Genomic DNA, 71,016 nt, shown 5'->3' with positions numbered 1-71,016 from the left:
GAGAGAAAAAAATTTTCCTCATCTCCATCTTAAAAGGGAGCCTCTTCCTTTTAAATGGTGTCCCCTAGTTCTAGCCTCCCCAAGAGGAAACATCCTTCCGACACACCCATCCTATCAAGTCCCCTCAGGATATGTGCATTTGTACCATTGTTTAAACTGATTAAAGTCCTTTAAATTTAATATATCCATTCCTGAAAGAATTAAAATGGAGTAACAAAGACAGCATTGAATAGGTTAATTGAGAATCAATGGCAAGCTGTTGCTTGTTGACAGGAAATGTAACCTCGTTATTTATTTACTACGAGTAAGTGTTTCATTTCAGTTTGATAATGCAGTATGGGTCTGGGCTCCCTTACACATTGATCCTTCTGCAGTGACTGGCTATCACTGTGATAGCCTCAGGCCACACTCATATTTAAAGAGCTGCAGGTGACACACTTCAAGAATTTGGAGACTTTAACAAGAACCAAAGAATGACAAGACTAGAATGACAACAGGCTAGTATGATACTGGACGAAAATGCTCCTGCGGCAGAATCACACTGGAAAGGCACCAGACTCGAATGATGCTAAGACTAAAATGACACTAGATAAGAATGGCATCAAATTAGAATGACACCAGACAAGAGTGGCACCAGATGGGAGTCAAAACAGAGTATGATGACATCAGACTTTCCTCCCCCTCCCCAAACCCTAGATTCCCTGAGAGATCAAAAATCTTTTTACCTCAGTCTCAAATGTACTCAATGATGGAGCACCCAGAACCCTCTCGGGTAGAGTTCCAAATATACACAACCCATTGGGTGAAGGAATTTCTCTTCATCTCAGCCCTAAACGGTTGTCCCCTTATCCTGAGACTGTGCCCCTGTGTTGTAGGTTGGCTCATTCCCTATGTAGGAGTCGGCCACCTTGTCCCACGCTTAGAGGCGCCATATAGGACATGCAGGGCTGCATGAACATGAGTGCAGTGCCAGAAGCGTTTCTGTGGTCTGGCGTGGTGAGTGGCATGCATGATGGCAAAGCAGCAGCCCTGCTTGTCCTTTATGGCGCCTCTAAGCTGTAGGACAAACTGGATGGCCAACGACCATGGTGAACATTGAGCTGCAGAACTGCCCTATGCCAGAGGGCCATGGTCAGTCAGAGGTGCACACTGTGGTACTAAGGGTGAATGGCCACTTGCAGCTGCCACGATGATGGGCATTTAAAGTGATACAGTCTGACAAGCACATCTGGACCAGGAGACAAGAGTGCCCCTATGTATTTCTGTTGTTGCAGGAGAAATGCATTCAGAATGCAAGGGAGCAGAGTCCCATGGGAGGTGGTGTTCCTTTCATTGCTGTCATCGTAAGGCTGGAGGAAGAAGGGATGGAGATGGATGGGCTGCAGTAGGCCAACCTGTCTCAAAGGGCAAGGCAGATGTGGAGCCCATAGATGGAGAGAAAAGTAATGACCATGGGTAGCAAACCTTGTGATGAGTCTTAACCTCTGGCCCTTAGTGACCACAGGAAGCTCCAGATCAGGGAGAGGTAGGAGCGTGTGGGTTGCTGCTGAAGTTGTTAACAGCACTCTTGTCTCTCCTCTGCAGGGCCAGTGGCAGATGAAACGCCACCGACAGCATCTGAGATCTCAACAGGAGGGATCACGTCAATGCAGGGCACCCATAACCAGCGCAGATAGTCTTATAACAGCAGGTTTGATGCACATTTAGGACAGGTGGCACAGTGGAAGCAGGTAATAGAGGCAGTGGCATCTCCAGCTGTTCCCCATCATAGAGGACAGGCCCAGTAATGCTTACCTTCCCGCAGATGCCGAGCCTTGGGAGCCCTCATTGAACTGATAGATGCTGGAGCAGCAGCGTGAAATATGTAGACATATATCAGAGTTCCCAGAGACGGCTTGCTCCCATGCATGGACAATGGAGCTGATCGATGCCATGAGTGGTGCCATGTCCCTGGCATATGATCTCATGCCCTCCTCTATTGAGAGAGCGGCTACTCTCATGGAGAGCCACATGTGGCAGACTACTAGGTGGTTGCAGGAGGCACAGACCAGTCTCTATAGTTTGGCCTCATCCTTGAACAGAGCTGTGCGATTTATTGGTGAGATGACCAAGAGGCACCTGGTTTCCATGTGTTTTCTCACTCCAGGCAAGCAGGAGAGTGCAGGTGGGCCTTGAAAGACTCGAGGACTGAATGTCTGAAGGCAATGGGGCTCTTCTCAAGGCGTTCCCTGCATTGATAGTGGATCCTCAGCCTCCTTGATGGTGTCATGAACACTGCAGGCAGCACTGAGGGATAGATGCAGATGGCACAATCTGTGCCGGACATGTCAAGGGTTCAGGCACCCAGAGGCAGTCGCCTCGGGCATCTCTGGCACTGGAGCAGCAAGGCCAGCACCTGTCTCCACATCAGCTCCAGCGACAGGAAGAGCAGAACATAGGAGCATCTAGTAGCTTTCATGTAAAGGTACCTAATAGCACTTGGGATGGCACTGGGTGATATGTAGTTGTTGGCTCCCACTGTGTTAATACTTTGTACATCTTAAAATTTGATGAAATTCACACTTAGACAGCTTGTCTATTTCAACACCAATGGGCCATGACCAGATATTGAGGCATTGGAATGGAGAGTATGAAATGGTGGTTGCTGAATGTTGGCCGACTGTGAGTGTAGGGCTTGGAATAGTTTCATGACCCTGCTAATGATTGGGATGTTTCATGACAATTGCACACACCAGCAGCATCCTTTTGCATTGGCTGCAGACTATTTGAACATAGAGTGAGTAGAAACCCTTCCTGTTAAAGAGCACGCCTGGCAGCTGCTCTGAGGGAGTCTTGATGGCCACATGTCTATAACCCCCTGGATCTGAGAGAGGCCTGCCATGGCCCCAAATCCAAATTGCCCTTGGGGCCTGATTGGTGTGAAGCCTAATACATTCACCTGTCCTCTAGTTCATGGCATCTGTCACCTGTTTGATGCAGTGGATGACCACTGACTGAGCGATCCCACAAACATCTCCATAAAATCTCTGGAACAAGCCTGATGTGAAAAGGTTGAGCACCATTAGTCACCTTCACTGCCATAGGCAACGGTTGCCAACCACATCCCAGTGACCTTTGCTCCACAAAGGTCAGCAACCCCCTGTCTTTGGAGACACTTGGGACATCTCCATGAAGGTAAAACCTTTGGCTGTAGACTCCTTGAGCTGGGTACATCAACCTGTCTTACTGCCCCTATGCTCCTGCCTCTCTTCGCTGCTGCCCCTCTCCACATGTCTGACGCAGTCTCTCTTTCTCACTCCTCTCCTCAATGGAGGAGTCAAACTCTAAGAACAGAGCACCCATGTAGCTTTGGAGCCCTCTGGCTCTGAGCCCCCTTGTGTTGCCTGCATTTGCTGTAGCTGACCTAGGAAGGACCTTTTCACTATTGGCCCTCTGCCATGGCCTTCTGAAATCCTTTTAAATGTCCCAGCCTTTGATTCTCTGACCTGAGCCTGGTTGTTTGTAAATGCAGCAGGACTAAATGGCTGCTAGTTTCACGCTGTGCTCTCACTGCCTTTGAGCAGGCGAGTCGCTGACACCCCATACAAACCATGTGCCCTGTGGAAAATGGTAACTGTAAAATCGTGGTCAATTGCCTGCAGAGTCCTGATCCCACTGCCCCACCCTCCCTCCCAAGCCAGGAAATACGACTGATGGTGGGAAGACTAGAAATGGTACCAGAATAGAATGAGACAGATCAGTCCTCCATACTGGGAACTCAGAAAAACTGAGGTCCAATTCTTCCAGTTTTCAAACTTTGTGTATAATGAGGGAGGGGGAGAGACAGATGGGGAGAGATGGTTTGGGAATGCAGGATGGGGAGAGATGGGTGGGGAGAGACAGATGGGGAGAGATGGATGGGGAATGCAGAATGGGGAGAGACGGATGGGGAGAGATGGGTGGGAGATAAGGATGGAGAGAGATGGAGGAGAAGAATGGGGAGAGACAGATGGGGTGGGGCGGATGGGGAGAGACGGATGGGGAGAGACAGATGGAGAGACATGGATGTGGAGTGATGAATGAGGAACGACAGATATGGAGAGATGGATGGGAGAGCTGATTGGGGGGAGAGACAGATGGGGACAGAAGGATGCAGAGAGACAAATGAAGAACAATGGATGGGGAGAGCTAGATGGATGGGAGAACTGATTGGGGAAAGGGCTGGATGGGGAGAGACAAATGGGGAGAGACAGATAGGGAGAGATGAAGGGGGAGAGACGGATGGGGAAAGACCGGCAGGAAGCGATGAATGAATTTGAATACATTAAAGTATCAGTTTTAAAATGTTGATGATTGTTATAAAGTTGTTTGACCAAGTGGTGAAGTTGGATACAAGATATCACATAATAAAACTTCCAAAAATACATCTAACCTGTGTTGACACCTTGTGAAGGAACAGGAATCACCTTGCTCACAAACTGACTGGTATTCTTTAGAAAGAAACTGGATTAGTGGACAAAGGATGTTAATTGGGAAAAGTACATTTCAATTTTCAGAAGGCAGTGGAAGACAACAAGCTTTCTCAGGTAGTAAACATTCCCATACACATGGGAAAATGATGTGGATGGGACAAAGAATGGCAAGTGAAGTTTATAGTTGTTGGGAGAAATATGAGATATGTATTGGTACACAAACAAAGGGCTCCACATAATGAGGAATACATTTTCTTTGACTAGTGAGGAGAGCGATTTGGGAGTGCATGTTGTTATTTTGTTGCCAAAACACTAAGTGCCTGCTTAACAAGGAACAGCGAGTACTAGGATGCATCTGTAGAATGTTTAACTCTAATGATAACGCAACAGCATGGCGATAACTGGAGGCAGTGTCCAGTTTTTCTCACCTGATCTTTGGAATGACATGAACATACAAATGAAAAACTGACATTATTCTGGGATGCTGAGTATTTTTTTATACAGGATATTGAGACAAACATAATTCAGATCTTCAAAGGAATAAATGAATCCTCTGCTTTGATTTCTTCTTTATTTTAAGTTTGTATGGTCAGACAAGAGGACACAGAGTCAAGACAGTCCTGAGCACACCTCTGAAGGAGTGCTACACTATCAGAGGTGCTGTCGTTCAGATGAGAGGTTGAATCAAGAGGCCTGGCCTCCTGGGTGTCCTGGCCAATCTCTCAACAACATCACTAAAACAGATTTTCTGGTCATTTATCTAATTGCACTTTTGCAATCTTACTGTGCACAATTTCGGGTTCTCCATGTTAAACAGTAACATAATTTCAAAAGGATTTAGGAATGGTTGTGAAGTGCTTTGGAATGCCTTGCGATCATGAAAGGTCTACATAAATGCAAGTCCTCGCTTAACAAATTTAGCATGTATCACAACACCTATATGCTTCAGGATGGACCGATCACCAGGCTTAAGCTGGGACTGAAAGGGTTACAATGGAGGTGAGCAAAGTTTCTCCTGCACTTTCTGTTTTTATTTCAGATCTCCAGCATCCGCAGTATTTCACTTTTATTACAATGGAGTTAGCTCAGGAAAGGAGCATCAGCTGACCCTTCATAAATGTCAGATCTCATCACTTAGCATAATCTGGATGCTGTTAATAAATCTAGATTGTACTCGCACCCACACAGGGTGAATGACAGGCAGGCTCACGAGGGAATAATGCATCAGCTGGCAGCTTTCGATTCTCTGTCAACCCCTGAATGGAAAGTATTGATGGCATGGAAGAGATCTACATATATCAAACAGCAGGAGAGCAGCTCCCATTAGCTTTCTGTTTGATTTAATGGAGCTGTATAAATTAATTCCTTAAAAGCAAACGCATGCACAGGTTACGGCACTATCATCATAATTCTGTTTTATTGGTTAGATAAATAATAAATCTGTTTGCAGCGTGCCCTCCCCCTCCTCTCATAGTACCTCAGCATCAAGCTCTCAAGGCTTTCTGTCCATGTTGCTATGGATTTCAGGCCTGTATGTGAGCAGACAAACTGGGGGAGGGAGAGTTAGCTGACCATTTCCTTCAAAGCACAGGATCCATCCCCAGTAAGGCACAATGGCCTTCCTCTGTTACATTCACATTCACCATGCCAAACTCCCTCCATTAATGTTCTGCCTCTCACTGGGATCCAAATACTCAGGCATCCTCCCATATCCCACCCAACTCTCCAGCTGAAAGCATAGGGAGTGAGAATAATGTTTGACTGTGAAGGCATCACAGACCAGCCCTCACTCAAAGTCCATGCACTTGCCAGCAGTTTTCAACCTTGGGCCAGTGTAGAGCACCTGTTCCTCTGAGGCAGAAATATATGGGTTCAACCCCAGTTTAGACAAATAAGCTTGTAATCTAGACTGACAGTCCAGTGCCAGTATGGAGGGGATGGTACACCATGGCGATACTGTCTTTCAGAGGGCCCTGTTTGCCCTCTCAGGTAGGCGTAAAAGATTTCACAGCACTATTTGAAGAGCAGGGTGGCTCTCCCCTATCCATTCAGCGCAGCCAGGGAATAACCGGCAGTCTTCTCTTCCTTCATTCATATTGTTACCTCTGGCATTCTCAAAAGATCTATCCTTGACCTCCTCCTATTTTCTTATTCATTCACAGAATGTGAGCAGTGCTGGCAAATCCAGCATTTAAGGAGGCCTTGAGAAGGTGGTGGTGTGCCGCCTTCTTGAACTGCTGCAGTCCGTATGGTGCAGTTGAGTTCCAGGATTTTGACCTAGCAACCGTGAAGCAACGGTGATATATTTCCAAGTCAGGATGGTGAGTGCCTTGGAGGGGAACTTCCAGGTGGTGGCGTTCCCATGCATCTGCTTGTCCTTGTCCTTGTAGGTAGTAGAGGTCATGGGTTTGGAAGGTGCAGCTGAAGGAGCCTTGTTGAGTTACTGCAGTGCATCTTGTAGATGTTACACACTGCTGCTACTGTGCAATAGTGGTGGAGGGAATGGATGGGCTGCTTTGTCCTAGGTGATGTTGAGTTTCTTGAGTGTTGTTGGAGCTGCACTCATCCAGGCAGGTGGGGAGCATTCCATCACAGTCCTGACTTGTGCCTTGTAATTGGTGGACAAGCTTTGGCGAGCCAGGAGATGAGTTACTCACCTCAGAAGTCCCAACATCTGACCTGCTCTTGGAGCCACTGTATTTATATGACTGGTTCAGTTCAGTTTCTGGTCAATGGTAATCCCCAAGGATGTTGGTAGTGGGGAATTTAGCGATGGCAATGCCATTGAATGTCAAAGGGAGATGATTAGATTCTCTCTTATTGTAGATGGTCATTGCCTAGCATGAATGTTACTTGCCACATATCAGCTAAATGTTGTCCAGGTCTTGTTGCATTTAGACATGGACTTCTTCAGTATCTGAGGAGTTGCGAATGGTGCTGATCATTGTGCAATCAACAGCGAACATCCCCACTTCTGACCTTATGCTGGAAGGAAGGTCATTGATGAAGCAGCTGAAGATGGTGGGGCCAAGAACACTTGACCCGAGAAGCTCCTGCAGCGATGTCCTGGAACTGAGAGGTCTGACCTCCAACAACCACAGCCATCTTTCTTTGTATGACTCCAACCAGTGGAGAATTTTCCCTGATTCCCATTGATTCCAGTTTTGCTCGGGCTCCTTGATGCCACACTCTGTCAAATGCTGCCTGGATGTCAAGGGCAGTCACTCTCACCCGAACCCTCAAATTCAGCTCTTTTGTCTGTGTTTGGACCAAAGATGTAATGAAGTTTGGAGTTGAGTGGTCATGGCTGAACCGAAACTGAGCATGAGTAGGTTTTGCTGAAATGTTGCTGACACCTTCCATCCCTTCGCTGATGATTGAAAGTCGGCTGCTGGAGCAGTAATTGGCTGGATGTGATTGGTCCTGACTTTTGTGGGCTGGCCATACAGCATGCTGCTTCTGCTGTTTGTCATGCATGTTGAACTGTGTTTTAGCTTCATCAGGTTGCCACCTCATTTTAAGATATAACTGGTGCTGTTCCTGGTATGCCCTCTGTTATGATATGGCAGGTGATATTTGCCAGGCTGACCAAATCCACAAGGGAAACTTGGCCATGCTATCACAATGATTTTGCAATTTGTATTTATTATAAGAAGGCTTGTACACTGAAGTCAGAAGTAATGAGTCGACAACTGCCTTTATAGATTTAAAAGATTAAATTAAAACATTTATTAACAAAAGGAAAAACTTAAATACACACAAGTTTACAGTTACACAGTTATAACAGTTCCCAAAATTTCTACTTAACCAGACTCCCAATACACACCCCCTTTAAAGCAACAGTCCAAATAGATTCCAAATTTATAAAGTCATCCAACAATATTACCAGAAGCACCCACCGGACAATAGACTTCCAAAGGCTTTTAACACAACTTTGGTTATTGGAACAGTAAACTTCCACAGGGTGGCTAGATGCTTTTCCCCAAGTCTGTTTCGCACAGTCACCTTTCAAGATCTTACACGGCCACCCTTCACACAGCCTTCCATCCTTCTTTAAATATATTTTATCCCTTTTGATTTGTAAATCCCATTGTTTCAACCTGTCTTTAGAAGTTACTTTTCCCAGAATATAAAAAATATTTCATGTTGTCATTACGGCCAGCACTTTTGGGAAAAATCAACATAATAATCTTGGCTTATTTATCTTGCCAGTTATAAACATTTTCCATGTCTCTTTGAAAATCAAACTCTTCTCCACTTATCTAGAAATGCAAATTCCATTCACACCGTATCTGCTGACCTCACCCTAGCTTTATTTATCTCCATTTCAAATGCCTGTTTTACACCTAACTCCTTTGATAATTTAAACCTTGCAGTCTAATCGTTTCTAGTTTAATTAAATTAGCCACACACACAAATATAAGCCTGCTTTAAAGTATCCTGCAGTAACAATAGGAAAAATATGATAGTTCCTTGACAACTCCTACATTCCTCATTGAACCAGGATTGGGTCCCTGGTTTGCAGGAAGAGTAAAGCGAACAACGTTCTTCCAATTAAATATTGGGAAGGTGGAAGCCAGTCTCTACCACTGGCTCTATCCTTCTTCCTCATCACTAAGACTGAACCAGACTGTTAGCAGGTATGGCATCTTATTTGATCTTGAGTTGAACTCCAGCTCTAACCTTTCAGTCACCAAGACCACTTACTTCCACTTCCTAAACATTGCACATCTTCAACCTCTGCTTCAGCTCACCTATGCCTTTGTTACCTCCCAGGTGCTACTATTCCAGTGCCCACTATCTTGCACCCTTTGTAAAAATGAGCTCACCCAAAACTGTAGCCCATGTCTTACCTTGCACCAAGTTTTTTCACCTATCACCCTTGTGCTCACTGACCCACATTGGCCTCGTCCAGCAACAGCTCAACTTAAAAATTCTTATCCTTGTTGTGAAATTGTGAAATCCCTAAATGGCCACATCCCACCCTCTCTCTATAACCTCTGCCAGCCCCAACAAAACTGTTATGCTCTTTTAAATCTGGTTTCTTGCACATTTTCTGATTTTCCTTGCTCCAACATTGGTGGCCATGCCTTTGACTGATCTCTGGAATTCAGTTCTCTGCCCAAAGGCAGGTCTGACCCACAGTACCACCAACCTCCACCACAGGTAGGGTAAGGAGGCAGGTCTTAAATCCACCACCATGCTGTTGGCCCAATCTGATCCACACCAGCCAACCAGCTGAGTTAGCCAGCCCCCCACAAGGAGTCAGAGTTGCTGTGGCAACATACATTTTTACATGCACATTGTAGTCCAGAGCTATGGATAGTGTGGTAGAAGCTCCAATATTCTTTCCATCATATGGCTGGAGTGGGCCTTGAACCCAGATCTTCTGGATCAGAGGCAGCAACCTTACCCACTGCACAAAACCTCCTACACCACAGGGATTAGCACATTTTATTACTGGAGTCATGAAGGGGTTGTTCTTTTCCTACTCTCACTGAATACATTATAATTATTCCCAGAACCATGAGATATAAATCCACTTGTGACAGTGACTGCTTTATGACTCAGTATGACAGTAATTTATTGAACCTAGCTCACCCCAGGAATACCTGATTTGCTTTATGCATCTGGATGCAGAAAAGAATCTGAGAACAGGCAAGGGACTGGTAAGGGGTGGAGGCAGCGGAAATAGGTGAGGGAAAAAGGACACAGTTGCACAGGGAGACACCAGCCACAAACAGAAATGAACAAGCTGTGTTGCACCCCAGGTGCATTCTGTCCTCCAGGGCACAGATTTCACTTGTGGTCTGTGTGGGATAATTTGATCTCAGTTGCAGCATACATTTGACTTTGACAGCCCCCAAGCTAGGGAAAGGAGGAAATCAGCCTGAGTCCTACAGCAAGTGGATCACAATCCATTGTGTGCACAGGGAAAGTACAGGTGAGGACAGGATGGGACTCAGCTGTTACACCTCCCCCACAATTAAGTAGTAACACTTGCCATCTAAGGATCTCATATGAAGAGTTGGACAAGATATCAGAGGGCTGACAGTCTACCAAAGAACTTCACCCGAAGACGAGTAAGTAGCTCCAGAAGCATCAATAGGGTATTTCATCTTTACTCTCTAATCTGCACCTTTTTACTGCCAAGCAGACCATTTCTGATGCCTGAATTGACAGGCCCAAACTAAGGCATTTACCAGCCTCCCTCTTTCGCATCAGCTGAATTCCAGTTGGTGTTAGATTCTTCATCGAATTTCTGTGGAACGTTGTGCATGGAGCAACAATGAACTTTTTGCTTCATTTCCTGGCAGCCTGAATCTTGTCTCTGACGCTGGTCCGATTAACAAGTTGCTACACAAGTGTCCTCACCAACAATGTTACTTATACTGAGCGCAGATTACAATGACCTTCCTCCCTTTTTTAAAACTCTTTACACCTGGCCATTCCCCATATATTGGTCCTTTTTTTTTTATTGGTTCTATATTTGTGGGCACTATTGGCTAGGCCAGTATTTATTACCCCCCCACCCCACTGCCTGAGTGGTGGTGAGCCTTTTTGAACTGCTGTAGTCCATGTTATATAGATACACCCACCAGTCAGTGAGGGAGTTCCAGAATTTTGCCCCAGTGACAATGAAGGAGCAGCAATAGTTCCAAGTCAGGATGGTGTGTGGCTTGGAGGGGAACTTGCACATGGTGGTGTTCCCATACGTCTGCTGCCCTTGCCCTTCAAGGTAGTAAAGGTCACAGGTTTGGAAGGTGAAGGGGCCTTAGTAAGTTGCTACAGTACATCTTGTAGATGGTACACACTGCTGCCTTGGGCATTCTACCATGAGAAGAATCACAGCTGAGCCCAATCCTATCCCCACCTACTGTGTTTTTCAGCAGGTTCATTGGATCAGTTATCAAAAGCAGGAGCACTGGGCATAGTGGTATTGTCACTGTCCCAGTATTCCAGAGAGCCAGGGTAAGGCTCTGGGGACCACGGCAGATGGTGAAATTTACATTCAATAAATATGTGGAATCAAAGGTCTGATGATGACCACAAAACCATTGCCAGTTGTCATAAAAACCCACCTGGTTCACTGATGTCCTTTAGGGAAGGAAGTCTGCTGTCCTTATCTGGTCTGGCCTACATGTGACTCTAGACCCACAACAATGTGGTTGGCCCTTAAATGCCCTCTGAACAATGGCAATTAGGGATGGGCAGTAAATGCTGGCCTAGTCAGTGACACCCACAACCGAATAAAAAACCCAGCTCCCGCCCCCCACCCATCACCAGCCTGGGGCTTCTTTCTTAATGCAGCTGATGTACTGGGCAGTACTCTGACCACTCCTCTCCAGCAACCCCACAGCCTTTTATGCATTGTTTAGCAAAATGCTATAAACTGGGTGGATCTTTCATTTCATATAAAAGCAACCTCAAGAATTAGACCAAAAAAGGGACACAGAGAACTTCTGTAATGTGCCAAAAAACTTTTATTAATATTTTATAAAAGGAATTTGTGTCGCATAAAAAACTTTTATTTAACGAAACATAACAGGAAATATAAAAGAAACAACTGCAAAGGAAAATGGAGAGTGAATTTGAACACCACCAACACAAGAGGACGAGGGCAGAGGTGGGATAAGGGAACAAAGAAGTGGGTCTGTAATATTAGACATGGCCATCAGCCCAGAATCCTGTGCATTCAAACAGAGTCTGCCTGTACCTTTACACAAAGCTTTCCTCAGTTGGGGGCCCCACTGAGCTGGCTCTCTCCCGACCTCATCACGTGCAAGCAACTAAACACCATCTCGGTGATGTGAATGATGTGTTTGAGATGCGAATGTTGTCACAGACTACACGGTCTTCGCCTTTACAAACAGGAGCTGTAGGTTTTGCCCAATGGTGTCCCCCGAGGCCTGCCGTCCCCCGCCAAAGAGGACGCTTTTCCTTCTGTCGCGCTACAAATTGAAATCAGAGAACAAATTCTAAAGGTGAGGGTCTATGTTCCCTGGGGCCTATGTTTTACCTCAGCTTATTCTTGGGTTGAGGAAAATTTTCTGCCACTCAAGACAAGGGATCTTTGTCCCAATAAAATTCCTAGGGGCAGGGGCAGGTCCAGCACAGGGTTAGATACAGAGTAAAGCTCCCTCTACATTATCCCCACCAAACAATCCCAGGTCAGGTACAGCATAGGGTTAGATACAGAGTAAAGCTCCCTTTACACTGTCCCCAAACAGTCCCAGGGCAGGTACAGTGCAGGTTAGAATTAAGCTCCCTCTACATTATCCCATTATGCTCCTCCACACCAACATCAGAATCATTCTCTTACAGCACCAGGAATCACATGGGGCTTCTTTCAGACTCAGGTGATGCCAGGAGCCTGTGTCTGTCAAGGAGGCCAGGCTGGGTTGAGCTGACATGTCATCAATTGCCCACATCAGCCATTTTATAATCAGAGAGGGATTGCTAATTTGTACCATTTCAGGTGTAGTTTAATGGTGTATTCACACACCCACTAGGGAGCTGGGCTAAAGGTGCCCAAACTAATCTCACTTACAGTTCTACACAAAGGGCAGACTTGCATCCCATTGGTCTAAAGCCAAAATCAAAAGAAAAAAAATCCTTTAACTTTTACCCCTCTTGGTGAACCTATTACTTATTAAACGGCCTCATGTCAAAAAAAAAGCTTTGTGTAAGGTGGGGTGGGAGGTGGGTGGGGTGGGGTGGAATGTCCAGTGCAGAGGGGTTTGAATGTGTGCACGCGCATTTGTGTGTGTGTGTGAGAGAGAGAGAGAGAGAGAGATGTGCTGCATTCCAGTTACAGCTGTAGCTCGCGAGAAAAAAAATTGTCTCTTCCTTTCTTCAGGCCTGCCCTGCTGTGCTCCGCCAGGATTGGGAAAATGGGAGCTACAACAGAACTTCTGGAAAAAGGATTCTCTTTTTAAACAAATGAGAAAATGTGTCCAGTTCCAACACGAGCAAACAACTCCATTTAAAAAAAAAATCAGCCTCTGTGACGGCAGCAGAAGTCAAATCAGTCGTTCAAAATTTCAGTAGATTTGAATTTTTTTTTTGAAAACAAAAATACACTTTTAATTTTTGCATAGTTTGCTAACGGTGTTTGATTTTCAGCCTGGGCCTTAAAGCCAGATACTAATTGTAAGGGGGCTGGCAGGGACAAACACACTAAATCTAAATGGTCGGTGACTTGAAATTGGGCCAGATGTATGTACCCTTACCATGCTACACGAGCCTGGCGCAGTCATTAACGTTCATAAATTCTTATTGGAGGGGAAACAAAAAACAAACATTGAACAGCTTTTTTTTTCCATTGTAATTATTTGATATTGAAATATTCCCTGAAGTTATCAGGTATAACTAAAGTCTTTAAACATTTGATTAATCTGGAGAAGTACAGCACAAAGGAAGTAGTTTGATTACGGAATGTGCCAAGCCCCCTAATGCCCAGTGACTTCCAACGTGGCTTCCCTGATTCCCAGAATGCACAGCGAGCTGGCATCAGCAAAAACAAATCCTTCCCTGCTGCCAAATTGGTTTTTAAAAGAAAAAAAAAATCAACGTTCATTTTCCACTTTTCACCCTTTCTTTCTCAAAGGCAGTGACTCATGCTTGGATAGAGTTCCACAGAACCTGCTCCTGTGCCTAATATTCATACCGAAACCTGAACAGCAAGCATCAGTGGGCTAACTGACTATGTGAGGTGGAGGGGGCTGGGGGGGGGTGTGTCAGACCAGGCATGGGTTTGATGGCCTCCCACTCCCCATCATGATAGATCAGCCTGCCAATACTCTCAGGTCTGATGTTCCTCTCCACAGATGCTGCCTAAGCTGGCCTGCTGTGTTCTTCCAGCAATTTTTGTTATTACTTGCAGGTCTCTCTCTTTCCAGCAGGGGTCACTGACAATCAGGAGTGGGAACAGAGGCTGAATTTCACCCCAGGAGCACTGAGGCCAATTGTCACCTTACTTGTGATCACCTTCAAGGTCTTCTTGGGCCAGGTAGCACAGTTAAACAAAGGTCATGCACTCACCCACTGAGCCACTGTCTCAAACTCCGTTAACCAACCGGAAAATTAAATTGTCAAATTCTGCCAGCTCTTAGAATGTTGATTTTCTTTTTTTTTGAATGCTGAGGGAATCAGGTAAAGGCTATTCAGCCACTTTGAGGGGGGTGGGGGGGGGGGGGGGTCAATCTGCAGGTACGGACTTGTACGAAAACAGACCTCCTAAACAACAAAATTCACAAATCTGAATGAAACTCCCAATGACTCCTTCCCGTCACTTGTTACCTCACTAGTTCTACACAGGGTCTGGGCAGCTGCATCATCCTTTCAATACGGAGAGAACTTCTGTCGCTCAGACTTCTTAACCCCATTGGATGAGGAGATTTTGGCCGTATAAGCTGATAGGCTCCCAGAAGGCCCCGAGGTGGCCGCAGACAGTGCCAGGAAGGGAACGCTTTTCATGCCAAGGAGGCTGGAGATGGGAATGGCATAGGGGGTATTCAGCAGAGAGGATGGGAGGGTGGAGCTCATCGATGCCAGTGGGGAAGAGGCAGGGTTGGTAGGCTGAGAGAAGGTCATGTTGAGGTCAACTGGGGTCGTGATGGAAGCATTCTGGGAGGTGGTTTTAGCCATCTCTAAACTGTAAAGAAAGAGAGGTGGAGAGAGGTCAGGGTTATATTAGGTGAGAGGAATTGAAGATTTGAGTTAAGGAAGGGTGGTGAAGGATGATAGTAAAACAAATGTAAGAATACATTATGCCTCAGGTTCAATACTTCCGTATTGAATTAAACACACACGCACACACACATGGCACTAAATACATGCAAGGGGACCTTCACAGCTCAACCTTCAACCAGCTAAAATCCATATGTTCTGAAGGGTACACAGAATGCAGCCAGGCTCCGGACAGTTCACACTAGGGTCCTGTGTACGGCCACTGGACGGATGGGTGCAGACACTTGGTCAAAGCTCTACTGAGGAACCTGCTCACTGGAGAAACTGGCCTCACTGAGCAAATCCCATTGCTTTCCCAAGGCACAGAATGTGCATACAATTACAGAGCTGCTCAACCTTTGAGCAGGTTGTCTCCTGGATCACCCATACATTGATGGGATCTACTGGTTTGGAAGCTAAATCAAAACCTGAGATCCCTGTATCTCTAACTGTTCTGATCTCCTTTATCCCTCCTGCTTTACTGATTGATCTTCTGATTTACTCTTAATTCTTTCCCCTGACATTGCAACTGTGGAACACATCTCCCTCTAGCTTTGCAATCTCCAGGCCTTTTAAAAACAAGATTTCTTGATTTAATTTGTCTTTAACCTGTTTTCAACTTTGCTGGCACCCTGTGGTATGGACCTTCACCTGGGCTTCTCAATGATAAACACCAACTGGCAGGTAGCATGCCAAGGGTTGGTTAGGTGGAGGAGTGTCCTGGGAGCCAGTATGTTTGGCAGCCAGCCCATGGCCCTTGCCTTGCATGTTGCCCAACATGGTCTAGGGATAGGAGATGCAAACAGGAGAGGATAACACCAAGGAGTTGCAGCAATAATGTCTGGTTTAGCCTAGAATTATCAAAATGTTCCACTGATAAACTGTGGTGACTGAGAACAGAAAGACTCAAATGTTCAATACCTGCAAGCTTGTCATGAACACCAAAGTCTTCAACACTTCAGTTAGTAGACAGCCACACTGACCAGCAAGTCTTAGGTGAGGCTCTGATCTGAGCTGAACCAGCTGTTCTCAGACAATTGCAGTGGGGAGCCACTCCAGGACTAATTCAGGGATGCTTGCAGAAATTCAGCCAGGGTTTCCCACTGCTATTCACTCTCCTGCCATACAACCCCACTCCACCCACTGCTGGATACTGCCCATGTGAACACTTGAGGAAGGCCAGACAGGGCTGAGCCTCAAAAAACCATGGTCAAATAGCCCTTTGGCATTTGCTGTCTAGCTTGCGCAGGAAGAAAGGCCATTCAAATGTGTCACTAGAGGTTGGGCAGTGCCTGTGGAACTGTACCCCAATCAAAAGGAAAGGACGGGAGGAAATGAGAAGAAACCAACCAAGGAGCAGAGGTGCTGCAGTGATATGTCCTGAACATCAGTGTGAGGAGTGACAGAACACCAGTGCCTGATACACTCATCACAGCCAGACCGCTGTAAATGACAGTCAGCAGAAGCCAGTCCTTCCAACTGAGAGACTGAGAAAGAGAAAGAAACTTTGAAGGGTGACCCAGCTTCAACTCACTCTCCTGTGCCTTCTAGTGATTGAAGGAGAATGGCACTGACAGCACTCTGAACAGGATGCTTGTCACTGGGTCCTGCATGACCTCAGAAATCAAGACAGCGTAGAAGATATGCCAAATTAAATATTCCAAAATTGACTAACTGGGGACATAGCCAAGCAAGTTGGCTTGATTCTAACCCGTTCCCTTCTAGTTCTTAAACAGCTCACCGTAACCCCTGTCCCAAACCTGTGCTCACAGCCAGCACAAGGCCAGTCCCTCTCCCTGCTACAGTGCTCAGCCTCATCCAGTACTATCCTAGGTAGACTGCCAGGTTTGCTTACCATGCGTTTATGAGGTACTGGGCCAAGTTGATGTTCAGGGGACCCCCCGTGATTGTAACGAGTCGCTCGGTCGAACCATCGACCTGATTGTCAATCTTGATTTGAGCACCTGACATCTGCCGGATTTCATTAATTTTACTGCCCTGCCTCCCGATGATGCAGCCTATTAACTGTTGAGGAAAAACAAACATGGATTAGTAAAGAAAACTGAGCAGAACAGGCAGTTATTAGCCCCCTTTCTATATCTTTTTCATTTCAAACAAAAAGTGAGTAGTTTGTGTGCCCAAAGTGCTGGAGAGGGGGACACTCCATCTCAGTCACCTCATGTCAGGATTGACACTAAGCTCCATTTAATAAACAGCTCTCAACAAGTAATACAGAGTAAAGCTTCCTCTACACTTTCCCAAACACTCCCAGGTAAGGTACAAAGAAAAGCTCCCACTATGTACTTGAGACTCAACCTCAAGAGTGCCCCATAATGTAATTTGACATTGTCCCATTCCTGAATACAATTGGTGCCCATTTGAAGGTAGATTTGTGTTGCAGGCCCAGAGCAACCAGGATCATTTTGGACTAGAGCTTGGAGTCAAGAAAGTCAGGGAACTGAAACAGAACCTGATCTCCACAGTACTTTGTCCAGGTCTCACACCTAGGAGTTACAGTAGTGCATATTTCCTGTGCCACTACACACACACTTAGGCGGCTTCACCATCAAATTGTGAAAGGACAGAATCTCACCTGTCAATGTGGAGACTTGGCATGCCTGCAGGTACAAACATGAGGCATGATAAGATGTGTCCTTTGAACAGGGCTATTCATTTGGTCCTATGCATGTTATAACAGCTTATCTCACTGAACAGCATTGAAACCTAGTTCAAGGACTATCCCACAGAGTACAGAAGCCCAGGTGCATTAGCATGAGCAGCTAAGCTAGGAGCCCAGTGAGAGCAAGGCTGGCAGCAACCATAAGTATTTCCTGACCGAAAATCCTGCCAAACAACGTGACAACATTGGAGTTATTGGAAGTAGGGAAGTCTAATGTATGAAAGGGATGGGAGGTCCTGAACAATGCAGCTAATGTTTTTTTTCCCCTTTTACGTTATCCTGGTTCATAGTATCCCCAACCCACTCTCGCAGATTTGAGACGCTTCAATTCCCACTGCCCAAATCACATATCTGTCAGCTCTGGCTCAATGGTAGCACCTTCACCTGAGTCAAAGAGCACAAGAAAGGACTGGGGTTGCTGATTAATGGATAACAGAAATAGAAGGCCCTCACGCTTGCTCCGCCATTTAATAAGATGATGGCTGATGATTTACCTCAGTGCCACTTTCTGCCCTATCTCTATGTCCCTTGATTTCCACAGTGTCCAAAAATCTATGTTTTTTTTTAATATTCTTAATGACAGAGCATAAACAGCTCTTTGGTATCGTAAATTCCAAAGATTCTCAACCTTGAGTGAAAAGATTTCTCATCCTAGTCCTAAATGGCTGATCTGTTAACCTGAGACTATGATCCCTATTTTTAAACTCTCTAGCAAGAAAGAATCCACCCTGTCAAGCCCTACAAGAATTTAAGATCGCTTCTCATTCTTCTAATGACAAGAATATATTGGCACATTCTACTCAATCCTCCAATAGGACAGCCATCTTATTCAAGGAATCCATCTAATGAACTTTCATTTCACCTCCCCCAAGGCAAGTATATTCTTCCGTGGATAAAAATAGTGTACTCCAGGTATAGTCCCACCAAAAGAACTATATAATTGCAGCAAGATTTCCTTACTCTTATACTCTAACTCCTTTGCAGTAAAGTCTGCCATACCATATGTCTTCCTAACTGTTGCTGCACCTGCATGTTAATTTTATGATTCATGTACAAGGACCCCCAAATCCCCTTGCAAACCAACTTTTACTAGACTCACATTTTTAAAATAAAAAAGTTCTGCTCTTCTAGTCTTCAAACCAAAGCAGATAATTTCCTATTTCCCCTCATGTTTTTCCTCTTTATTCTTTCTTGGAATGTGGGCAGCGCTGGCAAGGCCAGCATTTGTTGCCCATTCCTAATTGCCCTTGAACTGAGTGGCTTTCTGAGGTCATTTCAGAGGGCAGTTAAGAGTCAACCACATTGCTAGTCACATGTGGTCAGACTGGGTAATGAAGGACATTAGTAAACCATATGGATTTTTATGACAATGATAGTTTCATAGTCTCCATTACTGAGACTAGCTTTATATTCCAGATTTTATTAATTGAATTTAAATCCACCAGCTGCCATGGTGGGATTTGAACCATGTCCATAGGGCATTGGCCTGGGTCTCTGGATTACTAGTCCAGTGACATTACCCCTACACCACTATCTCCCCTTTATACTCCATTTGTTACATACTTGCCCACTCAACCCATTTAGACCCCTTTGTAGCCGCCTTGCATCTCCCACACAACTTACTTTCCCACCTAGCTTTCTATATTCAGCCTCATCTAGGTTATTGACACAGATTGCAAATAACCGAGACCTAAGCACTACTCCCTGCAGCACTCCGCTACATACACCTTGCCATCCTGAAAATTGTTTCCTGTTTTCTGCATGTTAACCAATCCTCAAGACATAATCTTGTGTAACACCCTCTTACATAGCCAATGCCTTTTGAAAATCCAGATATGCGACATTCACTACTTCCCCATTATCTACCCTCCTACTTCCAGCTTCAAAAAAACTCTAATACACCAACTTGTATTGTATAGTCCATTAACATAGTAAAAAGACTGATGTGTTTGTGAAGTGCCTACAAACAAAATTTGACACCAAGCCACTTGAGGAGATATTAGGACCAGATAACCAAAGCTTGGGAAGAGGCTTTGAGGAGCATCTCAAAAGAGGAAGGAGAGGGACAAAGGTTTGGGGAGGGAATTCCAGAGCCTGGGATCTTGGCTGCTGAAGGCACAGCCACCAATGATGGAGTGAATGAATTCAGGGGTGAGCTAAAGGCCAGAATTGAAGGAGCGCAGATATCTGAGATTTGTAGGAGATTAGAGATAGGGAGGGGGTGAGCCCATGGAGGGCTTTAGAAACAAAAACAATAAAAACTTTTAAAAATAGGTGTTGCTTAACTAGGAGCTGCTGTAGGTCAGCAAACAAGGTGGTGAATGGGAATTTGCACACGTTAGGACACAGACAGCAAAGTTTTGGATGGCCTCAAGTTAATTGAGTATAGAATGTGGGAGGCCAGCCACAAGTCAATTGGAATTGATTTAACAAACACCATTTCCCTTCCATAAAACTGTACTGAATCTACCTAATCATATTATGATTTAATAAGTGCCTTGTTACCACACCTCCAATAATAGAACCTAGCATTTTTCCTACTATTGATATAAGGCTAACCTTCTTCAACAGTGGGGTTACATTTGCTACTTTCCAATTTACGGGGACCACTCAAGAATCTAGAGAATCCTGGAACAACAAGACAAATGCATCCATTATTGCTAGAATCACCTCTTAAAACCCTTGCCATTAGCTGTCAGCTCCAAGAGACTAATCAACTTTTAACCCCATTAATTTCTCCAGAACACTTTCTTTACTAATTTCGTCACTCTCATTACATTCCTGGTTCTCCACTATACCAGTTCTAGGCTCAAGTCTCACTCTACACCTGATCAAAAAAAAAATCTAGACTAACACTTCAGTGTAGTACTGAGGGAGCGCTGCATTGTCAGAGATGTTTCCCTCCATCCCAAGATGAAACATTAAACCGAGGCCTCGTCTGCCCACAGGTGGATGTATAAGATCCCATGTCATTATTTCAAACAAGATCAAGGGCATTCTCCCCAGTGTGCTGACCAACGTTTATCCCTCAATCCACATTGCCAAAACAGATTATCTGGTCATTATCAAATCTGTAACAGTGACTACACTTCAAACACATTTTATTGGCCATAAAGCACTTTGAGATGTCCTAAGGTCATGAAAAGCCCTTTTTAAATGCAAGTCTTTCTTTAATATTGGTGTGAATGTCTCTGACGTAGTATCCAAGCTACAGATTCCTAACTGTACAGTGCAGCCTATGGATGTGGAAGCCTGCCTTACACAACAGCACTCTGACCTCCAACAGTTACAGTCTCTCTCCAGCATTGTCCTGGCATCTGTTTTGTGAAACAGATAGCTCTTCATTCTTGTTCTGAATTTCAAAAGGCGTATGGCTTGTGCTGTCTGGATAACATTCCTTTCTGCCTTTGTCACTTGACACTGCTGCGTTTTGGAGACAGCATTGTGCTGACTATTTATAAGCATGGTCCTCGCAGGGGCTGCGACCCTGCCTCACATTCACCACATGCCAGGAATTGTAACTCGATTCCCACCCAGTGCAGCACAGAGAACTGTCCTTCAGCAGGACAGGAGCAACAGATCAGAGGACAACAGCATCAACCTCACTTAAATTCACAGGGACTCATCACAGACCCTATCATTAACACCGAGTCCAAACAGGGCATCACAACAGCTAACTGTGCACATTCTAGATATAGTAAGGCACTGTCACTCTGCAGAGACAGCCTTCCATTTATGATTGCACTGGATGAAGTACAGTCACCCTGGTTATAGTCTCAGGTAGTCAGTTCATACATTGGGAAATACCATGTGTAGACAGAGCGAGTTAGTTACTTCACTTGTATGGAGGTACAATTAGTTAGACATCCCATTTAAAGAAATACAGTCACCCAGTTAATACTGTGAGCTGCAATTGCCTGTGAAATGCATGAGGCATAATCACCCCGTTTGTAGTAAGAGGCACAAATGTTCCTGTTACAATGAGAAGTAAAGTTACTCTATGGGCATTCAACGGTATAAACCCATGCTGCAATACATTACGGAGTGCAAGTTCACAAGTTCCATGGACCACTGGACTGCCGAAGGAAGAAGCAGCTGCTTTTGAGAATACAGTCTGAAACCTGGAACAATGTGACCCGAGATGCCACCGTAAAAACGTTTGAATAGTGGAGAAATGTGACAACACCCCATTCTCCTTGCAAAGAGGTCTGAGGTCACTCTGACTCACCTGTTTGATGGAGCATGGTAACCTCAATTCTCAGGTAGGGGGTGGGATAGGATGCTCCGCAGCCACATCCTTTCAGTCAGTGAAGACGACCGAGTGCCGCCTGACTCATGCTAACAGATCACCACGGTTTGATGGGAACAGAGAGGGTGATTTTCCAATCAAAGCTTTACATTGATCCATCAGTAATAGATGGAGACACGTCACTGCTGTCTCACCTCACAGAAAACAAGTGCCGGCACTGTGGGGTGGAGAGTCTGTAGCAAACTCTTATCTTTTCTTCCCTGGTTTTAATCATCCAGAAGGGTACATAGATTGATCTCAGTGACCTCTTCTGGGCAGTGCCTGAATGAGCAAAGATTGGGTTTCAGCTGTGATGATTACACAGTTGAATAACCTGCTAGCACCATTGTCTCAATGTCCTTGTACATAAATCACAAACAGTTAACATGCAGGTACATCAAGCAATTAGGAAGGCAAATGGAATATTGGCCTTTATTGCAAGGGGGATGGAATATTAAAGTCAGTAAGCCTTGCTACAACTGTACAAGACATTGGTGAGACCACACCTGGAGTACTCCGTACAGTTTTGGTCACCTTACTTAAGGAACGATACACTTGCATCGGAAGCAGTTCAGAAAAGGTTCACTAGCCTGATTCCAGAGGTGAACGGGTTGTCTTATGAGGAAAGGTTTAATCTATACCTATTGGGAGTTTAGAAGAATGAGAGGCAATCTCATTGAAAAACATAAGATTGAGTGGATTGACATGGTGGATGTTTCCCCTCGTAGGGGAATCTTAACTAGGGGACAGTTTAAAAATAAGGAAACACCCCCCCACCCCCCCGCCCCATTCAAGACATGAGATGAGGAGGAAATTCTTCTCTGAGAGGGTAGCTGGTCTTTGGAATTCTCTTCCACAGACAGCAGTGGAGGCTGGGTCATTGAATATATTCAAGGCTGAGTTAGACAGAATTTTGATCGACCAAGGGTTATGGGGCCAGGCAGGAAACTGGAATCACAATTGGATCAGCCATGATCTTATTGAATGGTAGAGCAGGCTTGAGGGGCCGAATAGCAGAGCAGGCTGGAGGAGCCGAATGGCCTACTCCTGCTATTTCTTATAATCATTACTTACATCATTCGGAATCAGAAGCTCCTGAGATGTAGTCTGACCACTGCTGTCCAATCCTGCAGGGAGGAAGCAACAAGTTTGAGTCAGGAACACAGAAAATGCAGCCACTCACAGAGAGCATAAGAGAGTGAGCAAGCCAGGGACACTGACAAGCCAGCCAATGAATACTAATGAGCGACAGGGCAGGGACAGACAGAAACAGAATCTATGAATCAGGCACTAAGTTCGGAGGACACAATTCAGCTTCAAATCAGTCTCACAGGCAGAATGCAAAACCATTAAGTGCCCAGAGGAAAGATTCAGCCAAGTATTCCCCCAGCCCTAAAAGTTAATCAAGCAAAACTCCAGAACCGATCTGTCTTAACATCCCATCAACATTTCCACGAAGCTGTAATTGTGTAACCTCCAGCACTTGTGTACTGCTCAGACCTTGTTCTGTGATAAATAATGTGATTTAAAGGGGACAGGCACTGAAAAAGCTAACCACGCACAACAACCAAATTTTAAAAGGAACACTCCATCTTACATTACCAACTGCTGACCAGGGCCCCACCTTTAAAGGTCTCTGCAACCTTGAAACATTCCAATTCTAGCATCTATTTTCACTTCATCCGTTATAATCCAAAATACCACCCTAACCAGATAGTTAACCAGTGTAACTAAACAAAAGCTTCATACATGATTTATACTATTTTACACTCAAACACATTCCAGGCCAGTCTGTCAAATCTCAAGCAATGCACAGCACCCACACGACAGTTAGTGCCTCACTAACGCCCCGCGCCGACAGACGGCTCGCTAATGCCCCGCGCCGATAGTTACTGCCGCACTTTCCAAGTGTATTTAATACCTACCAGCAAATGAGGAGGAGGAGGAGGACTGGCTGACTGTGTTGAAGGAAGCATGCTGCGCAGCCAGCTGGTGAAGTTTGGATAGCTGCAAGGCAGGATGGGTAAAGTTTTCAACCAAAGTTCAGCAATTACAAATAACATCATCATGGCAGCATGTGTGCCTTCTGATTGTCTCATTCTCAAACTTTTCAAATGGTTGCATCCTCAACTTCTCACTGTTCTCTCCTAGCACAGTGGACAGGCTGAAGGGAGGGGAGAGCTGTGGCCTCCCGGTGGCAGGAAGAGACAACTGTGCCAGCCCGTTTGTGCCAGATGGTGGCAGCAGGGTCAAGGTGGATGGCGTAGCTCAAAGTTTGGGTCTCATTTGCCTGGAATTTTGGTGGCTTCTTGGACACATGGCAGAGATTGGGAAACTCTCCCTGTACAAATTCCCACTGAAATCAGTCTGGTTGGTCAGCAGGTCTGAACCAATCTTAGCCAGCAGTCTCCAGTAGAAGTTAGTAAAGTTGCTTGCATCTGTCACTGGATGGAATAACTAGTTGTTAAATCATTAACTGAGTTATCTTAAACCACTGACTTTGCATTTCCACTGTTAGATGTTTCCCCTACTTTAAACAATAAGAAGCCTCAGGCCTAGCCACCGTCTTCCTCTTTGGCCATATGCCATTTCCTATACCAGTCATCTTGTGGTCTCTGTGCCTTCTGCCAATTAGGGGCAGTTTTGATCAGGCCACTGGACTGAAACTACCAAACTCATTTCAAAAGAGACCCTTAACAGCCGTGCAGTTGGACACAGTGGCAAAATGGTAACGCCACTGAACTGGTAATCCAGGTTTATGTTCTGGAGGCATGGGCTCAAATCCATCCAATTGCAGCTGGTGGAATTTAAATTCAATAAAATCTGGAATTTAAAGCTAGACTCCGTTTCATGATCACCATTACTATCATTGGTTTTTTACAACGATCAATCTGGTTCATTAATGTCCTTAGGGAAGGAAATCTGCCACCCTTACCTGGTCTGGCCCACGTGACCCCAGACCCACAGCAATGTGGTTGATTCTTAAATGCTCTCCGAAATGGCCTAGCAAGCCATTCAATTCAAGGGCAATTAGGGATGGGCAACAAATGCTGGCCTTGCCAGTGATGCCCATGTCCCATGAAAGAACCTTAAAAAGTGGAGACTTCTATCCCAGGTTGGTTTCAAACACAGCTCCTCAGGTTGAATGACTGGCAAAGCACTTTGTTTGAATTTATTTTTTAAACTGATGTTGTAAATCAGATTCTAGGAGCATGTCCATGGTTCAGAGAAAGCGGTCTCCCAGAGTCTGAATAAAATCAGCCTTGCTGTAAAAGTAGTTAGCGTCTGACTCCCTGCATCACTCATCCGCCTCTGCCCTGCATTTTCAATAGAAATCTTTATTCAAAAATGAAAGCTCATGACAAAGTGTCATTTTGGGGATGTGAGCTCAGCTGTAGCAGAAAGAAAGCAGGAACTTAATCTGACACAGGCTGCGAGTGAGTGTGGGCCTGAGGTATTCACTGCTCAAAGGGCGGCATTGTGTGAATTTCTATCTCTCTGCGCCCGCCTCTCCTTGGTTTGGCGGCTCAATCCGGATGGCAGAAATTCAAACGGAATGCTGTCCTCACCCACAACGACCATTCTTTACACAAGGACAATCAGCAGTACACACACGCACACCGGAGCAAGAAATAAAACTGATCTTCCCATCAAGAGATTAGCTAACAAGATAGGTGCCTGTAACTCCATAACTGGCCATTTCCCTGAACAGATGAGCAGTAAATCCACCAGCAACTACGGTGCCAGTCTCTTGGCTAAGCAGTCTGCAAGCTGGATTTCCAAGTGGCATTGAGTTGGTAGCTACAATCGCCCGCTCAATCATCAAGAATATGGTCTGTCTGCCTGCCTCCAAGGAGTCTCCTTGCACATCACGAGGTTACTGTCTAATGGGAGGAGAGTGAGTTGGTCAATAAAAGGTCACTGCAGCTCTCTCTCAATAGCTGCATGGATAAATACACCGTCCAGGAAAGGATCAGGGCTGTGTGTTCACCCAAAAGGGCAGTCTGAGGCCCCATGATTGAACTGAGTGCCCCGGACCCATGGGAAAGGGGGCGGGATGGGGTAGGACAACTAAATCAGCCAGATTTCCATTCCCAACTGGCTTCTCAAAACAAATTATCTTCTATAACAAGCTACAATTATTTGAATTTCACTTACATCTGGATGAGGGACTGCAAACTGCCCCTGGACGGTGTAGGCCTGAAAGAGAATTTTACAGAATAAGGCACTGTTTGAATATGTCCCACTAAAAGCCACAAGAGACTTGGCCTCCAGCCAGAATGAAGGGGTTTGTGTCTCTCATCACCTCTAGTAACCAACTCCCTAAAGAGTTTACCTGAAAAACTGAGCCATAGCTAATTTTTATTCTTGGAACGAGACAGGAGAACCCAGGCAGCATGTGACAAATAAAAGCCTACATAATCATAAACAGCACAGCACAGTAGCTGAGCCGTAGATGGTAGCACTCCCACTTCTGAGTCAAAGGGTTCAAGTCCCAGCCTGGAGACTTGATAAAAAATCTAGACTCACACTCCAGTGCTGCACTGAGGGAGTGCTGCACTGTTGGAGATATCGTCTTTCAGTTCAGACGTTAAACCAAGGCCCTGTCTGCCCTCTCAGATGGATGTAAAAGATCCCCATTTTTCAAGAGTAGGGAAGGTCTCCCTGGTGTCGCAGCCAATATTTATCCCTCAACCAACATCACCAAACATTGTCTGGTTGTTACTGGACCTAACTGGTGCAAATTGGTTGCTGAGCTTCCAACAATCCAACAGTGACTACACATCTAAGGTACTTCAATGGATGCAAAGTGCTTGGGGCATTCTGAAAAGTGCCATAAAAATGCAAGTTCTTTAACACCTGTGCAAAAAGTAACTGGGCAGCAGTCAGTCCGTGATTAATGCAGCAGCAGATTATCATGATAGAGTTTGACTGGGCTGAAAAGATGCATTTTCCTGCAGTTCAAACATTTGTTGACAGCAGAACTGCGTGATTATACCCACTAGGAAAGGATGTAAAGGCTGGCTCTCTCATTTTCTTAGAGAAAAGGCTGAGGGGTGACCTAATACAGGTCTTTAGAATGGACAGGTTTTTACAGAACAGGTACACAGTTTTTACTCATGGGAAGAGCAAAACTTCATGCCACCAATATAAGCTGATGAAAAAATCAAATAGGGAATTCAGAAGAAATTTTGTAACCTAGAGTGGTAAGTATGTGGAACTCTATACCATAGGGAGTAATTGAGGTGAACAGTATAGATGTAACTAAGGAGAAGCTGGGTGAGCACATGAAAGAGAAAGGATTGGAGGCTTATGCTGATAGAGTTAGATGAGGAAGGATGGGAGGAGTACGCATGGAACATAAACACCAAGATGGACTATTTGGCCAAATGGCCTGTTTCTGTGTTGTATGTTCTATCTAATTCTATGCAACAATGAAGGCAGATTCATTCACAGGCAGCTTTCCACAGGGATTAGCTTGTGGAGAATGTAACCACGGGCTCCGCATTAAAGCAGAGGAATCAGAGGATTAGAGTGAGGGGCGTGTTACAGAGAGAGTCTCTCCAGTTTCATAATCGTTGTGAGGGGGATGACTGGACAAAGCAGAATACAAGCACAGGGACCGGCAGGTAGCTTTATATTTAGAGGATAGAAAATTCCAGCTTCCGAGAAAGCAGCAGCAGTCGCAAATTCCATTAGTGAGTCAGCACTTGACCGAATTAATCCCTCATTCTAATTCACTCTACTTCTCCAACTCCTGCATATTTTCATTGAAAATGTGTCAACAGTCGAGGAAGAGGCACGAATAAAAGACTCCACAGGAGTGAAGTGGCATCATACAGACTGCTACCTCAAGTGCCTACTTCCGAAAGCTCAGAGTCCCCACCCTCAGCCCCCTGTCTGGGAGCGGCCACGTGGGCCCTGACTTCACTAGGAGAAAGCGCAAGTGCATGCAGCAGAATCCGAGGCACAATAGCCCAGGGGCTGAGGTTAGATATCCAGCCACTGAGCATCAGGTGCACTTTCATTCTTCGGGGAGAATGCCAGCAGACTTGGTATGGTACTTGCTATACTTGCATGGTGGAGGGTCTAAAGCTTACACCAGGGTTGGATCCAGGGTCACCACTCGACCATGGCATTGGCTGAACTCAATGTCTCGACTGCGCAGATTAATAATTGAAAAATAAAGCTTGAGCATTAATTCAAGTGTTAACTAGCCATTTGAAAAGGGTCAGTACCTCTAAAGTATTGGAGAGGGGTTATTATACAAATGCAAAACAAGGCCTAACCCTGTCAAAAGTGGAAGCTTTTCAGTCTAGTCTCAGATTGGTCATTCCACTCAGCCTCACTGAGGTTGAACAACCAAACAGAGAGAATGTTGCATGCTCAAATCCAACCTCATTTGGCCCATCTCACTGTGTCCCGTGGCAGATATTTACATTGTGCATGAGTAACTATGCCATTGACACGTGCCACAGTCACAGCCACCCTTCTCCCACTCCCCATCCTGGCCTGCCAGAGCTTGTATCTATGACCTATCTACCTCACGACATACGAACTCCCCTTATCCCTGGCAGCACCAGCGGTTTTCTCTTAAAGGGGAGGTAGGTCCATTGGAGGTATGACTGGAGCGTAGGGTTCACCAATTCCCCTTTTGGGTGGACACTTCAATAGGTTCGTACATTAAGAATGGCCATCAATGCCACCACAGGTTATTACGCTGTTAATAAGGGAACAAGGAATGGGTGAAACTTGCAGATAGGGAGTTGATGCTCAAGTGCCAGTTGTGCTTACCTGTCCACCAGAGAATACAACAGGTCCAGGCCCAAGGCTGGGACGGTAAGGAATGGTGGCGCCTTTGGGTGGAGACTAAATAGGACAAGAAATACAATGATTAGTACCATAACAGCACACAAAATAGGAACAGTAGGCCATATGACCTTGTCAACCTACTCCACCACTTAAAAAGATCATGGCTAATCTCCTACCTCAATGCTGTTTTTCTACCCTATCCTCATTTCCCTCGATTCCCTTGCTATCCAAAAATCTATCTATTCATTCTTGAATACACTCATCAATTAAGCACCCCCAGCTCACAGGTCATGTACAAGCAGAGATCTCAGCAGATTCAGGGTCCAGATCCTTCACTGCTGAAGCTGATTTTGCTCTAAAGCCATCTTTTAGCACAGCAAGAAACCATCTGGAAAGACCAAGGCCCAAGAACACCAAACAAGGCTCCACACTGAATGCAAAAGTTTATTTTGGAGGTGTCTCCTTTCCCACCTCTAGCATCTGACCCACGCAGTTCATCACAACCTTTCCCATCTATTTGTCTCTGTTTTACTGTTAGCCACCTCTGTTCTGAAGTTATTCCCAAGTTACAAATACAGAATCCCACCCACACACTCAGCCTAATGGAATCTGGAGCTATCGCAATGTGTCTCACTCCAGTTTATTCTTTCCCAGCCCTACCCCTCTATTCATCCTTTCCTCCTCCAACCTAGAGGGTTTTTAAAGGCCGAGTATGTGTCAGTAGCTCAATATTTTCTAGTCTTTGTGTTGCCCTGTGCTGTGGAACCTGGCCTGTCACCAGCTTGTAACTAATAATAAGGATTTCCTTTTTATTAGTCAGTAGCTTCCTGTTCTGTCCTTCTATCTTAGTTTTCCAGAAAATTATCATGATTCACCTTATTAACCCCCTTTCATTGTTTTATGAACCCAGGTCTTTTCAGTCCTATAATCACTAATAAGGAGGGAGTTCTGACCTCACTGGCCTGAAATCTGTCCCCCACCTCTAACCTCTTTCTGCTGCCTAACATCACACTCCAGATAATCTCACGAATCTCAGGTGCATTAACTTCAGGGATGTTACTGCTCCAGTTTAGTGTCAGCAAACACTCCCAGGGCAGGTACAACACAGAGTTAGGTACAGAGTAAAGCTCTGTCTACACTGCCCTAAACAGTCACAGGCCAGGTACACAACACTTCAAACTGTATCCCATTCCTCACTGCGTCTTATTCAAAAAAAAATTTAGGATCGTCCACAAACATAAGGCATTCATTCTGTTGCGCAGCTTCCTGAAGACCCAGTGTCCAATTAGAGTTGCTGTTACTCTGCTGCGAACTCGAATCACCAACCAGGAGTCTACTAGTGCTGCTGCACACACCCCCCCCGGCCCCACCACCATCGCTTCTTGAAATTCAAAGATGTGCCCTTACCTCCAGAATGACTGCACAGATCTGCCTGATGCAATGAATGATGGCATCCTGGGTTCCAGAGATGGTTACTGCACGCTCGGTCGAGTTTGGCAGCAAGTCTCCAGCTACCTGGACCTGAGCTCCAGTAGACTACAGAAAATAAGAGAAATGAGCTGCTTTAAGTTTTCAACATGAATACCAGTAGGTCACAACATCTGGCCAGTGAAAACGTCAATCTCAGCATCTTGTCACAGAAAATCCCATGTTCCTCTCCCTGTGATGGACTCTGGGGTCAAACTCTCGCCTCTCATGATGACTGGTTTCCCAATTAATTGTTTGCACCCTCCTGGGCGATGGAAGCAGAGTCAAACCCTCCCCCAGTATCACATGGTAGTTGCAGAATCTAACATTGAAGCAGGCCACTTGGCCCCATCACACCCATACTGGCTTTTTGCAACAGCTATCTCATTAGTCCCATAACTCTGCTACTTCTTTCCTTTGCAATTCTATGTATTTTTAAAAATTATTGAATCTGGTTCCACTACCCTTTCAGGCAGTGCATTCCAGCTTACAATTCGCTGTGTAAAAATTCTCAACTCTACCCTGGTTCACTTGACAATTCTTTTAAATCTGTGCCCTCTGCTTACCAAGGCACCTGTGAATGCAAAAGAAATTCTTATTCTATAAAAACCCATATTTTCAAAACCTCTATTACATCTCCCTTTAACTTTCTCTGCTCTCATTCAAGACAGGGAGTAGCAGGAACCAGGTTCGTTCTGTTGCTCATCCACAATTTGTGTTTTTTGTACCCACTGTTCCATGATGTGGAATTCCTGATCTCGGCCTGGTTGAACAGGGAAAAGGAAACACCTGCTGGGAAAGGGGTTTACATCACCAGCCCCACCCCCTAACTATCTGCAAGGAGTGCGCAATACTGCACTGATGCATAAACTACAGGAAGTACACAATCACATGGAGATGAGTTTGTTTGATACAGGGTTATTGTTGGCATCGGCATTGGTTTACTGAACAGTGGTAGGGGACTAGAATTAGTAATGCTTTTCCCACTCCAATTGCTTTGACGGCACAAAGCTAGAAGTGAGCTACCCTCAGTTGGAGCCAGACTCCTGCACTCGTTGTCTCTGACTGAACTTCCCAAATAACTCACCTCTCGGATCTCCTTAATCTTTGAGCCTCCTTTCCCTATCAGTGAGCCGCACTGACTGGCAGGAATCACCAGGCGTAGTGTAACGGGGGGCTTGCTCCTCGCAACATCACTCATGCTGGATGTAGTGAGATCCTGGAACCAAGAGACAGACAAGGACCTTCAAATTGTAGAGTGTCAGCAACAATGGCTCCTGGCCATTGAAGAAAGGAATGGAGGAAAGGGGGAGGGGTGGAAAAACAACTTATTTTTAATTAACGCAAAAAACCCATTTCTAGATGCTTCACAGAGTAGCAAGGAAAAACACTGACAATGGAGGAGACATTCCAAGGTATCACCAAAAGCTTGATTCCAGCTGACTGTTTACAGAGGGTTATAAAGCAAAGATGGAAATGCAGAGGTTTTAAGGAGGCAGTTCCACAGCCTGTGACCTAGGCAGTCAAAAAAACACTTGCATTTATATTGACATTTAAAGACATAGAATTGAATAGTGCAGCAAAGGGAGAGGTGAGGTCATGGAGGGATTTAAACAAAGAAGAGAATATTTAAATTTGAGGCAGAGAGCCAAAGCAGGTCAGTAAGGAAAGGAGGGGAGGATGGGACGGCAAGTAATAGGATGCCTGCAACCAAGGACATGGTTCAGTTCCAGGAACACAGGATACCTTCAATATCCCAACCAAAACTGCCATTCTTAATGTAAGAGCCAACATAGTTGAGTGTCACCAGGTGCTGATCAGTGCTGAGATTGGTCCTGTCCTTATCTTGAGTTCCAATGTGAAGAAAACAAGCATTACTCTGTATCTAACCCCTTGCTGTACCTGCCCTGGGAGTGTTTGATGTCAACAGTGTAGAGGGAGCTTTACTCTGTATCTAACCCCTTGCTGTACCTGCCCTGGGACTGTTTGATGTCAACAGTGTAGAGGAAGCTTTATTCTGTACCTAACCCTGTGCTGTACCTGCCCAGAGTGTGGTGGATTATGACTATACTCTGGATAAGGATGAAGTTGAAATGCTCACCATTTTTAACACCAGCAGCCCTCATAAGCATGCACACAAAAAAAAAATCACTGCCATTTTCAAAGCTGTGGTTCATCAAGTGAGGTTCCACCAGAGAAAGGACTAGAAATTTGAGTGACAGAAATGAAGAATCTGCCTCTCACAGGGTTTAAATTCCAAAGTGATTCCCTGGAGAAGCCCATGAGCCTCACCCACTCTGTGCCTCACACATTGCTGCATTCACTCTGCACTTCTCTTCATACACATACTGCAGTATGGACGTACCTCCTCGAGTTTGCCTGTGATCATTGTGAACGCTTTGAAGACAGCCTCCATTGAACCGGTGATCGTGATGATGCGTTCAGGGCATGAACCTTCAGATACATTGATACGGGCACTGCTCTGCAGAAAAGAAACAGGGCACATGTATCTGGATATACAGAGCAAGGCAGGGAACGTTTAGATAAAACACCCTGACCCCTCGATTAGATTCCAGCCTCTAACTCCTGGATATCTATAATTCTATATATAAAAACCACCCTGAACGCCTGGGCTGGATTCCTGCCTGTAATTCACTCCCAGGTATTTATTATTCTGTATATAAACCACCCCAAACGTATGGACTGGATTCGTGCCTGTAATTTACACTTGGATATCCATTACTCTATTCATTTACAAAATTACCCCATTGATAAACTGCTCCTGGGTATGTGTTATTCTATATTTAAAGTCCTCTCCCACTGCAAGCCCTTTGATTAAAGTTGGAGATCAAGCTCTGAAAATTATAACCACAAGACTGGGTTTAAATAAGTTAGTGGGGGAACCGACAAGAGGGGGTAATCTATTTGGCCTTATTCCCAGCAATCAATATTCCGCAAACACATCTTTCCATGTTAGCACCAATAGGATTAAGCAGCATATGGATCTTGTGAAGCTAAGTCTTGCTTCCACAGTGAGGGTGCCCTCCATAATGGTAGCTTGGCACTGCCATTGTACCACGTGGGACAGGTCTAGCAGTCAGACTGGGCAGTGATGAGGTATTGGGGCACCAAAAGCAGTGGGATTATATTCCAACACAATGTGACCTCATGGCCCTAGGCCAATAGCCGAGCTCCAACCCGCTAATCACTATCATGAAGCTTTAGTGACCAGACGCTGACAGAACTCACCTCCTCCCGCATTCTCTTTATCGTGTCACCTTTCTGAAAAATAAAATTTGTGTAAGTGAAATCACCAAAAACAACCAAGGAAGGTACAAGAGAGAAATCTGTTTGTTAAAATCAGAGGAACGGAAATGGGTACGTACCTTTCCAATGATGCTGCCAACCTCCTGTGAGGGAACAGAAGGAGAAAGCAGTTATCAGATTAGAAACAATGTTTGGGGTCTAGCTGCTCTGGTGTGGGTTGGTGACGTTGGGGATCAGGATCAACTCTGGTTCAAGAGCACAGTGATCAGCATTTCTTTTAAAGTTCATTCAAGAGTTGTGAGGACTGCCAGCATTTAATGCCCAAACTGAAGGTGGGGATGGGCCGCCATCTTTAACCACTGGTACCACTTTGCTCTAGCCTGCTAGAGGGCAGCTACCAGTCAATCAGGTTGGTATAGAACTGGCATCATGTATAGATTCCTTCCCTAATGATGATCAGGTTTACTGTCACTTTTACTGGCACTAGTTTTATTAAATTGAATTTAAACTATGAAGGTGGGACTTCGAACTCCTGTTCTCCAGATTATCACCCCAGTTAACATCATCTCCACAATACTGCCCCCATTAATCACCACAGCACTGTGCATGGATGCAGGCTGCCCTTTTGGTTGACACCTGAAAGGCATTCCAAACCCACATGAAGTTCCATCCAGCGGCAATACACCGAGGAGTCTGGGAAAGGCGCTAGGAGCTAAATATAAAATATGGGTAAGAGTGCCTGTGGATCACGTCCGGGCTTAGCAGCTCCTTAATCAGGTACCTTGCCATGCATAAGCAGTCGGAGTGTCAGCGTAACGTGCAGTCCTCCATCGGAACTGTAATCAGATTGATCCATTGTTGTCTGCACCTCAGTGTCAAGGGTCATCAAACTGTCACTAAGCATGAAGGGAACGTTTCTAATCTGAAAGAGAAAGAACAGCAACTAAAATAAAGGCTTAGGGCAACAGATAAGTACTGAGGTGGGGGTTCGCAAAGGTGACCCAGCTCACCAAACGAACAAACTTGGGCACTTGCAATGTCTGTACATTGGCATGAGATGCCATAGATCTCAATGCTAATGGTGAGGCCAGGATCACACCCACCCTCAAGTTTGTGGGTTAGCAGGAGAGCACAAAAGCCGGGCAAGCACAAAGGCCATGACAGAGTTCTATAAAACCCAAGTGCCAACCCATCGAGGCACACATTATTGGGGAAGGTGTGGGCAAAACAAGGGCCCATGTATCTCCAGCACAACTAATCTCAGTGTTTATACTGCCCAGAATAACATTAGTCTAACACTCCAAACTAGGCTTACGCTTTCACACAACTGTTGTTAGTTTAGGGGGCGTTACAAGCAATAAGAGCAGCTGTACAGGCCTTTTGCCTTTTGATCTCCCACAGCTGTCAGGCACACAGCCCGTTACCAGAATCTCAAGCTTATTTTAACAGGGATGATGACAGACTGGCTACTGGGTGCATGCTGTTCCCTTCATATTTAAATCAAACTTTCACAGATATCTGCATAGAGTGACTGACAAGCCAGACAGCATTCTCACCAATTTCCTTGGCTTTGCTCAGTAGGTAGGTAGCACTCTCACCCAAGCCATGAGATGTTGGGCTCAAGCTTCAGGTAAAGTGACTCGAGCCCATAATCCAGCTGAGACTGCTGCACGATAGAAGACAGTTTGTCTTTCAGATGAACCCATCCACCCTCACATAAATGTAAAGATCCCATAGACGCTGAAAAAAGAATAGGGGAGTTCTCCCATAGTGTCCTGGTCAATACTTACTTCACAACTAACATCATCAATACAGGTTACAGGTATTTTATCTTGTTAAGAAAAAGATCAGTTCCCTGGATGGGGCTTGCAAGGCCAGTAATTATTGCCCATCCCTAGATGTCCTTGACAACACCACAGTGCTGTTAAGGAGGGAATTCCAGGTTTTCCACCAAGCGACAGTGAAGGAACAGTGATACAGTTCTAAGTCAGGATGACTTGTAGAGAAAAATGTTTATTTTTCCTGTCCTTGATTCCTGTTGTATTGCCCAGGGTACTGAATTGGAGAGAGACTCCCTGGAATGATACATAGAATTGGAAAAAGACATGTGTTTCTACATCGCATATGGTTGGAGATGTTCCCATGCGTCTTGTACAGTCTAAGGAGGCTCAGAGAATTGCTGCAGTGCACCTTTTAGATGGTACACATTGCTGCTACTGTGCACTGGGAGTGAGTAAATGTTTAAAGTGGTGGGTGGGTGATCAAGAGGGCTGCTTTCTTCTGGATGGTGTCGGGCTTCGAGTGTTCAAGCTGCATTCACCAGGCAAGTGAAGAGAATTCGCTTCTGAATTGTGCCTCAGGCTTTGGGGGCTCGAGGTGATGCGGTCAACTCTGTTCCACACTCGCCTCATTCACATAGAGGCGCAAAGCTGCCTTCAACAGTTTGTACGTTGCTGAATGGCATTGACAAGAAGCAGCCAGTTCACTCTCACTGGGATAACCACCCCTCTTCTCTATCACCACCTGAATAAAGCTCGGCGGGAGGGCGAAGGGGGAACAATAGAGACGGAGGCTCCGTCGAGTGCAAGGGACCCGCATGAAGAACATGAGCCCATCCCGCGGCCCCCGGGCCCGAGCCCATCCCGCGGCCCCCGGGCCCGAGCCCATCCCGCGGCCCCCGGGCCCGAGCCCATCCCGCGGCCCCCGGGCCCGAGCCCATCCCGCGGCCCCCGGGCCCGAGCCCATCCCGCGGCCCCCGGGCCCGAGCCCATCCCGCGGCCCCCGGGCCCGAGCCCATCCCGCGGCCCCCGGGCCCGAGCCCATCCCGCGGCCCCCGGGCCCGAGCCCATCCCGCGGCCCCCGGGCCCGAGCCCATCCCGCGGCCCCCGGGCCCGAGCCCATCCCGCGGCCCCCGGGCCCGAGCCCATCCCGCGGCCCCCGGGCCCGAGCCCATCCCGCGGCCCCCGGGCCCGAGCCCATCCCGCGGCCCCCGGGCCCGAGCCCATCCCGCGGCCCCCGAGCCCGAGCCCATCCCGCGGCGCCCGGGCCCGAGTCCATCCAGCGGGTCGGTGTCCAACTCGCGGGTCAAGAGCTGGGAGTCGGTGCCAGCGTTTACCTAAGTCTCGCTCTGGCCTCGGCTTTCGCTCTCAATCCAGCTGCATCAGCCGGGCGATGAAAAAGGCCTTTTCACAGCAACTTCCGCTGCCGGCAAACAGCTCCGGACCTCGCGGCTCAGCTCAGCAGCACCGCCCCGTTTCCCCTCCCCCGCTGCCGCCCCTAGCGGCTCAGCTCAGCAGCACCGTCCCGTTTCCCCTCCCCCGCTGCTACCCCTAGCGGCTCAGCGCTTCCCTCCACTCCCCCTCTCCCGAGCGGCCAGGCTTACCCCCTCACAGGCAATGTCAACCCTCAATGGCTGCTCTACATGATGACAGACAGACCTACTACAACTATCCTCCGTACCAGAGGAAGAGGGAGAAATAGCCACTGTTTCTGGAGCTATTGGGGTTTGGCTAGTTCCACCATTCAGCTCAAGGTTGATCTGTATCTTCATTCCACATCCATACCCTCACCTCAAAAATTTATTATTCATTCTTGACATTTGAATTGGCCCCAGCATTGGGGGTGTGGGCGGAATTTGACTGCCATTTCTGTAAAAGTGTGTGCTGATACTCCTCATTGCTCCAATGTGGACTCACCCCACCAAGTGAAATAGTTTCTCACAACCTACCCTGTCAAATCCATTTTTATCATTTTAAACAGCCCAAGTCTGCTCCAAAAGTCAATCTCCAAAAGTCGAGCATAAAGGCTCTGGCCCTTGGTTGGCAGCTGCTGATAATCAGTGCTGATGTTTCTTCTCCACCTCTGTACCACCACCCAACTCCGCCCTGGTCTTAGCTTAGCTGGTGCTACAGCCCTGTCCATGCCTTTGCCCTCTCCAGACTTAAATTCCTCTGCTCTCCTGGCTCACCCTTCATCAACTTGAAACCATCCAAATCTCTCCAGTTAAATCTCAAGTCGCGCCAAGTCGCACTCATTCACCAGCCCTGTGCTCACATTGGCTTCCGGTTAAGCCATGACTCAATTTTAAAATTCTCACCTTTTGTTTTCAAACCTCACTCTGGCCCCATTTCTGTAACCTCTTCCAGTTCCACAAGTTGTTGAAATCTCTGGGTTCCTCCAACTCTGGCCTCTTGACCACCCTTGATTTTAATAGCTCCACCATTGGTGGCCATGTCTTAGTTGCCTAGGAAGCTCTAGAATTCCTCCTCATACCTCTCTACCTCTCTCTCCTCCTTTAAAACACTCCTTATAACCTACCTCTAACAGTCCTAATGTCTCCTTCTGTCAATCCATATGAAATTTTGTTTGAAAACACGGCTTTGGGTCATTTTACTCCCTGCTTACAGGTGCTATATAAATGCAAGTTGGTGCTGCTGTTGTAGTGAGAAAGAAGGGTGCTATTCAGAGGTGGGATTCTCAGTATTTCAGAAAGGAAGTGAAAAGTCTCTACAGGGAGATTTCATCTCCCATTTTAGTCTTTGCTTTTTGTCCTACAGTTAGATTTTTCCTTCCTTTCTGGGGTGGGGGCAGGAAGGACTGCTACACTCAGTAACGGCCTATGCAACACTGTTGCACTACAGGAGAGAAGTTGGAGGGCTGTGTCCCACAATACAGTCGTGCCAAGTGTATATCCTGCCAGACCTGAGTTAGGACTGTGGTCTTCAAATTGTCAGTCATGGCTTAGTATGTAGCATTCTCTGAATCGGAAGATTGTGGCTTCAAATCCCACTCTCATAAATTGAAGAAAGTCCAGACTGTCATTCCAGTGCAGTACCGAGGGAGTGCTGCATTGTTGAAGGTGCTGCCTGTTGGATGAGTTGTTAAACCAAGTCCCTCTCAGGTGGAAGTAAAAGATCTCACGGCATTATTTCAAAGGACAGGAGTTGCATTCTCCCTGGTGTCCTGTTCAATATTTATCCCAAAGCAAACACCTAAAAAATACTGAGCAACTCGCAATTATCATATTGCTTTTTGTGGCAGCTTTCTGTACACAAATTGGCTCCCACATTTTCAGCAGCAGTGACTACATTTCTACAGCATTTTGGGACATTCTGAAGTCATGAAATGCATTACAGAGAGTTGAATATGAAATTTTGGAGAATCTGGAGGAGCCCGGGATATTGATATCATTCGCGACTCTGATGGATGAACTGGTTGGCGCAGGGGGTCAATGATGGAGATGAGATTTGCACAGGCTACAAAATGATTGCAAAAGTTCAAATTTGGAGAGAGTAGCAAGACTCCAGAGATAGTACTGTGGCTGTGTCTCAGATTCAATAGACGAGTATTCAATAAATGGGATAGAAGAGTGGGAGAGAGAATTGTGTTTACAGTGTCAGCCTTTGGGAGCAGTGATGGTGTAAATAGAGGATTAACTTGTGGCTTCTCATTGGCTTAAAGAACCAGAATTGTAGAAAAGATAGAGTCCCATTGGAGTTGTTCACTGCACAGGAGCTGGATGGGGAGGATAGGGGGGCTCATTGCATTCTCACTAACTTTGTTGATGTTGAAGATTTATTGAAAGCTTCAACAAGCTTAATAACCGACAACTCTAATCACAAGGGATAGACATAAAAATAGAAGTCTGTGTTTCCATTTAAAAGCAGACACGTGGGTGCGGCTTCGACTTTAGAATTTCCCTTAAAGCTCACTCAAAAACCAGGGAGCTGCCAATATAGACAGAGAGAGAGCGAGGGGGGGTAGAGGGAGAGTGGGGGGAGAGAGAGAGAGGGAGGGGGTGGAGATAAAAGGAAGGGGATGGGATGAGGGGAAAGGAAGGGGGAGAGATGAGGGGAAAGGAAGGGGGAGTGATGAGGGGAAAGGGAGGTGAGGGGAAAGGGAGGTGAGGGGAGGGGAAAGGGAGAGGGGAGAGGAGGGGGAGAGGAGAGGGGAGAGGGGGAGATGGGGTGGGGGAGAGAGGGAGGGGGAGGAGGGATGGAGAGGGGGGAAAGGGAGGGAGAGGGGGGAAAGGGAGGGGAGGGGAGGGGAGGGGGGAGAAAGAGGGGGAGAGGGAGGGAGTGAGAGCGAGGGGAAGGGGAGGAGAGAGTGGAGTGGGGAGGGGAGGGAGCGGAGAGGGAGGGAGGGGAAAGAAGAGGAGGGGGGAGGGGAGAGGAAGTGAAGGGGAGGAGGGGAGTGGGGGGAGAGGGGACAGGGAAGAGGAGGGGAGTGGGAAGGATGGGAGAGGGAGGGAGGGGGAGAGGGAGGGAGGGGGAGGGGAGAGGGAGGGAGGGGGAGGGGAGAGGGAGGGAGGGGGAGGGGAGAGGGAGGGGGAGGGGAGAGGGAGGGAGGGGGGAGGGGAGAGGGAGGGGGAGGAGAGGGAGGGAGAGGGAGGGGAGAGGGAGGGAGAGGGAGGGAGGGGGAGGGGAGAGGGAGGGAGGGGGAGGGGAGAGGGAGGGAGGGGGAGGGGAGAGGGAGGGAGCAGGGATGGGGAGGGACGGGGAGAGGAGAGGGAGGGGGAGGGGAACGGAGAGGGAGGAGGGAGAGGGGACAGGGAGGCAGGGGAGTGGGAAAGAGTGGGGGAGAGGGACCGAGGGGAAGGGGAAGGGAGAGTGCAGCGTGGAGGTGAGAGGGAAGGAGGGGGAGGGGAGAGGGAAGGAGTGGAGGGGGAGGGAAGGGAGGAGGGGAGTGAAGGGGAGGGAGAGAGATGGAAGGAGGGAGGGGAAAGGGAGGGAGGGGGAGGAGGGGAGGGGGATGGGGGGAAAGGGAGGGAGGGGGAGGAGGGGAGGGGGATGGGGGGAGAGCGGGAAGGGGGGAGAGGGAGCGGAGGGGGTGAGGGAGAGGGAGCGGAGGGGGTGAGGGAGAGGAGGGAGGGAGAGGGAGGCGGGGGAGGGAGGAGACGGATGGTGGGGAGAGGGGGAGGGTGAGAGGAGAGGGAGGGAGTGGAGGGGAGAGGGAGGCGACGGGGAGAGGGGGTAGAAGTGGGTAGGGAGTGAAGGGGGAGAGGGAGGGAGGGGGATGGAACAGGGAAGGGGAGGGGGGTGAGGGAGTGAAGGGGAGGGGGAGAGGGAGGGAACAGGAGGAAGAGGGAAGGGGAGGGAGGGGCAGATGGGAGTGGGAGTGAGGGAGGGGGAGAGGAGAGGGAGGGGGGAGGGGGCGGCGATGGAGGGGAGAGGGGACAGGGAGGGAGGGGAGTGAGAGGGAGGGGAGTGGGAAAGAGGGGAGAGGGACGGGGAGGGATGGGGAGGGAGACGGGGAGAGATGGGCGGGAAGAGATCGGGAGAGATCGGGAGGGAGCGGGGATGGAGTGGGTAGGGGGTGGGAGGAGGGAAAGGAGGAGGAAAGGAGCAGGGAGGTGGAGGGAGGGAAGGGGAGGTGGGGGGAGGGAGGTAGATGGAGGTGGGGAGGTAGAGGTAGGGGGAGGTGGAGGGAGGGAGTTAGGGAGAGGGGGAGGAGGGGAGGGAGGGGGGAGAGGAGGAGGGGTGATGAGAGGGGGAGAGGAGAGGGGTAGAGGAGGGGAGAGGAGAGGAGGAGAGGAGGGGAGAGGAGAGGGAGGAGGGGAGGGAGAGGGGGAGAGGAGGAGGGGTGATGAGAGGGGGAGAGGAGAGGGGTGATGAGAGGGGGAGAGGAGAGGGGTGATGAGAGGGGGAGAGGAGAGGGGTAGAGGAGGGGAGAGGAGAGGAGGAGAGGAGGGAGAGGGGAAGAGATAGGAAGGGAGGGAGAGTGGAGATGGAGGGAAGGAGGATGGGGAGCTGGAGGGAGGGAGTGAGGGGGCAGGAGAGGGGAAGAGGAGGGGAGAGGGGCAGAAAAGGGGAGGGGGAAGGTGTGGAGAGGAGGGGAGAGGTGGGGATAGGTGGGAGGCGAGGGAGAGGGGAAGAGATGGGGAGGGGACGGAGAGGGGGAGAGATGGAGAGGGAGGGAGGGATGGGGAGGGAGGGAAGTTGAGGAGTGGGGAAGGAGGTGGGGGAGGGAGGGGGAGGAAGGGAGGTGGAAGGAGGGAGGAGGAGGTGGAAGGAAGGAGAGGTGGAGGGAGGGGAGGTGGAGGGAGGGTGAGGGAGTTGGAGGGAAAGAGGGAGAGGGAAGGGAGGAAAGCAGGAGGAAGGGAGGGTAGAAGGCAGGACGGAGGGAGGGACGACGGCAGGAGGGAGCGAGGAAGGCAGGGTGGAGGGAGGGATAAAGGGGAGGGAGGAAGGGGGCAGAAGGAGGAAGGGATGGGAGGGGGTAGGGAGGGGGAGGGGGTAGGGAGGGGGAGGGGGAAATGGGAGGGGGGAAAGGTGAAGGAGGGAAGGAGAGGGAGGGGGAGGGGAAGGGAGCGGGAGGGGGGAAGGAGAGGGAGGGGAGGGAAGTAGAGGGGAAGGAGGGAGGGAGAGGGAGGGGAGGAGGAGTAGGGAGGGAGAGGGAGGAAGGGGAGGGGGAGGAAGGGAGAGGGCGAGGGAGGGAGAGGGAGGGGTGTAGGGCAGGAGGAAATGAGAAGTGGGGAGAGGTGGAGTGGTGGAAAGGCGGAGGGAGGGAGAGGGAGAGACAGAACCAGAAGAGAGAGAGGGGAGACAGAGAGGGAGGGAGGGAGAGAGAGGGAGAGAGAGAGACAGAGCAAGAATAGGCACAGAGAGAAAGGGGCGGGGAGGAGAGAGAGTTGGGGGAGAGAGAGAGAAAGGGAGGGGGAAGAGAGAGAGAGAGAGAGAGAGGGAGGGGGGAAGAGAGGGACGGAGGTGGGGAGAGAGAGAGAGAGGGAGGGGAGGGAGAGGGGGGGGGAGGGGGAGAGAGAGAGAGTGAGGGGGTGGTAGAGGGAGGGACCGAGTGGGTGGGGCAGGGAGTGACCGACAGGGTGGGGGAAGGAGGGAACGAGGGGGGAGGGAGTGAGGGGGAGTGGGAAGGAGGGAGAGCGGAGGGGGAGGGACGGGGAGGGGGAGGGATAGGGAGCAGGACGGAAGTAGGGGGAGGGAAAGAGGGACGGGAGAGTGGAGGTGGAGGGGGAGAGTGGAGGTGGAGGCAAGATAGAGGGGGTGGTGGAGGGGAGGGAGCAGGTGAGAGGGACGGGGAGAGTGGAGGGGGAGGGGAGAGGGGAGGGGGAGAGTGGAGGGGAGGGCGAGGGAGAGGTGTTGATGGGAGGGGTTGAAGGGAGGGGACGAGTGGGGAGTGAGTGTGAGGGAGTGAGGGGGAGGGGGAGTGAGGTGGAGGGGGAGGTTCGGGTAGTGACCGAGGTGGAGGGAGGGGAGGGGCAAGAAGGGAGGGTGGAAGGGGCAGGGAAGGGGGAGGGGGAGAGATGGGGAGGGTGAGATGGGGAGGGGGGGAGAAATGGGGAGGGTGAGAGGGGGGAGGGAGAGATGGGGAGGGATGGAGAAGGGAAGAGATGGGGAAGGAGGGAGAGGTGGAGAGATGGGGAGGGAGGAAGAGGGGAAGAGATGGGGAGGGAGGGAGAGTGGAGATGAAGGGAGGGAGTGAGGGGGCAGGAGGGGGGAGAAGAGGTGAGGGGGGAAGGTGCGGAGAGGGGGGAGAGGAGGGGAGAGGTGGGGTAAGAGGAGGGGAGGGGTGGGGGAGGGAGGGGAGGGGAAGGGCGAGGGAGAGGAGGGGAGGGAAAGGGGAGAGATGGGGAGAAATGGGGAGGGAGGGAGAGGGGAAGAAGGGGAGGGAGGGAGAGGAGAAATGGGGAGGGAGGGAGGGAGGGGAAGGGGAGAGATGGGGGGGGAGGGAGGGAGGGGGAGGGGGAGAGATGGGAAGAGAGGGAGAGATGGGGAGGGAGGGTAGGGGTGGGGGAGGGGGAGAGGGAGGGAGGTGGAGGGAGTAAGGTGGAGGGAGGGAGTGAGGTGAAGGGAGGGAGGGAGGCGGAGGTGGAGGGAGTGGGAAGTGGAGCGAGGAGGGCGGCGGAGGGAGGGAGTTGGAGGGAGGCAGAGAGAGGGAGGGAGGGAGGAAGGTAGGAAAGCAGGGGGAAGGGAAGGAGTAAGGCAGAGAGGAGGGAGGGAGGAAGTCAGGGTGGAGGGAGGGATGAAGTGGAGGGAGGGAGGGAGGCAGGGAGGGAGGAAGGGATTGGGAGAAGGAGGAAGGGAGGGTGAGGGAGGGGGAGAAGGAAGAAGGGATGGGAGGGGTGTAGGGAGGGGGAGGGGTAAATGGGAGGGGGGAAAGGTGAAGGAGGGAAGGAGAGGGAGGGGGAGGAAGGGAGAGGGAGGGGAGGAGGAGGAGGAGGGAGAGAGGGAGGAAGGGAAGGGGAGGGGAGGGAGGGAGAGGGAGAGGGAGGGAGGGGACAGGTGGAGGGAGGGAGGAAGGGAGAGATGGAGGGAGGGGGGGGAGAGGTGGAGGGGCAGAGGCAGCAAGAGGGAGAGACAGTGACAGAGCCAGAAGAGAGAGAGGGGAGAGAGAGGGAGGCAGAGAGAGAGAGAGAGAGCAAGAATAGGCCAAGAGAGTGAATGGGGGAGGAGAGAGCATTGGGGGGAGAGAGAGAGAGAAAGGGAGGGGAGAGAGAGAGAAGGGGGGAAAGAGAGAGAGAAAGGGAGAGAGAAAGGGAGGGGAGAGAGAGAGAGGGAGGGAGGGGAGAGAGAGAGAGAGAGAGGAAGGGGGGAGAGAGAGAGAGAGAAGGATGGAGGGAGGGAGAGACAGTGACAGAGCCAGAAGAGGTACAGAGAGAGAGAGAGAGAGAGAGGTTGGGAGGGTGACAGACAGAGCCAGAAGAGAGAGGCACAGAGAGAGGGAGAGAGAGAGAGAGACAGAGCCAGAAGAGAGAGAGGGGAGAAAGAGAGAGAGAGAGAGACAGAGCAAGTATAGGCACAGAGAGAGAGGGCATGAGGATAGAGAGTGGGGGAGAGAGAGAGAGAGAAAGGGAGAGAGAGAAAGGGAGGGGAGAGAGGCGGAGCGAAAGAGAGATGGAGAGAGAGAGAGAGAGAGGGAGGGGGAGAGAGAGAGGGAGGAGAGAGGGATGGGGGAGAGAGAGGGAGGGAGGGGGAGTGAGGGAGAGGGAGAAGGAGGGGAGAGAGAGAGGGAGGGGGAGAGACAGAAGGAGGGAGGGGCAGAGACGGGGGGAGTGAGGTAGGGGGAGAGGGAGAAGGATGGGGAGAGAGAGAGAGGGAGGGAGGGAGGAGAGGGAGGGGGAGGGAGGGAGCTAGGGGAGGGCGAAGGGGGAGCGAGCGGGAGGGAGAGTGGAGGGAGGTGGGAGAGCAGGGGAGGAGGTAAAGTGCAGGGGGAGGGAGAGTGGAGGGGGAGGGGGAGAATGGAGGGGGAGGGGGAGAGTGGAGGGGCAGGGAGGGGAGGGGGTGGATGGTGGGAGGAAAGGAGGTGGAGGGAGGGCGAGAAGGAGGAAGGGGGCAAGCAGGAGGAAGGGAGGGGGCACAAAGTAGGAAGGTGGGGCGAGAAGGAGGAAGGGAGGGGGAGGGGTGGGAAGAAGGGAGGGGGAGGGGAGAAGGGGGTAGAGGGAAGCGAGGGGGTAGAAGGACGGAGGGGGAAAGGGGAGGGAGGGGGAAGGGGAGGGCAGAGGAGAGGAAGTGGGAAGGAGGGAGGGGTGGGGAGGGAGAGGGAGGGAGTGGGTGGTGGGATGGGGGAGGGAGGGGGGAGGGAGTGGGGGGAGGGACGGAGATAGAGGAAGAGAGAGGAACGGAGACACAGAGACAAAGCCAGAAGAGAGAGAGTGACAGAGCCAGAAGAGGGAGAGGCGGAGAGAGAGAGAATGAGAGAGTGGGAGGGAGAGAGAGACAGAGCAAGAATAGGCACAGAGTGAGAGAGAGGGGATGGGGGTAGGGTGACAGACAGAGCCAGAAGACAGAGGGAGAGAGAGATACACAGGGAGAAAGAGAGATTCACGAAGACAGAGCCAGAAGAGAGAACAAAGGGAGAGAAGGAGAGAGAGAGAGAGACGGAGATGCAGTGACAGAGCCAGAAGAGAGAGGCAGAGAGAGAGATGACCGAGAGAGAAAGAGAAACAAGCTTTAGATTATATTGACCCTGATACTGGGTGCGAGGATCTGATGATGCTCCTCAAACACACAGCACTGATAGGTTAACCCTGACAGAGTGAAGCGGAACAGGTCTATGAAGATACAGAGATGGACAGAGTGAAGGGGAACAGGCCTGTGAAGATATAGAGACACAGAGTGAAGCGGAACAGGTCTATGAAGATACAGAGATGGACAGAGTGAAGGGGAACAGGCCTGTGAAGATATAGAGACAGACAGAGTGAAGCAGAACAGGTCTGTGAAGATACAGAGATGGACAGAGTGAAGGGGAACAGGCCTGTGAAGATATAGACAGACAGAGTGAAGCAGAACAGGTCTGTGAAGATACAGAGATGGACAGAGTGAAGGGGAACAGGCCTGTTAAGATATAGAGACGGACAGAGTGAAGGTGAACAGGTCTATGAAGATATAGAGGCGGACAGAGTGGGGCAGAACAGGCCTATGAAGATATAGAGATGGACAGAGTGAAGGGGAACAGGCCTGTGAAGATATAGAGACAGTGAAGGTGAACAAGTCTGTGAAGATATAGAGGCGAACAGAGTGGGGCGGAACAGGCCTATGAAGATATAGAGATGGACAGAGTGAAGAGGAACAGGCCTGTGAAGATATCGAGACAGACAGAGTGAAGGTGAACAGGTCTGTGAAGATAAAGAGATGGACAGAGTGGAGCAGAACAGGCCTGTGAAGATATAGAGACAGACAGAGTGAAGGGGAACAGGTCTGTGAAGATATAGAGACAGACAGAGTGAAGGGGAACAGATCTATGAAGATATAGAGATGGACAGACTGAAGGGGAACAGGTCTATGAAGATATGGAGATGGACAGAGTGAAGGGGAAGAGACAGAATCTGAGTGACACAGAGACAGATCTATACAAAGGCCACATCAGGGATTTGCCTGTGATAAATGGTATAAAATGAGATGGAATCATCAACAGTTGATGCAGCCCAACATGTACCAAATCACCATAATGTGACTAATGCCCAGAAACAGCACCAAAGGGCACGGGTTTAAGAATCCAGGACAGACCCTCATATCCACTCCCCGTTCAGTGGGATGTGCTTGAAGTGCCAGTTTCCAGTCAGAGTTGGTCGGTCATTCACAGTCAGAGGTACTTCCTCAAAAACAGATTCCCAGCATCGAGCCTCTCCTGACCAGATCCCCACATGACCTGCCAGGTTTGGACCTGCTTTCCAGGTGGGGGAGGGGAGAGTCCAGTCAAGACTTGCATTTAAACTTCATCACATCCCAACACCAACATCTCCCTTCCCTTCCCCTCCCCATGGTACCTCACTCAAACCATCATTCTACGCATGTGGATCAAAAGAACAGTGAGTGCCAGGCAGCTATTTGACCATAGAGAGCATCACAGTCAAGTCCAAACCCATCTCCAACCAAGGCCACGCTGTCAGAGATCGGGTCTACAAATCAGGAGAGGACCTATCAGTTCCTTGAGCCTGCTCTGTCACTCTAGTAGATCCTGGCTGATCTATACACCAACCCTGTTTGCTCATCCCAGTTCCATATCCCTTTAATGCCATAGAGCAAGTATGGCACAGAAGGAGGCCATTCAGCCCATCGAGTCCATGCTGGTTCTCTGAAGAGCAATCCAGTCACTCCCATTCCCCGCTCCATCCTCATAGCGAGTTTATTCCCTTCAGGTGCCTATCCAACTTCCTTTCGAAAGCATTGATGGTTTCCACTTCCACCACCCTCATGGGCAGCTAGTTCCAGGTCATTCGCACTCACTGCATACAAAAGTTCTTCCTCACATCCCCCCTGTCCCTCTTACACAAAATCTTAAATCTGTGTCCCCTAGTCCTTGTGCCATTGGTTAATGGGAAAAGTTTTCTGTACTTACCTTATCTAAACCTGTCATCATCTTGTACACCTCTATAAAATCTCCCCTCAATCTCCTTTGCTCCAAGGAGAACAACCCCAGCTTCTCCAATCCAACCATGTAGCTAAAACCCCTCATCCCTGGAGCCATCTTCTCCACAAGGTCTCAAGGACTCTCACATCCTTCCTAAAAAGTGGTGACCACAACTGGATGCAGTACTCTAGTTGTGGTCTAACTAGAGCTTTATAAAGGTTCAGCATAACTTTCCTATTTTTGGACTCATTATCTCTATTTATGAAGCCAAAGATCCCATATGCCTTACTAACTACTCTCTCAATATGTCCTGCCTTTGATCTAATGATTCTCCAGGTCCTTGTACCATTACCCAAATACCCATGTGTCATCAGCAGCCCCAGTATGTAGGCAATGCCACCTACTCATCCGGCTCCTCATTTAGGTGGGTTTTATAAACTTATCCTCCCTGTTATTCATCGGCCTCCACCAGTCCCTTTGAGACCCATGGCCTAGGCTGTTTTACAGCCTGAAAAACTAGCTGAGGCTTACACAGTTCACGCAGAGCGAGCAAGTGTCCTAAAAATGGGCACAGGACCCACATTATAAAACTGAAATGAGGCCTGAACCCATGCAAATCAAGTACAGGCCATCATTCTGCTACATTCCTCAGCCATGGCTGCTCCTCAGGGCCCCCACAAGGGAACCTCGGGCCTTCTCTCCCCCAGTTGTCTGCCTGCAGACCCACCTAACCTGTGGCAGTCTCTGCTCGCCAGGCAGGCAGTGGGAACGCCCAGGAGGTCAGCAAGTTCAACAGAAATGAAACTCGGCTGTTACATCTGACCAGGCCTTGCATAGCTGCCGTTGTTGGGGTCAGTCCCCCTCCTCGGACCCTCCCCGCACCATTAAAAATCAGCCTTCAAATGCATGGGATAGGTGCCTTGATAAGGTCATCTTCAGCACCACAGAAGAGTTGGGATGAAGGCTGAGTGACCTTCTCTGTCAAATAACTCCCAGTAAATGGAGACACTGCTGTGGAACGTGGGGGTTGTTATGGGACTGTGCCTGGTGTGGGTAAAGGTGTTGAGGGTATGTGCCAGGGGAGCATTTGCTGTGGCTGGTATTTTTTGAGGGGGTGATTACTGAGGGAGGGGTGCCAGCAGTGAGGGGTGGGATATGTTTGCTGAGGATTGAGGGGGGTTTAAGGCTGCAGTAATTGGATCCCAAGAGGTGATTGCTGATGGAGGCATTTGGCTGGGAAAAGGCTGGATTAAATCTCCTTGGTGTTCATTTAAAAGTGCCAAGACTGGAAGAAAAGGCACTTCATATTGTTGGCCAGCAACCCCATAGAAATCAAAAATGGCTGGGAAATCAAATGCCAGGCACCGAGCCCAGTCACTCCGCCTCCCCCACAGAGGTCACAGCTTTTAAAATTAATTTTCTCTCCCTGTATTGTCAGGTCAGATTACAAGGTGACTTCAGAGGGAAGGATAATGCAGCAATCGACTGCCTGTGATATATTCAGCCAAGAGGGCATCGTGTTACAGTCACAAACAGCCCGGTATCTTTTGTGGCAGAAAAATCAAATGATGTGAGATCCGTCTGAGCAACAAAAAGAGAGTCAAACCTTCCTTTTCCCCACTCCCCCCTCATCCTTCTCATAACTCATTCTCTTTTTCTCAGTGTTTCATGCACAGGCTGCATTCAGAAACTATTACACACAAACACTGGCACAGACAGAAACCAAATGATTACTTACACAGCAATGCCAGAATCTTCCAATATAGACACAGAGTTATACGGCACAGAAACAGGCCCTTCGGTCCATCATGTCTGTGCTGGCCATCAAGCACCTATCTATTTTAATCCCATTTTCCAGCACTTGGCCCATAGCCTGTTACAGGCATTGCTGGTTTGTACAACAACAACAACTTTTATTTAGAAAGCACCTCTAATGTAAAGAAACGTCCTTAAGCGCTTAACAGGAACATTATAAACAAAAGATGCCACCCAGCCACATAAAAACAACTTGCTCAAAGAGCTAGGTTTTAAGGAAAGTCTTAAAGGAGGGAAGCAAGGGAGAGAAGTGTGGAGGGTGGGGGTGGTGGAAGGAATTCCAGAGCTTGGGGCCTGGGCAACTGAAGGCATGGCCACCAATGGTGGAGCAATTAAAATTGCAGATGCACAGGAGAGCAGAATTAGAGCAGCACAGGTACCTCTGTGGGCTGTGGGGCTGGAGGAGATTACAGAGAGAGGGAGGGGAGAGGCTGTGGAGGAAATTGAAAACAAAGATGAGGATTTTAAAATCAAGATGTTGCTTCACTGGGGGCCAATGCAGGTCAGCAAGCACAGGGGTGATAGGGGAACAGAACTTGGTGCAAGTGGAATAATCATGTCTAGAGTAACAAAGGAATGAATGAGGATTTCAGCAGCAGATCAGTTGAGACAGGCGATGTTACAGAGGTGATAATAGGTAGTCTTAGTAATGGGACAATTTTTTTTTATTCGTTCATAGGATGTGAGTGTCACTGGCTGGACCAGCATTTATTGCCCATCCCTAATTTCCCTTGAGAAGATGGCAGTCAGCTGCCTTCTTGAACTACTGCAGTCCATGTGGTGTAGATACACCCACAGTGCTGTTAGGGAAGGAGTTCCAGGACTTTGACCCAGCGACAGTGAAGGAACAGTGATATATTTCCAAGACAGGATGGTGAGTGACTTGGAGGGGAACGTCCAGGTGGTGGTGTTCCCATGTATCTACTGCCCTTGTCCTTCTGGGGGATAGAGGTCACTTGCCTTGGTGAGTATGAGATCAGAAGCTCATCTCAGGAACAAATGTGACCCCAAGGTTTGTATTATACTGATTCCAAGCCACACAGCCATTGGATTATTTAATGGAAAAACCAGTTACACCAACCAGCACAACAACCTGGAGGAAGTGGGTCTTTGGTTAGTAGGAACAGTCAGAGACACATCTAAGCCACCAATCAGCAAGTGGTAGGTGATGGGCAAATAGTTATGGCCCTGGGAGAACAATAGGTTGCTCCCATGGACTGGTCTTGGAGCCTTAAAATTGTGGAGAATCTGTCTGAGAATGTGCAAATGTCCACAGAAACTGTGTTTTCGCTGTAATGGAGATGCTATTGAGGAGAGTTGGACTGTGCATTGAATAGCTTCAAGTCAGCCTGAAATCTTCCTGATATCCGTGACTTTTAAAGGTGGTCTTTCAAGCTGATCCTCCCTATTCCCACACATAAACCCCCTTCCCCTCCACCATCACCACCACCACCACCCACCCCCAGCCTCAGCCTCACACTCTGATATTCTTTCCCAAAATTCAATAAAATGAATTAATTTGAAAACTGATCAGACACCACAACGTCTAGACTGGTCAGCCAAGTGACTCAGATGTCACAGAGAGTAAACATCCCTATTTCTATTGAATGCCTGTGCAGGCTTGATGTGACGAATGGCCTACCCCTGCCCCTAAAACCCTTTACACACAACAAGATACTTTTGTGCAGTGAGCATAACATCATCAAATCTACAAGCCTAATACAATATGACCAGCAATACTTCAATGGGATTGGAGAGGAGGGTTAATTGCTGATGTGTATAATAGAATCTGGGTATTCTCTCACTACAATTAACTAGATAGAAGAAAAACACTTGCATAGAAAAAACATGGAGGCCAATATGGCCATTTGGCCCATTAAATTGGTTCCTCCCACAGACTGTACATTCTAATGCAATATTTACTCGCTAAACACATGATCCAGGCCAGTGATAGGTACCAGCCTGTGTGGGACAGCTTCCCAGACCCTCGAGCTGACCAATTGTCAGTGCCATCTCAATTCCTCTCAGCCAGTCATGCCCCCATGGTCAGACTACAGCAGCAACTCAAATTTATTTGGTACCTTTAATGCAAAATATTGAGATTGGATGCTGAGCCAAGGAAGGAGACACTAAGAGGAGGGATCCAAAGCTTCAAAGTGTTGAGGTTTAAGATTGGTCTGCAGAGAAAGAAAAAAGAGATGGAGAGGTGAAGGGAAGGAATTCTAGAATGTGGGGTCTAGTTGACTTAAGGGCACATCCACCAACGGTGGGGCATTGGACAAGATCAAAGTCAGATGAATAGACAGCGTGCCGGGAATGATGGCTGGATGAGGTTACAGAGATAGAGGGGAGGCCATGAAGAATGAGTTTTTTGAATTGGAGCTTTTGAGGAGCCGAGACCCAGTATGGGCAGTCCGAGAGGTTGTAGAGAGATCGAGCTGAGTGCTGACAGGGTACAAGTGGTAACTAATTCTATGCATTCAAATGGTGTTGGCACAATAACCAAGGGGAGGAAGGGACTAAGGATTGATCCTTGGGGAACTCCAGAGGTAATGGTGGTGACAGAAGTCATTCATGAGATGCTCCGGCTCTGCTAAGAGAGGCAAGAGTGGAACCAAGCTCAAGTGGTCCTACGCAGCTGGACACTGGAGGATAAGGATTGAAGGAGGATGATGTGATTGACTGTGTTAAAGGCTGCAGATACTACACTAGTCAGACAGAGGATGTCATTGGTGACTTTGATAAAGGTGGTTATGATATTGTGGCAAGGGTGGAAACTAAATTGGGGGGAGTCAAAAATGGAGCTGTAAGAAAGATGGGTACGAGGTGACATGTCCGAGGGCTTGGGAGAGGAAAGTGAGGTTGAAGATGGGGTGATGATTTGGCCTTCATCACAAGGGGATTTAAATACAGGAATAAAGATGTCTTGCTGTAATTGTGTAGAGCCTTGGTGAGAGCTCACCTGGAGCATTGTGCATAGTTTTGGTCTCCCTATCTAAGGAAGAATTATACTTGTCATGGAGGGAGTGCAACAGAGGCTCACCAGACTAATCCCTGGGATGGCTGGATTGTCTTGTGAGGAGAGGTTGAGGAAACTGGGCCTGTATTCTCTACAGTTTCAAAGAATGAGTGGTGATCTCATTGAAACTTAAAATTCTTAGAGGGTGTGACAGGGTGGATGTAGATAGGATGGTACCCCTGGCTGATGAGTCTAGAACCACAGGACACAGTCTCAGAATAAAGGGCAGGCCATTTAAGTCTGAGATGAGGAGGAATTTCTTCACTCAGGCTGGGGGGGGTGGGGGGTTGGTGGTGAATCTTTGGACTTCTCTACCCCGGAGGGCTGTGGAGGCTCAGTCATTGAGCATGTTCAAAACAGAGATCAATAGATTTCTGAATACTAATGACATTAAGGGACATGGGGATAGTGGGGAGAAATGGCATAGAAGTAGATGATCAGCCATGATCTGTTTGAGTGGTGGAGCAGGCTCAATGGGCCGAATGGCCTCTCCTGCTCCGATGTTCCAATGGAAGGATAGAGGGGTCGGTCTGATGTGGGTTTTTTGAGGAGTGGATGATGATGATTTTGAAACCAGGGGACAATTATCTTAAATCTGTGTCCCTCTGATTACTGACCCTCCCAGAGGTGTAAAACTGTTTCTCCTCATTTACTCTATCAAAACTCTCCATGATTTTGAACAGCTCTATCAAATCTGCCTCACCTCTCTGCTCTAAGGAGAACAATCCCAGCTTCTCCAGTCTCCCCATATAACTGAAGTTCCTCGTTCCAGTACACTTCTTCTGTACTATCTCCAAATCCACGGTAACCTTCCCAAATGCGGTGCCCACAGCTGGACACCATACTCCAGCCATGGCCTAACCAGTGTTTTCTAAAGGTTTCAGCTGGAGTATTTACTGAGGGAAACTCAAGAACAAGAGTTGAAGTTAGTTAAATTGTAAAGTATTTGATGGATACCCTGCCAGGTACTGCAAGGAGTGTTAGTCAGTCTGTTTTTAGCTTTAGGTGTTAACAGGAGGTTGGATAAAACAATTACACAGCAAGAGTTTGATAACACTGTGGCGTTTGTGAGACTGATGGAAATTAGCCCTGTCTGGCTAATGTCAGATAATTGGAGCAGCCAGTCCCCATCTCCCCTCGCTTCCTGGCACTGTAATTGCAGTTCACTTTTAAATAATCCCTTAGCTTTGTGAACTAAAGCAGCTTTTGCCTGATTTGTCTAACTCCGCTCCAGCCTGTTTAATTATACACCCACTGAAAACGGCATCCAGCTCCTGACGCAACATTCTGTATCAGTGACATCTGCACGAGAGAGGGGGAAAAGAGAGTGAAAGAGAGATGGAGGGGGCGGGGAAAGAGACAGCAGGGGAGCAAAGAGAGAGAGAGAGCAAGGGAGCAAAGAGAGAGAGAGCGGGTGAGCAAAGAGAGTGGGCGAGCAAAGAGAGAGTGGACGAGCAAAGAGAGAGCGGGTGAGCAAAGAGAGCAAGCAGGCGAGCAAAGAGAGAGAGAGCGGGCGAGCAAAGAGAGAGAGAGCGGGCGAGCAAAGAGAGAGGGTGGGCGAGCAAAGAGAGAGAGAGAGAGCAGGGGAGCAGAGAGAAAGAGAGAGGTGAGCAGAGAAAGGGGGGAGCAGAGAGAAAGGGAGCAGAGAAAGAGGGGGGGAGCAAAGTGAAAGGGGCTAAGAGAGAGAGAGGGGTAAGAGAGAGGGGGTAAGAAAGAGAGGAAGGGAGAGAGATGGGGAAGAGAGAGAGGAAGGGAGAGAGATGGGGAAGAGAGAGAGGGTGAAGTGAGAGAGAGTGAAGAGAGAGAGGGGAAGAGAGACAGGGAGCTTGGAAGAGAGAGAAAGGGGAAGGAGGGGAAGGAGAGAGAGGGGAGAAGAAAAGAGAGAGAGGGAAAGAAAGGGGGAACAAACAGCAAGGGGGAAGATAGAGACAGAGAGGGGGGAGGAGAGAGAGGGGAGAAGAAAAGAGAGAGAGGGAAAGAAAGGGGGAACAAACAGCAAGGGGGAAGATAGAGACAGAGAGGGGGAAGGAGAGAGAGGTGGAAGAGAGAGAGCGGAGAAAGAGAGAGGGGGGAGAGAGAGTAGGGGAAGAGAGGAGGAAGATAGAGAGAGGGGGAAGAGGGAAGAGAGAGAGGAGGGGAAGAGAGAAGAGAGAGAGGAGGAAGAGAGAAGAAAAGAGAGATGGGGAAAAGAGAGAGTCGGATGAAGAGAAAGGGAGCTTGGAAAAGAGAGATAGAGAGACAGAGAAAGGGGGAAGAGAGAGAAGAGGGAAAAAAGAGAGGGTGGGGAAGAGAGGGGCAGAGAGGGGGAAGGAGAGAGAGAGGGAAGAGAGAGAGAGAGAGATGGGAGGAAAAAAGAGAGGAGGAAGAGGGAGAGGGGAAAGAGAGCGAGGAGGAAGAGAGCGAGAGCGAGGAGGAAGAGAGCGAGGAAGAGAGGGAGGGGGAAGAAAGAGAGAGAGCAGAGGAGAGGAGGGGAAGAGAGAAGGAAGAGAGAGGGAAAGAGAGAGAGAGTCAGGGGAAGAGACAGGGAGCTTGGAAAAGAGAGAGAGAGGCAGAAGAGAGAGAAAGAGGGAAGAGAGAGAGGGGGAAGAGAAAGAGGGGGGGAAGAGAGAGAGGGGGAAGAGAGAGCAGGGGGAAGAGAGAGCAGGGGGAAGAGAGAGCAGGGGGAAGAGACAGAGGCGGAAGAGAGAAGATAGAGAGGAGGAAAAGAGAGATGGGGAAAAGAGAGTTGGGGAAGGGAGGAAGAGAGCTTAGAAAAGAGAGAGAGAGAATGGGGGAAGAGAGAGAGAGAAGGGGGAAGGAGAGAGAGGGGGGAAGAAAAGAGAGAGGGAAAGCAAAGAGCAAGGGGGGTAAACAGAGAGGGGGAAGATAGAGACAGAGATGGGAAAGGAGAGAGAGGAAAGAGAGAGATGGGGGAGGAGAGAGAGAACGGGGAAGAGAGAGAGAGAGGTGGGAGAGAGAGATAGAGTGGGGAAGAGAGAGGGGGAGGAAGATAGAGAGAGGGAAGACAGAGAGGGGGAAGACAGAGAGGGGGAAGAGAGCGAGAGCGAGAAGGAAGAGAGTGAGAGCGAGAAGGATGAGAGCGAGAGCGAGGAAGAGAGGGGGGAAGAAAGAGAGGGAGGAGAGAGAGGAGAAGAAAGGAGGGGAGGGGAAGAGAGAAGAGAGAGAGAGGTGAGAGGGAAAGAGAGATGGGGAAAGAGAGAGTCAGGGGAAGAGACAGGGAGCTTGGAAAAGAGAGAGAGAGAGGCAGAAGAGAGAGAGAAAGAGGGAAGAGAGAGAGGGGGAAGAGAGAGTGGGGGTAAGAGAGAGAGGGGTGAAGAGAGAAGATAGAGAGGAGGAAAAGAGAGATGGGGGGAAAAGAGAGAGTCGGGGAAGAGAGGAAGGGAGCTTGGAAAAGAGAGAGAGAGAGAATGGGGGAAGAGAGAGAGAAGGGGAACGAGAGAGGGGGGGAAGAAAAGAGAGAGAGGGAAAGCAAAGAGCAAGGGGGAAAACAGAGAGGGGGGGAAGATAGAGACAGAGATGGGAAAGGAGAGAGAGAGAGGGAAGAGAGAGATGGGGAAGAGAGAGAGAGTGGGGAAGAGAGAGGGAGGAAGAGAGAGAGGGAAGACAGGGGGAAGAGAGAGGGGGAAGAGAGAAGAGAGAGAGGAGGAGAAGAGAGAGAGGGAAAGAGAGATGGGGAAAAGAGACAGTTGGGGAAGAGAGACGGGGAGCTTGGAAAAGAGAGACATAGAGAGAGAGAAAGGGGGAAGAGAGAGAGGGGAAGGAGAGAGAGAAAGGGGAAGAAAAGAGAGAGAGAGGGAAAGAGAGGGGGAGCAAAGAGCAAGGGGGACAAACAGAGAGGGGAGAGAGAGAGGGAGAGGGAAGAGAGAGAGATGGAGGAAGAAAGAGCGGGGAATAGAGAAGAGAGGGAGGAGGGGAAGAGAGAAGAGAGAGAGGAGGAAGAGAGAGGGAAAGAGAGATGGGGAAAGAGAGAGAGTTGGGGGGAAGAGAGAGAGGGGGAAAGAAAAGAGAGAGGGAAAGAGAGGGGAGCAAAGAGCAAGGGGGGGCACAGAGAGAGAGGGAGAGAAGAGAAAGGGGGGAACGAGAGAGTAAGGGGGAGCAAAGAGCAAGGGGGGAACAGAGAGAGAAAGGGGGAAGAGGGGGGGGAGACAGAGAGATGGTGAAGAGATAGAGCGAGGGGGAAGGGAGAGAGAGTAAGGGGGAAGGGAGAGAGCGCGAGGGGAAAGAGAGAGAGTGAGGAGGAAAGGAGACAGAGCGAGGGGGAAGAGAAAGAGAGAGCGAGGGGGCAGAGAGAGACAGCACGAGGGGGAAGAGGGAGAGAGTGAGGGGGAAAAGAGCGAGAGAGGGGGAAAAGAGAGAGAGAGGAGGAAAAGAGAGAGAGGGGGAAAAGAGAGAGACGGGGGAAAAGAGAGAGAGGGCAGAAAAGAGAGATGATGGAAGAGGGGGGAAAGAGGGAGAGAGGGGTGAAGAGCGAGAGATGGGGAATGGGGGAAAAGGGAGAGAGAGAGGGAGAAGAGAGGGGGGGAAAAGAGAAAGAGAGAGGAGGAAGAGAGAAAGAGAGAGAGGGGGAAAGAGAGGAGGAGGGAACAAGAAGAGCAGGAGGGAGGAAGAAAGGAGCGGGGATGAAAGAGAGAGGGGGGAGAAAAGAGAGAGGGGGAGGAAAGAGAAGGGCACAGCAGGTGAGAAACGGGTGCAGTGGGTGAGAGAAAGGTGGAGTGAGTGAGAGATGGGCAGAGTGGGTGAGAGAGGGGCAGAGAGAGAGAGGGGAGTGAAGGAGAGAAGAGGGGGAATGTGAGACTGAGCTCCAGGCTCCACTGCAGCTCCCTGTGTTGGTTCATTTGGGGTTGCTGATCTGTGCAGAGATCGCTGATCTTGTCATGTGTGGGAGTCAGGCTGTTACAGGTGACTTCGGCACGCAGTGTATGCAGCAGGTAAAACGGCAGCTAGAGTGCCCCCCATCCTGCCACCTGAACCGACTCCTACCGTTGGAATCAACTGCCTCCCAGCTCCCAGTGTGAACATCAACAGGCTATACCACCACAGAGGCATCGCAGCCAAAGCCAATTACCACAGCTGTAAACTTCCTAATCTCGTGGGTGGGGAACATTAGACACCAGTTAGGAGCGATCTTCATGAAGGTACTGAAGTCGACCAACAGTGCTGACTATCAGAGAGTACCCTGGGCCCTTTCTGCTGAAATCCCACTGACTAGTCATTTATCCTCAGAGCCACTGGGAAAATCTATTCTTCTTGAAGTTTATATAATCCCTTCATCATTTCAGGATTCTATGTGAGCCATTTGTAAATCACATCTCGAGTAGAGTTTAGGGATTAAGATCAGAGTCTTCCTGCATAATTGTCATAGTTAAAGGAGAGAGAACTTGCATTTATATAGCACCTTTCACCACCACACTTCAGAGCCAGTCAAGCGCTTCTGAAACACGGGCCAGGATTTTCAGCTCGGGGTGCAGGCATGCGCCCGACACACACGAGCGTGAAATAGCAGGCGTTGATGTCGGGCGAGCATCCCAACGTCATCACACACTCGCGCGATATTATGGGCGTGCACGGGAGTCAGCAGCGCCCTCACCGACAATTAAGAGGCTGTTAAGCCCATGAATGAATTAAATAAATCGAACTTTTCCCTGCCCATCCAACCTTACGGTTGGCAAGCAGGCAAACAGGCCAAGAGGCCTTTGGATTTTTGAGTAAATCTTATCCGCGGGAGGGATGAGGTTCCAATGTTAATTTAAAATAAAATTTTTAGAACTCATTTTCACCATATCCCATAGCACCATATCCCTGCCCATGTAACAGAGTCACATGAGGGGGCATATTTTCTTTTTATTTTTCGAAAGCTTTATTTTTAATGTGAAACATCTTCAGCTCCCTGAGGCAGCTCTGTGCCTTTGTGCACCCGCACGCATGCGTGACTTTCACACTCGCCCTCTGACCCCCCCACCACCCCCGCTCCCCCCCTACCCGCCTGACAGAGCTGAGCATTTCCGTGCGCGTTTCACGCTGGCTGCCCATTAATTGGCCAGCCCGGTGTGAAATCGATGTCGGGGGGCCCATTTGCTCTCGGGCCCACCCGCCCGACGAGGTAAAAATTCCGCCCATGGTCACTCTTGTCATGTAGGAAACACGGCAACCATTTTGCACACAGCAAGATCCCATAACAGGCAATGAGGTAATGGCCAGATATCTGTCTTTTCGTGATGTTGATTGAGTGATAAATATTGGTCGGGGCACTGGGAAGAACTCCCCTGCTCTGCTTCAAAAAAGCGCCATCGGATCTTATACATTCACCTGGGGTGGGGCTAGATTTTTTCAGGACATCAGCTTAACATCCCAGCGAAGAAATGCCAGCCGAGACAGTGCAGCAGCCCATCAGCACTGCACTGGGGTGTCAGTCGGGTCTTTGTGCTCAAGTCCCTGAAGTGGGCCTTGAGCAAACCATTGACTCAGGTGACATGTTTACACGAGGGTAGCAGGGAGGTCAGTATAAACAGTGAGCTAAAATGGAGTAAAGGCCCATGTGAAAAATGTGGCAACATTTTGCTAAAGGTAAATATCCTCTTATTGCATTGCTCCTGGGGGGCTGGACTTAAAACCCAGTACCCAAATGAGTGAGGGGGGGATGGGTTGGGGGAGGGGGCTGTAGTAACCTTCCTCTCTATCCTAGTTTTCTAAATGGGCTGTTGATTTATGGCATCAGCTTCAGGCAACCCCGGCACTCAGTCACCAAGATCCTGAAGAGAACTGGTTAATGAGGCCGCACATGTGGACAACACAAAGATCGACCGCAATGACCTTTGGACTTATCCTTCAAATCGGGCAGCTTATCCCACATTCTGACAGGACAGCTGCCACCTGGACCCATTGTTACATTAAAGCCAGCCTAACTCCCCGGCTCGAGTGCTTCTGTCGCATTCTCACAATGGAAATTGTCTAAATAAAACAGGGAGAGTTGATCGTCTCATGATCCTGCTCCTGATAACCCCCTGCCTTGCCCCTCCCCCTCTCTCCAAGGCTACAAAAGAATACTCCCTCCCTGGAACATCTGCTGAAAACAGTGACGATTAAGCTCGATGGTTTTTCATTCCCAAGAGCCTGTGGTGAAAAGGAAGAATGGCAACGCAACAGCATTTATATAATGCCTTTAACGCAGAGTTAAACACCCCTTCATAGGACCGCTATTAGACAACATTTGATGTTAAGGTGACCAAGAGCTTGGTCAAACGGGTAGATTTTTAGGGGCACCCCAGAAGAAGGAAAGATTGAGAGAGAGAGAGGGGCGGATAGGTTTGGGGAGGGAATTCCAAAGCTTAGGGCCTTAGCCAGTCAAGGTACGGCCACCAAGGGTGCAGCAATTAAAATTGGCGGACGCGCAAGAGGCCAGAATTAGAGCAACACGGAGAGTTGTAGTGCTGACGAAGGTTACAGAGCTACGACGTGGAAAGGCTGCGGAGAGATTTGAACATAAGGAATGAGGAAAGATTTCTCACTCGTTCCGCAGCAGATCTTGGACTGTTCCCCACCCCCCCCCTCCCCCCCCTCCCCCCCCACTACTCCGCAGTTATTGTGCCTACCTCAGCTTCGATATCAAAAGATAATCTGCGCACGGCCTCTGAAAAGGAAGCCGTTCCCTCACTCACTTCCTGGATTTAGTCGAGTTTCACACCATTAGGCAGCACTGAAGACACGGATGATCCGTCGGTGCTTCCCTCTAACATTACATACACGTCTTACTCACAGCTACTGGTCTGCTAAAATTAACAAAGAGAGAGGGAAAGAGAAATAAAGCCCCTCCCCCACTCTCAAAAATGGGCGGTCGCATAAGTTCCTGCTTTTATTAACCCTTTACAAGCCGACAGATTGCCCATATCAATCCTACAATGGCTCATCTAACTTGCTGATTAGCATTCGAGTTTTCGAGTTTGTCACCAGCAAATCAACAAATACTTTGTGTGCAAACACAATTAAACAGTGAAACACAAAGCTAATTTACAGAGATTTAACACCCCACCTATATCTGTTTTAGAAATGGAACAGACCTTTAGAACAAAAGAACCATCTGCAAATAAAAGTGACAAAGCGGAACTAAAGACACCAACTGAATGTTGAAGAGCAAAACAACAACGCAGACTTTAATCCCACTCCCTGATTTCCCAAGCAAAACGGAATTCATTTTCCCGCTCACACCCACACTGATCAGCCCGCAGCCTGTTGCATCAAGCCCTGTGGAGCATTTCTTCTCCCCCAGAGATCCAGCTTCTAAGATTGTCTCAGCATCAGTTTCTTTTGCTGCGAAGTGTGTGTGTGTGTATCTGTGTGTGCGTGTACCTGTCTGTGTATGTGCGTATGTGTGTGGTGCACCTGTGTGTCTGTGTGTGCGTGTGCATGCGCCTGTTCATGTGTGTATGTGTGCATGCTCGCGTGTGTGCATGCCTGTGTATGTGAGTGTGCTTGTGCGCATGCACCTCTGTGTGTGTGTGCATGCGCTCGTGCCTGTCTGCGTGTATGTGTGTGCATGCGCCTGTCTGTGTGTGCTCACGCACCTGTCCGTGTGTGTGTGTGAGTGCATGTGTGCATGCGCGCGTGTACGCGTGTCTATGTGTGCATGCGCTAGTGTGTGTGTGTGTATGTGTGCATGCACGCCTGTCTGTTTGTGCATGAAGCTTGTTTTGCATAGTTTCACATTTTACACTCGAGAGACCAGTGTGAAGTGAAGTTGTGGAAGAGCTTGTGAGCTGATTAAAGAATGACAATCGAGTGGCAACATTGTGGCTCACGTCTGCTGGCCCCTGGGGAGCGCAGTGTGAAGGTAGTGGAAGGATTTGGAGGCTGATGCAGTCTGACAGGGGGTGTGAATACCCCTTCATGGCTGTAACCATCTTTATATCAGTTGATTGGATGGTTAGTCTAAATAGGGAAAAGGTTTTTCACAAGACATACGATTGGAGGGGGCGGGGGGTTGGTGCGGGGTGGTAGTGGGGTGGGGAGGGGGAAGGTACGGGGTAACATAGACATCCACCAAGCAAAAAGATGCCCAAATTTGGAGCCACAGCTTCTGTCTCCACTCATATGGACCATCGGATATGGAGTGGGGGGGTTCGAACTCTACACTTAGACTTATTCCTTGATGTAGTATAGACAGGAACAGGCTTAAAGATAGAGCATACAACGCCACCCGCTCACCCCTCTCCGAGTCATGTAGACCAAGATTGTTCTAGATTTCATGCTGCATTAAAAATAATGGAAATAGGTGGGAAAAGAAAAATCTATATAATTTATTGGAAAAAAAAGGAAAGGGGAAACAGAAAGGGGGTGGGGATGGGGGAGGGAGCTCACGACCTAAAGTTGTTGAATTCAATATTCCGTCCAGAAGGCTGTAAAGTGCCTAGTCGGAAGATGAGGTGTTGTTCCTCCAGTTTGCGTTGGGCTTCACTGGAACAATGCAGCAAGCCAAGGACAGACATGTGGGCAAGAGAGCAGGGTGGAGTGTTAAAATGGCAAGCGACAGGGAGGTTTGGGTCATTCTTGCAGACAGACCGCAGGTGTTCTGCAAAGCGGTCGCCCAGTTTGCGTTTGGTCTCTCCAATGTAGAGGAGACCACATTGGGAGCAACGAATGCAGTAGACTAAGTTGGGGGAAATGCAAGTGAAATGCTGCTTCACTTGAAAGGAGTGTTTGGGCCCTTGGACGGTGAGGAGATAGCTGCCTTAATTTGCTCCATATCCCTTGCAATACTTACCCAACAAGAAAGATATATAAATCTCTGTCTGGAGACTGCTGTTGTCCCAGCATCCACAGCCTTTCAGGCGGAATGTTCCAGATTTCCACAGCCTTTGGTGAGGAATAGTTGCTTCCTGGCTTCCCTCCAGACTATGCAAATCCCCCTCTTCTGATGGCAAACAAGTCAACTGAGTGGGTAAAGGCCTCTGCCTCAGTGCTGTCGAACAACAACTATTGGCTAAAATTTCTACATGGCATGAGCGTGTAGATGAAGTCCGACAGTACCTGCGGTTTTCCGCTGATCTGTAAAATCTGATGTGGGACCATCTTTACTGACGACAAAAGAGATTGTGGTTTCACCTTCCTTGGCAAAGAAGGGCCACTGCAAACTGGAACCCTTGCTCACCAACCCAAACCAGGCCCTCCTGTTGAAACCCAACCCCACCGCAAGGGGGAAAGGAATAGAAGGATATGTTGGTGGAGTTAGATGAAGTGGGATGAGAGGAGGCTGATGTGAAGCATTAACATCAGCATGGACCTGTTGGGCTGTTCCTGTGCTGTTAGCTCTGTGTAACTGTCAGCAAAGGCTTGGCAACTCTCCAGGAATACTGTGGAGCCGCCAGCAATTAAAGCTTCATGTCCTGGACACTGCTGGAGGCAACGGAGGGAGGAAAACAATAATTGGTGCATTAAAAAGATTGGGAAGTTTTTGTACTCCATTTTCTTTGAACACAACTTTATTAGTATTGAAGATGGGTGAAAAGAGGCTGTTTGGTGGATGGGTGGTTGGAGATGGTAGGTCGTGTGATGTAAACCTGCTGGATTATGTCCATAAGTAGTAACTATACCCAGTAGAGAAACCCTTCCCATCACAGTCAGACTGAACATGAATAAAGCCTACCCAGGAAATCCACTAACTCAGGGAATAATGAGCATCAGGAAAAGGTGTAATGGATGTCAATTCACTGCATGGACCCTGAGATTCTGTACCTGTCTGTCATTGTATGTACATTGGTGTAGTCCAGGTTCAAATCTGGGATCTTCCTGGTCTATTGCGGCTCAGTGTCACACTAACTTGTAACAATTACAAGTTTTTATAAGAAGGTTTTGGGACTGTGTCTTTAATTTAGGGTGAATTGAGGGATTCTGCTGATGGTAAACCTGGATGACTTGATTATTAAAGATTAAACGGGGGCAGGTTGTTCCACTGGGAAGAAGGTGGAAGGTGTTCACACTTTTGGACAATGGCAGGGGCATCTGTGCTAACAGTGGATATACTGTTAGTCTCCACGTACCAGGGAGGTATTGAGAATAAAAAACAAAAACAGAATTACCTGGAAAAACTCAGCAGGTCTGGCAGCATCGGCGTAGAAGAAAATAGTTGACGTTTCGAGTCCTCATGACCCTTCGACAGGTGTTGAGAATGTCAGGTTGTAAATGGTTCACTTTAAACTGGCTACTTGATCGCAAGATAGAACAGAGTTGGAGACTAAAGAATAACATATCAGCATTTCTACCTGGATACAAGGTCCATGTGATTTGCATTGCCATGGAGATGGGCTTTGGGGAGGGAATTCTATAGGAAGCTATTTATAGGATTGGGGTACAGGTTTTCCAAAAGATATTCCTGAAATTCACAGACAAGTCAGTCTGCCATGATCCAAGAGAGAGGGAGCAGATAGAGAGGGTTCACCACTCTATCAGAATATAAGTGGAGCTTGCACTCAGATTGAAAGGATCAAATTTATGAGGACTTAAAACAAAGCTGGAAGATTTATAGCTTGAGCTAGAGAGAGAATCTCCAAGAAAAAGCCACAAAGGAAGGAAATTGGCAGAAAAAGGGGAAGAGGATTAAGTTATGTGCATAGACTAGGCCCAAATTTCCTAGCGTATAGAAGAAGATTAAGGGGTGATTTAACTGAGGTGTTAAGATGACTCAAGGAGCTGATAGGGCAGAGAGAGAAAAATTATTTCCACTAATAGGAGAGTCCAGAACAAGGGGACAGAACTCACCAAGCCTCCTTCAACATCACTTTCCAAACACATGACCGCTATCATCTAGAAGGACAAGGACAGTAGACACATGGGAACACCGCCACCTGGAAGTCCCCTCCCAGCCACTCACCATCCTGACTTGGAAATATATCGCTGTTCCTTCACTGTCGTTGGGTCAAAATCCTGGAACTCCCTTCCTAATAGCACTTTGGGTGCACCTACATGACATAGACTGCAGCAGTGGAAGAAGGTGGCTTACCATCACCTTCTCAAGGGCAATTAGGGATGGGCAATAAATGCTGGCCTAGCAAGTGACACCTGCAGCCCTTGAGTGAAAGAAAAAAAAAATCTTAAAATTGAAGCCAGCCCACTCGGGGTGATGTTAGGAAGCACTTCTTCACACAAAGTGTAGTGGAAATCTGGAACTCTTTCCTCCTAAAAGACTGTGGGAGGTGGAGGTCAATTCAAAATTTCAAAACACAGATCAGTAAGAGTTTTGTTGCCAAAGATATCGGGGGGTATGGGGCAAAGGCGGTAAAAATGGAGCCAAAGTACAGATCAGCCACAACGTAATTGATGGCCTACCCCTGATCGTACATTCCTAAGGGAGAGAAAATCGGCTGAACAAAGGAGGAGTAAGGAGGAGTAGTGAGGACCATTTCCCTGAAGATGACAGGACAATGTCCCCAGCAGTTCAATAACTAAATGGACAATGACCCAACTTCAGTGTATTCAACCCCATGCAACCAACTGTCATCCCATCTACTATCTCAGTGCCGGGAATAGTCAGCACCAAACATTGTTTCATTTTATTGATTTATAGGTGCCAGCCTTCATTCCAGGAGCCATGCTCACTTACACGCATCCATTCTGGGGCACCACTGTGACATAACCACATTGTATTCAACTTGCATTTATATAGCACCTTTCATGATGTCAGGCCATCCTGAAGCTCTTCACAGCACTTTTGAGCACTGTTGTACATAGATAGATGCACAGCTAGATCCCACAGCAACAATGCGGTAAATGGCCAATTTTGGTTGAAGGGTAAATGTTGCTGGGATACAGCAGAGAACTCATAAGACAATTAGACCATTGGATGTAGGAGCAGAAGTAGGCCATTCAGCTCATCGAGTCTGCTCCACCATACAATGAGACCATGGCTGATCTGATAATCCTCAACTCCACACTCCTACCTTTTCCCCATAACCCTTGATTCCCTTACTGATTAAAAACCTGTCTATCTCAGCCTTGAATATACTAAATGACCCAGACTCTACAGCCCTCTGCGGTAAAGAATTCCACAGATGGACTACCTTCTGAGAGAAGAAATTCCTCCTCATCTCTGTCTTAAATGGGCAACCCCTTCCTCTGAGATTATGCCCTTCGGTCCTAGACTCCCCCACAAGAGGAAACAACCTCTCAGCATCTACCCTGTCAAGCCCCTTAAGAATCTTATATGTTTCAATAAGATTGTCTCTCATTCTTCTAAACTCCAAGGAGTACAGGCCCAACCTGCTCAACCTCTTCTCATAAGGAAATCTCCCAATACCCAGGATCAACCTAGTGAACCTCCTCTGGATTGCCTCCAATGCCAGTATATCTTTCCTTAGATAAGGAGACCAAAACTGTTCACAGTATTCTAAGTGTGGTCTAACTGGTGCCTTGTATAGTTTTAGCAAGACTTCCCTGTTTCAATAACTCAAAAGAGTGCTATAGGATCTTTCACAGGATCTGAGGGACAGACAGGACCTCATCCAAAAGACGGCATCTCCGACAGTGCAGCACTTCCATGGTATACACTGGAGTGTCAGCCTAAGCTATGTGCTTCAGTATCTGAAGTACATGGGACTTGAACCCACAAAGTTCTGACTCAGAGTTGGAAGACAAGGCGAGTTCCCACTTTAATAACAACACCACATCCCCCGCCCTCCCGCCCTTGTTCAACAGCTGGATTCCCAGCATCGAGACACCCACATGGATGGGGACATAGCTGAAGATGACCTTCCACCATGGTCTCATGTAGCCAGCCTGCTGCCAGTGAGTGGGTGGGGTGGGTTGGGGGTGGGAAAGAGAGGAGTGAGGTAGGGGGTGGGGGGTTGATTTATAAGTACATGCAACAAAAATATTTGTGCAATTTTAAAACAATGGCTGCTAAAGCCACCTGCATGGCATGTACTCACTGCATAAAGGCCAAGGGCTGCCAGAGTTTAAACGGAGGGAAATGAGAGTCTCGCAGCATCTGGGATATTTATTCCTATTGTTCCCATGGAAACATCGCCAAACTCATCTCTTCAGCTCTGGGGAGTTTAGTTTTATCCCAAATCAGAGTGCCTGGGTCTAGCTCCCCATAAAGCCTAACACCAAGACAGAGAAGCATCTTCCAACCCACATCTCACATCTCACACTCCTGGACAGAGTACAAACAAAGAACTAATTTTATTGGCCGACAATCATCTCCAATTTTCTTCGCCTTCCCACTAAGCAAGACGTGACTCTCCATGGCAGTATCAGTGTTGATTGTGATACCAATACTGATCCAAACTTTCATCGTTTTGTTCCTTGTGAGTCACAGGCCCATCTCGGAACCATGTTGCTCATCAAGCTTCAAATGAGCATCTGATCAGATTGATCATCTCTCAGAGTTTCCTCCTTCCTCTTACACGCCACCAACTGAAGCAGGTGATCATCCCTGCTCTCTTATGTCTCAGGTTCTCTCTGGTTAAACCTCGACACTGCTCTGAGCTTTCAGGCCCTATACCTCAGGGTTGCTCGGTAACAGGAAGAGTTAAGCTGCCTGCCTGCTGTTCTGAGAATAATGAGGCAGCTTCGCTGGATTCCGTGCTTTGCTTTGGGTTCTTTGTGTCCACGGCATATCTTTGCTCTCACTCCCCCACCCCCTCCCTCAACATGTAAATCCTGCTCGATTCGAACTGGCACAGTCCCTAGGGCACCCCTGTGGGTTGACGCTACCTCATGACTGGGACCAGGCCCGAAACAGGGCTGGAATGGCAGCACCTACGGAGAAAGCTGGGATATTCTGACACTGGCTTTCAGATCTGCCTGTTCCCAAAGCTGAGCTGGGTAATAACCAGCTGCTCAAACAGCACCTCCACAGCAGCAGGTCATCGTTCTCTCCACCCTACCTGTCGTGCGATGTTTTCCGAAGCCTACCCAGCCTTCTCTGCTCTCCTCTCAGGCACCGCTCGAGCTCTCCGTTAGCAGTAACTAGTGCTGCACGCTGCCCCCAACTCCCATTGCAGCAAACAAACACACAGCTGACAACAGACAATGCACTGTGGGCAACGCCATCTGTCACCGAGAGCCTGGCACCCTCCCCCTCCCCCTCCCAAGGAGAGAGACACCACAACAGAGACATCTGTCCTCTCACTCTCTCCCTCTCCAGGCTCCCCAAGAGAGCTTCCAGATAACAGGGTTAAAAGCAACAGCCACATTCAAAGGAGACCAGCTCAGTTTTCATGTCCCACCTCGGCCATCAGTCTGTTAGTTTTCAAGCAAGGGGATAAAAGGGACAGAGAGAAAGAGGGAGAGAACGTGCATTTGTATGGCACCTTTAATATATTCAAATATCCCAATGGAGGAACAAATGGAGTTTAATCAAGCAAATCTTGATGCCAACCCACATAAGGAGATATTAGGAGAGGTGATCAAAAGCTTGGTCAAAGAGGGAGGTTTTAAGGAATTTCTTAAAAGGAGAGTGAGGTAGAGAGGCACGGAGGCGTAAGGAGGGAATTCCAGAGCTAGGCAACCAAAGGCACGGCCACCAGTGGTGGAGGGAATAAGATCTGAGATGCTCAAGATGCCCCTCCTCAAAATGAGCCTCAAAAACCAGCAGAGCAAACACATTGAGAGATTTGAGGGATCAATAGCATGCTCATGTGATATTCCTCCTTCTGCTAATCAAAACTGCAGCATCAACCCATTCCCTGGTCCAATAGCAGAGAATGGAATTGTCCACAAGTGTGAAGTGATCACGCATGAAGGAAAGAAGTTCAAGAAAGAATTAACACAGTTGTGCCTCTTAGAAACAAAGTGCTTCAGCCATGGTGAATTGTGTCCAGCGCAGTCACTGTTGGCAATGTGGCAAAACTGGCAGCCATTTTGTGCCCAACATGGTTGACCTGCTAAAGATATTTTGGTTGAGGGAGGAACGTGTTGGCCGGGACACTGGGGAAACACCACCCCGACCCCCAATATCCAACTCAATTCTTATTCAAATAGAGCCATTGGATCTTTAACCTCTACCCAAACAGACAGGGCCTCAGATATGTCTCAGCCGAAAGACAGTGCAGCACACCCTACACTGGAGTGCCAACTTGGACTAGGGCAGTGAAACTCGAGGATTCTCCCACTTGTCCAAATCTCAACTTCAGACCAGAACTACGCACAGTACTCCAAGAGTCTCGTAAATCCCTGTGCAAATTCACTCCCCACCTGTCTATGCCCTGCAGTGGAGTTTGAACCCACAGCCTTTAAATGGCAAGAATGCCAAAATCACACAGCACAATTCAACACCTGAAGGCAGCCCCAGGCCCATGTCCCTCAGTGGCTGGGAATTCAGCCCCAAGCTCTATATCCTCGGCCAGCCCCTCAGACCGCCAGGAATTCAGCCCAGGCTCCATCTTCAGCCTGCCCCTCTACTGGATATTCAGCCCCAGGCTCCCTCCTCGAGCTGATCTCAGCCAGCTGGTACATGCTGCAAATTGGTCCCTGCCCCTATTCCCAATTCCAGTCTCAGCCTTTGGAAAGCAAGTGCAGCTGTTTTAAAACTTGCATTTATTTAGTGCCCTTTCACAATCATAGAGAACTCACTTGACAGAAATTAATTAATTCTGAAGTATAGTAACTTTGCAATGCAGGAAATGCAGCAGCCAATTTGTACACAGCACGATCCCACAAAGAACAATATAATTATGACCAGATAATCTATTTTATTTTAGTGATGGCAGCTGTAGGATAAACATTGTCCAGGACATCAGGGAGAACTCCTTGCTCTGCTTCAAAATAGTGCGTCGGGATCTTTTGCACCCACCTAGGTTTAATCTCTTGCCCAAAAGATGGCACCTTTGACACTGCAGCACTTGCTCAGTATTGCACTGGCGTGGCAGTCTGGCTTGCTGCTTATGTCATTAAATGTCCGAGATGGAGCTTGAATCCATGACCTTACTCAAGCAAGGGTCCTACCACTGAGCCAAGCTCGACATAGGTAAGGGCAAAGGGCAAAGGACAAAGGGTAGGCGGAACTCCAAGCACCATTAAGACATTCTTCATGAATTTTTCAGTGGAACAGGGAAAATCATTCCCAGGACTACGTTTCTCTGATTAAGAACTTCAGTTAATTGCAGATAAGGGGATGCAGTGGCATAGTGGTATTGTCACTGGATTAGTATTAAAGAGACCCACAGTAATGCTCTGGGGACCTTCGTTCAAATCCAATAAAAATTTGGAATTAAAAGCCTGATGATGATGACCATGAAATCATTACTGATGGTCAGGAAAAGCCCATCTGCCCTTTAGGGAAGGAAATCTACTGGCCTACATGTGACTCCAGACCCACAGCAATGTGGCTGACTCTTAAATGCCCTCTTAATTAGGGCAATTAGGGATGGGCAATAAATGCTGCCTAGCCAGCGATGCCTACATTCCAGGAATGAATTTAAAAAATGATTCAAGCAACCTCTCTGTTAGTTTTTTTCATTGGCCAGTCTCATTTCTCATTCCTCTGAAAAGTCACACGGAAGAATTCCTGTCCCTCCTGTTCTGTCCTCATGTTTATTGGGCATATACAGCACCCGGAGAGGGCTTCTCACTGCAGCGCATCACAATGTCTGTGAGGAGACTGCTCATCTCCATTCCACTTCCATCTCATGCATAATTGAAGATGTTACATTTCTTTTGCTGCCTTGTGCGGCTTCATGTTCGCAATCAATCCTCTCAATAAACGCTTTCTGGGAACTTTAGCTCCTGACATTGTTGACCCTTCTTCACCCCACCCCCCCCACCCCACCACACACACACACACACACACACACACACCAACCAGGTCTATGTGGGAACTCCTTTAAGTGCTCCTCGATGGACAAACTGTTCTGATCCTTAAATATAACCAAAGGCTCACAAACATCTTGGGCTTAATTTCCGTGTATTGTGTGATATACAATGTCTGTTTTGCTTTAGTGTAATGACGCTGTGCCGTTTGTGCCATTGCTCAGCCATTAACTGGTTAAAACAAAATGATTGCCACATTGTGCAGCACTGGAAGCATCCAATTCTTGTTGTTTAAACACCCCTTTTAGTATTACATACTGCATTTGGCCCAGTTAGTCTAAATCAGTGCTTATGCTCCATAGAAACCTCTGAGCTTTCCCTATAATCCTTGTTTCCTTTACATTTAGCTATAACATATATACGCTATTCACGTTCTCATGACAGCCAGTTCCACATTCTGACCAATCTTTGGATAAAGACCTTTCTCCTGAATCCCCTGTTGGATTTATTAATAATTAGACCCAACATTTTTTCATTTCTTTTCCATTTCTTCAAACTCCTCCATTATTTTAAATACACCTCTTAGGCAAATCACAACCTTCTCTTTCCTGGAGAAAAGAGCCCCAGCCTGTTCCCGATCTTTATAACCTCTCAGTTCTGGTATCATCATTGTAAACCAGTTTTGTACGTTCTCCAGTGCCTATGTGTGTTTTTGGTAATATGGGAAACCAGAACTGTGCACAATATAAGTATGGTCTAAACATTTATTTGACAAGCGTAAAAGAATGATAGACAACAAGCTGACTATAGGATGCACAGGTAACAAGGCTTGGAAAAGGACACGAGCTTCATCTACACTCCCCCATCAAACACTCCCAGGGTAGGTACAGCACAGGATTAGATACAGAGTAAAGCTCCTTCTACACTGTCCCCCATCAAA

The 71,016-nt window shown here is 48.3% G+C and overlaps 2 protein-coding genes across 6 annotated transcripts; one reads left to right on the top strand and one right to left on the bottom strand.

Moving 5' to 3' along the window:
- Positions 1-11,917: 11,917 nt before the first annotated feature.
- On the bottom strand, positions 11,918-60,131 carry pcbp4 (poly(rC) binding protein 4). 5 transcript variants are annotated; one of them, XM_041191007.1, is made up of 13 exons: positions 59,927-60,130; positions 34,479-34,619; positions 33,817-33,840; positions 33,680-33,712; positions 32,796-32,912; positions 31,518-31,649; positions 30,371-30,499; positions 28,946-29,020; positions 26,309-26,350; positions 24,076-24,157; positions 23,225-23,277; positions 17,038-17,207; positions 11,918-12,403 (listed from the first exon to the last, which is right to left on the bottom strand). In XM_041191007.1, the coding sequence occupies exons 2-13, from the start codon at positions 34,599-34,601 to the stop codon at positions 12,316-12,318; spliced, it is 1,068 nt and encodes a 355-aa protein (XP_041046941.1). In that variant the 5' UTR covers positions 34,602-34,619; positions 59,927-60,130; the 3' UTR covers positions 11,918-12,315. The 5 variants fall into 5 exon arrangements, with proteins under 5 accessions (XP_041046941.1, XP_041046938.1, XP_041046939.1 ...); XM_041191004.1 differs by lacking the exon at positions 11,918-12,403 and adding an exon at positions 13,437-15,108 and having other exon boundaries at positions 59,927-60,126; XM_041191005.1 differs by lacking the exons at positions 11,918-12,403; positions 59,927-60,130 and adding exons at positions 13,437-15,108; positions 36,813-36,951.
- On the top strand, positions 36,155-37,030 carry LOC121280007 (proline-rich protein 2-like). The gene has a single exon (XM_041191638.1). The coding sequence runs from the start codon at positions 36,155-36,157 to the stop codon at positions 37,028-37,030; it is 876 nt and encodes a 291-aa protein (XP_041047572.1).
- Positions 60,132-71,016: the final 10,885 nt, after the last annotated feature.

Source organism: Carcharodon carcharias, chromosome 7 (genome assembly GCF_017639515.1).
Source record: "Carcharodon carcharias isolate sCarCar2 chromosome 7, sCarCar2.pri, whole genome shotgun sequence".
Lineage (NCBI taxonomy): Eukaryota > Metazoa > Chordata > Chondrichthyes > Lamniformes > Lamnidae > Carcharodon > Carcharodon carcharias.
Note: the sequence above shows the minus strand (reverse complement) of the source record. Positions and strands in the feature narration are given on the sequence as shown.

Bases quoted from the DNA above. Each gene is read 5' to 3' on its own strand.
- pcbp4 (XM_041191004.1), bottom strand. From the start codon at position 34,601: ATGCTTAGTGACAGTTTGATGACCCTTGACACTGAGGTGCAGACAACA. The intron at 23,278-24,075 runs GTAGGTATTAAA...TCCTCCCTGCAG, and splicing joins CTCCTCCTCCTCATTTGCTG to GATTGGACAGCAGTGGTCAG. The intron at 17,208-23,224 runs GTAAGTAATGAT...TTTCCTCAACAG, and splicing joins AGCTTCTGATTCCGAATGAT to TTAATAGGCTGCATCATCGG.
- LOC121280007 (XM_041191638.1), top strand. From the start codon at position 36,155: ATGGCATTGACAAGAAGCAGCCAGTTCACTCTCACTGGGATAACCACC.